At 42.1% G+C, this 61,885-nt stretch overlaps 2 protein-coding genes and 1 pseudogene across 3 annotated transcripts; 2 read left to right on the top strand and 1 right to left on the bottom strand.

Annotated features, from left to right (window-relative positions):
- Positions 1–26,119: 26,119 nt before the first annotated feature.
- Positions 26,120–27,087, top strand: LOC136468528 (uncharacterized; annotated as a pseudogene).
- Positions 27,088–31,173: 4,086 nt separating this feature from the next.
- On the top strand, positions 31,174–53,137 carry LOC136475642 (nuclear pore complex protein NUP160-like). Of its 2 annotated transcripts, none has more exons than XM_066473217.1 (27): positions 31,174–31,492; positions 36,248–36,380; positions 36,475–36,739; positions 36,874–36,934; positions 37,294–37,445; positions 37,932–38,014; positions 39,920–40,018; positions 40,454–40,551; positions 41,367–41,487; positions 42,083–42,265; positions 42,363–42,555; positions 42,643–43,211; positions 43,773–43,935; positions 45,394–45,656; positions 45,781–45,968; positions 47,041–47,111; positions 47,195–47,538; positions 48,598–48,666; positions 48,739–49,051; positions 49,138–49,269; positions 49,380–49,485; positions 49,618–49,686; positions 49,784–49,922; positions 52,052–52,159; positions 52,259–52,405; positions 52,485–52,658; positions 52,744–53,137. In XM_066473217.1, exons 1-27 carry the CDS (start codon positions 31,290–31,292, stop codon positions 52,813–52,815), a joined length of 4,518 nt encoding a protein of 1,505 aa, XP_066329314.1. In that variant the 5' UTR covers positions 31,174–31,289; the 3' UTR covers positions 52,816–53,137. The 2 variants fall into 2 exon arrangements, with proteins under 2 accessions (XP_066329314.1, XP_066329315.1); XM_066473218.1 differs by having other exon boundaries at positions 31,175–31,492; positions 48,742–49,051.
- LOC136475365 (uncharacterized) lies at positions 31,888–35,503 on the bottom strand. Its single transcript, XM_066472886.1, has 6 exons — positions 35,490–35,503; positions 34,518–35,422; positions 32,856–34,416; positions 32,594–32,782; positions 32,437–32,511; positions 31,888–32,354 (listed from the first exon to the last, which is right to left on the bottom strand). Exons 1-6 carry the CDS (start codon positions 35,501–35,503, stop codon positions 32,252–32,254), a joined length of 2,847 nt encoding a protein of 948 aa, XP_066328983.1. The 3' UTR covers positions 31,888–32,251.
- Positions 53,138–61,885: the final 8,748 nt, after the last annotated feature.

Raw genomic sequence — 61,885 nt, 5'->3', positions numbered from 1 at the left:
CCGAGAAACATAAAATTGTGATTCCTTAAAAACGTCATCTAAAGATGGCTCAATTTAGTTAGAACTAGTATGGGTCAAGTAGCTGTTATGCTTAGATTTTTCGGTAGCGTGAGTAATCTACCATTACTTACAATAGGTGATTATTATTACTCTTATGATAAAATGATAAAAAGAAAACTTGAGACCGGGCAGGGATATGATACGGGTATTGGTGGGTGTAACAGGTGTGTTCCGCGGTCAATAGGACTTAGCTTGATTACACTATTTTTCCTATCCGTGTCGACGGAGAACCGTACGTTGCTAAGGATGGTAGTTAGGTCACATACTTTTTATCCTGAGCACATACTTGTTTATGGGAGCGGGAAGGCTCGTTACGTTCTTGCCGGGAGTTCCGGCTCTTTCCAGACCGACTAATTGGAGGCGGGAAAAGGTGGAGGTCTAAACACCATGTTGAGACCGGATCTCAAGTGTAGTGGCTTAGAGTCTAAGTTTGGACGAGGATCTAGACCCCTCGACAAGAGTGGAATGTGTTGGTCTTGCTTGTGCCTGGGGTATAAGCGGGGCGTGTATTTCGGGGTACCCAACTGGGATACATTGGTTCGTGAATCGCCGTTTTTGTGAGACGGTACGACTTGGCTATGGTCAACACCGTAGTAAGAACTGAAAGATGAAAGATGATGAAATGGTTCTGATTGCTCAATCCTTGCTTGAAAGTAGATCAGATGCGCTAATGACGTAACCATGACAGCTAATAAAACACAATCATAAGGATGTACTACTAGTAATGCTGAAAGGACCTTGATGGCGTCTAGAGGGAGATGAATAGGCCTATTTAAAAACAAACTCGAGTAGAAGTTAAACTCTAGGTGCGGCACTGCCTCCCTTAAGTGCGGTATTGCCTCACTCAGACTGCGGCACTGCCTCACCTCTGCAAAGAATTCAACACAGACCAAACTTAGTAAAGATGTGCTAGAGATATCCAGTGACAAGTTCACTAAGTACCTACACTCACAAACACTTACAACCAAGTAGATCGAGTGGAACACAAATAATGCAATTTAAAACATAAAAAGAGAAGACACACGATTTATCCTGTTGTTCAGCTCATCACTAAGGCTTGCTTATGTCCACGTTGTTGAGATAACTACTAAGGCTTGGGCTTTGCAACCCTTATCCTCGTTCTCAAGTCAAGAGAGTGAACTCTTAAGATGAGAGGTGATTTCACTAGCTGTAAGAGATGATTACAAACTTTTCCGCTCCTCTCCACAAGCATGGGAGCTCGCCGGGCGACTTCTAGCCGTCTAGGAGGCTTCACCTGCAAGAGTAACAAATATGCAACGAAGATTGACAAAGCCCGACAAGTGTTAAGGTTTGGCTTGCTCTAATGAGCTCTCTAACACTTAATCAATCGCTAATCACTCACTCTCACAAAAAGAAGGGTTAGAGAGGGCTCACAAATGGCTTGGAAAGGGTTTGGAATGTTTGGAGTATCAGCAGCCTCAGCAGGAGACGTGGGATGGGTATTTATACCCACCCCAAACAAACTAGTTGTTGCAGTTCAAAAACTAGCCTTTATGATCTATAAGGTGCGGCACTGTCGCACTTGACGCGTGGCACTACCGGGGTGCGGCACTGCCTCAAAAATTCGCGGCACTGCCGTAGCTCCCTGAAACAGCACAGGCCACCTCACAAAAAACGCCATAACTTTTTACTCTAAACTCTGTTTTCAGTGATCTTAGACTTTTCAAAAAGCTTGTTTCAAGGGCTAACAAACCTAGCAGAGAACAAGCTCCAAAAACAACTAGTGCAGGTGCAGTACTAAGTGTTTTTATCTCATATTAACACTTGGGTTCGGTTAGTTTGAGCACTTGAGACTTGTCTAAGATTCGTATTGCATCCCCCTTGATAGTACGACATACCTATACTCAAGATCAAGAGAATATAATCATTTCAACCACTTAAGTCTTCAATATCTTCATATGCTATTTCTTCTCAATATCGTTTCATGAGGGGTTGCAAACAACTTTGTCTCACCTCTTCGAGCAAACACACCTTGAGCATGTGACTTGAACCATTTTCATACACATGAGTTCACTCCAATGGCTTCAAGTCACTTTCACTAGCTAATGATTTGATCCTCAACATAATATGACTCCTCATAGCTTAATTAGTTCCTCGACTCAATACAAGTACTCTATTCTTCACCTTAGCCATGGTACCTCGGTCCTCAAGCCATAGCTTGCCCTTCACCTCTGCTTAGTCCCTCGAAACCATTTCCTTACTATCTTCACTTTTGTCGATGTTTGACCACCGATAGCCTGCCACGGGGGTCCCTGGGGCAGTATGTTCGGGCTTCAGCGTATGCGGAACTTAACGGTTAACGCAAGAGACAGTCGATTTATCCTGGTTCGAGCCCTTGATCTTTGATCGAGTAATAGCCCTACGTCTAGTTCGACGTTAGCCTTTGCGTTGGATTAGTCGTAAAGTGTTGTGTTGTACAATTATTGTCTGAACTCTCGATCCAAGGAGCCATGTCCTCCTATATATAGTCAGGAGGCCAGAGTCCTAGTCAGTTTACAGTGAGAGTTCCTAGGCTGTCGATGTTTGATCACCGATAGCCTGCCACAGGGGTCCCTGGGGTAGTATGTTCGGGGTTCAACATACGTGGAACTCGACGGTTAACGCAAGAGACAGTCGATTTATTCTGATTCGGGCCCTTAATCTTTGATCGAGTAATAGCCCTACGTCCAGTTCGGCGTTAGCCTTTGCGTTAGATTGGTCGTAAAGTGTTGTGTTGTACAATTGTTGTTTGAACTCCCGATCCAAGGAGCCCTATCCTCCTTTATATAGTCAGGAGGCTAGAGTCCTAGTCGGTTTACAGTGAGAGTTCCTAGTAGGATTACAGAATAATACTACTACTAAGATTACAGGGGATGAATCCTAGTTAGGCTAGTTCTTCTCCCTTCCTTGCAGGGTATCCCGTGGGTCCTGCACCGACAACCTTATCAAGCCATTCTCAAGTCACATCATATTAAGCATCCATTAAAAAATTATTTCTTCAATATTATGATCCTTGCTTGAATATCTTCTAGATATGAATGTTGAGATCAATCAAGCTTCAGTTTGACTCACATAGAGACATATATAGATCAACATCAATATGGTCAAGCCAATTCACGATTCCTTATATCCTCTTTATTTTGGCCTGACATTTCTAACACTCACTTTAATCTCTATCTTTATACTTCTAGCTTGATCAAATCAATGCAAAGTGATTTTCCAAATCTTTATCCATACAAGCAAACCAACATAGAGACCGACTTATATTCAATATGAGTTGTATCCTTTGTCATTAGACTTTTGCTTGGTATTTCTTTACTTATGCATTCTTGATTTATTCTTCAATACTTGATCAAAACTAATCCACTATCAAACTCTTCTTGTTCATGCAAAACAAGCCATTATTGAGACCAATCCAAAATCATCAACTCATGTCTCATTTACCATTTGCCAAATATGCTTGCTTTCATATGATGCTATGATATCTCACAACATAGAAGCCATTTCATTGATTCCATTTACATTGTTGTATTTTGCTTGAACTAGATTGTTCCCATAAACTCCCAACACAACAATACACAATTTTGGTCTTCATTTCAACGTTACGTGGAATACCATCAAGCTTGCCTTCTTATTGAACCTTTGATGCATCTTGTTATGCAATATTCATGTGTATGCAATATACTTAATTTTCTGTTAAACGCTTAACAAATTTGTTAGACCTTTAATTGTGTTGTCATTCAATTCACCAAAACCTACTAAAGGGCTAGATGCACTTTCAAATGCTTTTCGCAAACGAAAAGAAAACAGCAAACTATATAGCCTATCATATCCTTTGGAGTCGGGAAAACTATTTACACTAGTCGGGTAAGTCTTGCGAGTACATTGTGTACTTAGGGTTTATTTACCCCTATTGCAGGTGCGGCTTGAGGAGTAGCTCTTATGTGAAGGATTTTTTTGGTGGGCACACGCTAGTTGTCTATTTTATTTTCGCTATTTAATTTCTACACTCTGAACCCTGGGATTGTAATAAATAATTTTCGAAGAACTCTTGTTGTATGAAATGGACTAAGTCTTGTAAACTTGTACTCATTATTGGATTCTAGATGTAAAATATGGATTGTTTTGAGTTCTCCTTAGGGTATGCTCAATGGAACTGTCTGATGTAGCTCACTTTCGGGGTGCTTAGTGTCTAGTGGAAGACAAGCGCCTTCGAAAGTGTGTTATTACGGGCGGTTCTGCCACACGAACCATTGGTGATAACTATCACCATCGTTTTCAATGATACCGGCGGTGATAGAGGCGTTGGTGATAGGTCAATCTGTAGTAGTGTCTGATCGACTACTTCCTGGCGACCTTTTGTTCCTGTACTTCCTGGCGTCTCCGTTGATGTGATTGGCAGTGCAACCTTTTTGCACGACACCCAGCGGGACTACTACACCAACAAAGGTTGTGTCAACTAACAGAAATGGCTCTGGTGCCGTTGGGTGTGCTACTGTAGCTACTTATGTTTTGTTTACAGTTGTTAAAATTGTGATCAATAATAATGTCCGTTAACTTGTTTGCGATTGAATCAGACGTGCACTTGCTTGAATTTGCCTAAAATTCTAGCAAGTATCATTGGTTCGGATGCTCCTACAAACATGGATCATATCATGGATGATTGGTTCATCAACACTGGAGTTAAATAGAGAAGAAAAACTTTAATTGCATTACCGTTGATAATTCTTTAACTTGCATCTATACATTATCATGAATTACATTAACATATAGATATGAACCAAAAGTTGATTCACTTTCCAACTAAACCTATGTCAGGTTGGTTAACTCAAGTGAGGAGTGACAATAAGAAGGTGAGCTCTAGCGGTCGAGCTTGATAGCGATCGACAGAGACACAAGGGTTATGCGACGAATTGCTCCAACCTTGATGAGATACCATTAACATCGAAAACCTGATTGAGGATGGCACTAAGGCCAGTCTCAGTAGGAGTTTCATTTCATTAATATTGTGACACATCAACAAATTTGATGACTTGGTAGGTTAATTGTGATGAGAGAGATAGAGAGAGCTTCATGGAGTTTCATCATCATGAAAACCGCTGGCACAGCTACCAACGCAAAAGCTGATGTGGCATTCTTGGTAACTATGCTATGAAACGTGCCACTAAAACTGACCTAAGATAAATATGGTACATAGGTTTATAGTATACTAGGTGAATACCCCACGCGTTGTCGTGGAAATTGCTGATGATTTGAAATAAAATTACTTATACAAAGGGATCAACAATTATAAGTTAATGTTAGTGGATGACGCGGCATACTGATGTGGACAACTAAATGCATGTTAGTGGATGACGTGTCTTGCTGACATGTAGATCATAATTGCAAATGCTAGTTGGTTATAAATGCATCGGATAGTGGACTGATTAGGTGGACAGCTTATATGTTTAAAGAAATAGCTAGTGGGGTTTAGCTTTATAGAGTTTATAGATAATCTATGGCAAGTATATAATTTATAGCAACAAAAGTTTGTGCATCAATTAGGAACCATTTCTAAATACAAATCAAACATAGCACCTTTTATACTATAAACTCCTTATATGTTAGGCTGATTAAAATAACAAAGTTAGAATTTTGAAATAGCCAGGGAGTAGTGTTAGAGGATTATGAGTCTAAAGTGTATATGTATCTCTAATCATTGTAGACTCTAGAAGTTATACTTTTTTGTTATAAAGAACACTAGGTAAAATGTCCATGCGTTGCTACGGAATTTGGATGAACACTGCGTGAATATATTATTAGCTGTACAGTTTTAATACAAACACAATGTACATGTACTTTAGATAATCCATGTATATATTTAGTTTGATTGGAAGATGAAATAGTACAAAACATGTGGCGTGTCAGGGTGTGCTCGTTAATATGGAAAAGCTTACGGTCAGGGACATAAAAGTCAAAGGTGTGGGCTCAGTTGAATATTTCTAGAAGGTTTTGGGGATTATTCATAAGACTCCAAGCAAGACACAAGAAGATAGAGAAATATTACGACATTATTGGGGGTCTAACTGCAAAAGTTACATCGGTGAAAGATGCCCCCTCGTTATCTTCTCCGCACTCCTGCTTCCTGCTCCCAGTTGCCTCGTTGCTCATTGGTGTCAGGGGGGATTTTCTATCTCCTTATTTTGCTCCGCTTGACTTGTGGGATTTTTTTATTTTTAACATTATTAAAGCTATTTTTAATTCCAACATTGTTTTTTTTAATCTAACATTTTTGACCGCGCCTGTTGCCACGGCGTGGGCAAACAAGGCTGCTGCGCCATGCATGGTGGTGTGGCAGCGGCGATGACGTGGCACTTCCACGGACCATGGCCGCTGACATGGCAGGAGCTATCGCGTCGCATATCTTGGCGTGGCAGTGCCGCGCCACGGCCCATGGCGCGGCCCTTCGTCACATGTGCGATGGCACGTCGGATCACTCACTTCACTTCACTTCAGCAGCCAAGGATGCGATTGGATTGGAGGGCACGGGAAGAATCACACACTAAATATATACTGAAGCAGTGGAGCAGCCAAGGACACGATTGGATTGGAGGGCACAGGAAGAATCACAGACTAAAAAACCCTTACCTACGAGCACCTGCGGAGCCTATCTTAACGGTTTGGAGTACGCTGAGATATGTGCCGGGTCCACAGCTGCATGCAGCTACCGAATTGTTTATTCACATGAGCTCCACACCGATCAACGATTGCCTCGACTCGTTTTACGGCCTCAATCTTTGCCTCGATTTTGTGCCTGGATTCTGGCCTCATTCCTACAGTGCTTCGGTTTCAAAATGTAAAGCGAACACGAAATAGGGAGGCTGGGTCCACGGCCAACTCTAAAGCAGTACTAAAAGATGTGTGTAACAACGGCGGAATATAAAATTCAGAAAATGAACAATACCATGTACTCTAAATATTTTGAACTAGGGAATTAAAAAAAGTTAGGTACGATTAACAGTGAAAAAGCATGACGACCAAAGAAATATACTGAGTAACATTCCAACGTATATTAAACTATTAGAAGGGATAAGTATCAAATAAAGTAGTTAAGAAATCAGCTGAAAAAATGATCCAAATGACGGACATAAAAAGATGAATCAATAGACCATCATGCTACTGTCGACGGATGTCCACTCCCAACTATCTAGTGGTTTGAATACATGAAAAACTAAAAAAAAGGGTGAGTAGTGTAAAAACTCATATTGTACGCCTTTTGGATGGGGATACAACGGTTCCTTATGTAGCACAATTGGGGGTGTTTGATTCCAGAGACTAAAGTTTAGTTCCTATCACATCGGACGTTCATATGCTAATTAGAAGGATTAAACATGAGTTAATTATAAAATTAATTACATAGACAGATACTAATTTACGAGATAAATCTATTCAGCCTAATTAATCCATCATTAGCACATATTTATTGTAGCACCGCGTTGTCAAATCATGGACTAATTAAGCTTAATAGATTCATTTCGTAAATTAGTCTCGATCTGTGTAATTAGTTTTGTAATTAGTTTATATTTAATACTTCAAATTAGTGTCAAACATCCGATGTGACAGGGACTAAAATTTAATCCATGGAAAAAGTTGGTTCCGATTAGACTGCATCTACACGCACGTCGTCTCATACTGTAAAAAGTTGGTTCCGATTAGACGGTATGACCAGTCTTGCATAACAGAGCAAAGCGGCATGGCCTATAGTTCAGGGCTACAAAACTAGAGTCAGCAATGCAGTACTATGTCAAGTCACGATATATCGATAAGATGTGATACAGTATATGCAGCGGCATTGGAACAAAAGATAAAATCTAATAGCACAAGTACAACAACATAGAAGCGAGACACAAAGTTTGAAAAAGGTACATTAAACGGAGAACAGACCAACCAAGCTAGAACACATTTGCACAACATGTGACGAAGGGACGCGCCGTGGGCTGTGGCGCGGCATGGCGCGGCAGCTCCTGCCACGTCAGCGGTCATAGCGCGTGAAAGTGCCACGTCATCGTCGCTGCCGCGCTGCATTGTTTGCCCGCGCCGTAGCGATAGGCGCGGCAAAAAATATTAGATTTAAAAAAAAACAGTATTAGCGTTAAAAATAGTTTAAAAAAATATTAAAAAAATTCACTTGTGGCTTCTAGCAGTAGCTTGACTTGTGGCTCCTATTTTTCCCTTGGGAATTGGGATAGCAGTAGCAGCTTGCACTTGGAGGCGCTATGTCAGCTTGTTTTTTTTTTTATCTAAAAGAGTGTTTTTCTTTCCCGATAAATTACTGGAATAGTATTTTGATTTGAAAAGTAGATCACCATTGGCGCCGAGGCAGAGGCGGAGGGAGGCAAGTAGCGTGAGCAGGAGTGCAGCGGCATCTGGCCAAGGCATCCACTCCTCGTCTCCGCTGGCAGCAAGGCAGTGCGTGGTGGAGCTCTTACATGCCGGGGACGCGGGAGAGTCACATGCGAGCTGCTCTGCTCATCCTCGGATCGAGTGCGCGCGAGATCGATGGCTAGCCGGCGCGTCCTTTTGCAATTACGCTGTGAGCTTGTGCAGGCACGACGGGACTGGGACCCCTCTGTGTGCAGCTTAGCAGACGAGCAAGCTCACACAGGTGGTGGCACGGCGTCTCGCCGACGGAGCCGGCGGATTCGACCGTCGACTCTTTTTTTTAATTTATTCGACCATCGACTTGACACGGCGTCTCGGCGTGCACGAGGAGCTCTGCGGTGGATTGCCGAACCAAAGCATGATCACTTCTTTTCCCTCCGCCTGCAACTCCATTGGCTCGCTCCTGCAACTACAACGCCGACACGAGCGTCGTCCCGCTCCGCCGTTGTGCCACCGACCAACGGGCCCTACCGAGTATTCACAACCTGTTTGTTTAGCTTATAATTCGTATTTTTTTAACAAACGAATAATATTTTTTTCTCACAACAAATTAGTCAACGGAGCCATGACTTATTAGTGAAGCGAACAGGGGCGTCCGCAGCAAGAAGAGCTCCTCGTGGACGTGATCTTTGCCTCATTGTTGTTGTCTGGTCTAATAAGGTCTTAAGCTTTGTTCGGTAGGATTTATTTTGGCTCCGACTGATTTGTATGGTTGATTTATTGTGAGAAAAAAATATTATTTTCTGACTAATTGATTCTAACTGATAAGCGCGAACATAGCCTTAAGTCCCCAGATCACGACAGTCCATCGCGCACCCGCTAAGAGGTGGATTATATATGGCTGTAGGTATACAGAGTTCTTATCTTGTCCGTGCTATGGTTGTGTTCCTTGCGTCGTGGAGTTTTCTCAGTTTTGGTTTGGATTTGATTCAATTTCAATTTTGTCTCTAGCTAGACGATGGGGCGTGGCAGGGGACTCGGATCGGACATAGTTTTCGTGGCCGAAGACACGATCTATGTGGCAAAAAAAAAATCCGAACTACTTTGGGAAAACTGAAAAAAAGACCCAAGCTAAGAAACTTGCCATGACTTATTTAATACTATTTAGAAATAGATTTCTTTTTTCTATTTGGATTTGGATCAGAATCCCTATTCAACTTACTTGGAGGTATCTATTTGAATTAGAATAGGATACTTGTGTCCAGTACCTATATATAAAAAAGGAGGGTGGTAGACAAACGAATAGAACAGTTAGTGGAGGCCGGACAAAAAAAAAGGTGTAGAGAAATTTTGTGTCTTTATTATTACTAGAAAATATACCCGTGCGTTGCAACGGGAGTCGTTTTTTTCTCGAGAGTCCAAGAACGGCCACGGGGATTAGGGTCTGTTTGGTTTATGACCACAACTTGTCACGTTGCAAGTTAGTCACGGCATAGTTTTTTAGGTAGTTTTTGGTTTACTGTCACAACTACGGTGTGCCACACTTTCTTAGCACCGTTCTCACATATCATAGTCTCATTTCGTTGCCAAACTTTTGTCGCAAGTGTGCCTTTGATTTTGCTCGTTGCACTTTGATCATGCTTGGTTTGGCTTTTGCATGCCCACCGTGCGTTGCGGTATGAATCGCGACTCCAGTTCAAATCCCACGATCCGTGGCCTGATGCAGGGAGAAAATCACCGCAACCATTACGCGTTTGTCATGATTGTCACGTTTTGCAACTGAGAATCCACTTTTAAACGATTTCAAACAAGACATTTATGTGGCAACCATGGTTTGCCTAAGATTAGGCATAGCAAACAACGGCACCAACCAACCCTAAAAGTATCTACTCACGGTCATTTGTGTTTTTTTGTCTGGTTTCTACTCAAAAAATGGGCCATCTCTTTATTTTATTTTTCTCCTAAAAATTGTGGCAAAGCTTTTGTTATCCTTTCGAAAAAATGTCATGTGTTTTACACTTGTTTGTTTGGTCCCGTGAGCTATAAGGTACTTAACTATTGATCAAATATAAAATATTTTGTTGTATATCATGTAAAGCATGTGGCGAGGTATGCAATCACTTGTTGGAGACTTTGGGTTTAAACCTCGTGTGGCTTGTATTTTTGCCGTCTTTTTACAGTTGCGGGTGTTTTTGTCGTTAGGACTCGGATGTGCCAGGAAAAAACACAAACAGAATAGGGACGGGATGTGAACTGGAACACGGGTTAAACGTGGACTCGGAAAGAAAAACGGAAGGAACATGTAAAAAAAAGTACGGCCGAAATTGGGAAGCGGACTGGAATAAGGATTAGAGTTGGACTGGAATATGGATTGAACATAGACCGGAAAAGGAATACACGGAAGGAAGAGGCAGAAAAAAAGTACGGCAAAAATTTTGCCTATTTATTATTAGGTTATAGATTTATTTGGCGGAAGATTCTTTTCCTTTTTTTCACCCAAACACATACGTAAAATATCAACTTTGCCTTTCTAATGAAAACTATGTATAGAATTCTAAAGTCAAACTGAGCGGCCTTTGTAGGGAGCAACTTTGTTTAATAACAGGGGAAAGCAAATATGGGGTACAAGAAGAAAATGAAGGCATAGATATATTTCCGTAGCTAAAGATTAGGATATTCATGTTGCTATTGCTAATAGCTAGCAACTACTCTCTTCATTTTAAATTATAAAATATTTTGGCTTTTTCATATACATAGATTTTGCTATGTACTAAGATATATATACTATGTTTAAATACATAGTTAAAATAATATATTAAAAAATCAAAACGCTAAGGCCTACTTTGACAACAGGGGAACCTAGAGGGATCCTTGTGATTTCCCTGGACCAAAAACCCATGAACCAATCTACCCCGGGACAATCCGTCGCGCACTTTGGAAGCCCATCCGCGCCGGGCTCGAAGCCCGCTTCCCCTCCTTTTCCGCGCGGAAGGAATCCACTACTCCGAAGGCTGGGAGGGTTTCCCCGACTCGTCGCTCGCTCACAACTCACGACTCGTGACTCGCGAGGCTGCCCAGGTGTGAGGCCGCCGCCACCCCAGCATCCGGCCACCGCCACCTCGGCATCTTGTCGCTGCCGCCCCTCCGCCGCCTCAGCATCCCGTCGCTGTCGCCCCTCGGCCTTCTCATCGCTTCGGCTCACGCCAACAGTGAGCACGCCTCAACATCTCTGTGCACGCTAGGGTTTTGGGTCTTATCCTCTCTTCTCTTTCTTGTAGATCCTGGGGCTGTCGCCGCCACCTCAACGCCCGGCTGCGTGAAGCTGATCCAGTGCCGCCGCCGCCCGCCGCCCGGACCTCACTGGCTCAATCTCCACTGCTCTGTGACGACCCCCGCCTGGCCGCCTTGCCTCGTCCCAAGATCTAGTGAGTCCTTCCTCCCTCCTCCTTGTCCCTCCCAAGTTTGAGCTTCTGCGACTTGGATGTGTACCTTTTACTCATTGGATGTTTTGTTGAGAATATCATGTTTTGTCTGAGAATATCAGCAGTGCTTGCGACTTGGATGTGCTCAGCGATGCTATGCATGCATGGGGTTTATTTGGCATGTGTCAGAGCAAATTCTCCTGTTTTAATTAGCTCAATAGACTTTGCTGCTTGTTCCAAGTTAGTTCAGCTGCTCTCAACTCTGATGGTCACATGTTTAAGTCAGTTAGGGCCTGTTTGGCATGGCTCCAACTCCAGTTAGAGCAGCTCCACTCCAGAAATCTAGGTGGAGCTAGATCTGAGTGGAGTTAGAGTTGGCTCCCCACTGTTGTTTTTTGCTAAATCGTCTTGGGACAGGGTGACACTTGTGTAGGGACAGTTATGAAAATGGGTGGTTGTTTGAGTTCAGTGGATGACCAATACTCTAGAATCAGATTGATTTGTGTGGCAGGCACATATATAGATACAAAACTATGTCTAAATTTGTGTGTGCAGTACTGTTCTAAATATTTGATTATATAGCGTCTTTGGCATCTAGGTAATGACTAGAGGAAGTTTGGTTCATTTGTTGGTGGTGCCTCTATTTTGGTCTGTTGATTGTAGCACTCTTGCTGGGATGAGCTTCACCTGTGGGATACATGTTCCTGTAGTATATTGGAAAGGCAAGTAGATTTAGTGTTTTGTTAAGGTAAGTCAAGTGCAATTGTGATTTTGCGTTGCTATTAGAATGCAATGACTGCTACCTTACAATCTGTTGAATCCAACTGTTCAATTGCCAACACTGCTAATATGAAAGCTACATTACAATCTGTTAAATCCAGCTGTTCAATTGCCATTATTGTCTGGAAATTCTCTGATTATGCATGGCCTATGCCTGTCTAGTGTGTGTGTCCATGCCTCACTCAAATTAAATTAAGACGTCAGAGCAGTCTTCATTCCTAGTATTTGGAAGCTTGCTCTGTGGCACCTACCTCATCTCTATCTCTATCTCTTGTATCTATACAACTATCTATACAGACTGACTAGGACCCATCTATCGCTGCGCGTGGTGAAGCCACCCGTGGGATTCCCCCCTCCGCATGATGTGTGGATTAAAAACTATGTTGTCTGCACTCCATCATCCCCACCCCAAGCAATTGCATCGCCCAAATGCCTACTCTCCTGCCAGCACCTCCAGCTTGCTGCCCTCTTCCAGCTTGCATCGCCCAAATGCCTACGCTGTTCTAAATTTGTGTGGCAGGCACATATATAGATACATTTTTTAGTCCTGTTCTAAAAAATGAATGCATACATGCCTGGATGAGTAGGTGCTGATGTAAGTGCTGCCTAGATGATTAGGTGCTGCTGTAGAGTGCTATAAATATGATTAGGTGCTGCTGTAGAATGTTATAGAAAATGATTAGGTACTTCTGACTTTTTTAGACTTTTAATACTTGTTTTATCTACTTTTAATACTTGTTTTCTCAACTTTTTTAGACTTTTAATACTTTGAATCTGCCTGTTGATGCAAAAGTGGATCTGCAAACACAAAGGGCTAATACCCGAATCGATATCCAAAGCGTGCCAGTCGATTTGACCTGCTAATCGACAAGGATGAAGATACGAACACTTTGGTCCTGACAACAGTGATACGCCCGGAAGTCACGGCCAAGAGGTGCTCACGCGGAACTCGAGAATCGCCGAAGGTCGCACTGAAGCGATGCAGCTCGCCGAATCAATGAGAACTCGTAAAAAAAAGGAAAAATATGCAAATTGACGAAGTCGCCGAAAAGTAAGTAGACGCAAATAGGAGTAAAAATTGGTTTTGATATTGATTGATCTATCTATTACATTGCCCCTTACTCCATATTTATACCCTGATCTAAAGAGACACAACCAAACACAACTAGGACACCAATCCCATATCTAAGGAAACACGTGACTCTTACATGAATCATACTCTAACTAATATAGAAAAGGAAATCAACTCCTATCTATTTCCCTGTCCGCCTCAATTACGATGGAAATTTCACCGTCCTCCTTCCCATCGGCATACTCCCTATTTCATCGGCAGTAGTCTTCAAGTCTTCCTTCATCGGCATACTCCCTGTTTCATCGGCAGTAGTCTTCAAGTCTTCCTTCATCGGCATACTCCCTGTTTCATCGGCAGTAGTCTTCAAGCCTCCCTTCATCGGCATACTCCATGTTTCATCGGCAGTAGTCTTCAAGCCTCCCTTCATCGGCATCGACAACAACACCTCCAACCTCATCGGCAACGCCCGAGTCCAAATCAACCTTTTCATCGACCATCACCAGCTATCGGCAACCATCTTTACAAGCTGGCTTTCATCGGCTATCAAAGTATTCAATAACTTTCCCCTTGCCGATTAGTCCACTCCAATTATTTTGACACGTGCAAAAAACGGTGTCAACACATGCCCCCCAATTTCGGAGTATAAAACCATTAATGCTCCGAAATTTACTCCAGATAACGCTTGCCTTCGCCCGATTACCGTAACTCATTCTCCAAGCCAAAACTTGATTTGTTATCAAATCCAATCAAATCTAATCTTGATTCACGCACTTCAGTAAATATCGCACAATCGCCAACCACTCTTGCTTTGATTATGGTTAAAATACCGAAACAATAACCCATCGGCAAGATCTTAACATGATAATGCTGCCATTTTCAGAATTAAAATATCCTGTATCGATATCCCTTCCAAGTCATGATTACTTGTCATCAACTCATCTGTACAATCCCCTGATTATCGCGCGAACAGTTACCATATCCCTCTGAACCGCCTTGACCTATATGCGCGCGACATAGAGATAAGTCCAAAATACCCTTATTCCGGGCGGCTTATAAATAGATTTCTCCGGAACCCTTATTTTCTACCTTCAGCCTCCAATCCTTGGCATTCTCTCTCTCCGGCGGCGACTCCGACGAACAACCGCGCGACCCCAACCAACAAGAACCCTTCTCCGGCGCTAACTTCAAGTTTCCGGCTCGTACCTCCACCTTCCTCAAGACAATGGCCATCAACTTCAACGTCCCCGCGGTTCGCTCCACTTCCATTACCCTTTACTTTGATCTTTTCGCAAATTCATTCAGTTGGTGATTTTTCCTTTCTTCTGTTCTCTGGATTCTATAACCTTAGGAACTGCGCAACAAATTAGTTATCCCAACCGATCAGCCGCACGTCCAATGCCTTGGACCAATAGGCAACCCAGATCCAACCGATCTGATCAATGCAGAGGTTAACAGAATCCCTTTTAGAGCCCAAAATTTCTCTCTGAATTTGTGGAAAGACACATTCCGATCTTGGCCCAAAACCACCAAAGGGTGGAAAGATTGGTACTTGAGGGTTAATAGATCGATGCAAGTATACTGGGCAGAACGAAGGTTAGACCAATGCATTAGGCTCTCTATTACCGATATGCAGAAAAATGAATCAATGATAATTGCAGCTGCTTATTTCTGGTCAGACACGACCAACACTTTTATGTTTGGACATGGCCCAGCTACCCCTACCCTTGCCGATATCCACATGCTTACTGGCTTGGACATCTCAACTGCCGATGAAGGCTCCATTTATGGTAGAAAGTCTGAATATAGGGTGAATACCCGCAACATCGGCGGTTGGACAGGATATATTCAAGAATACCAGAAGACCGGGACACTTAACCAGAGGGAACATGCCACTTTCCTGAATATGTGGTTAGAAAAATTTATCTTCTGTGGTCGATCAGTAGGACCAACCAACGCCTTCCTCCCTGCAGCTAAACTTTTGGCTAATGGCGTAAGGTTTCCTCTTGGCCGATACCTTCTGAGCTCCACTTATCATCTTCTTCATCAAGTGTCTCAGAAACTTTTGCTTGGCGAACCCATCGGCAACCTGGGAGGCCCGTGGTGGTTTATCAACATGTGGCTGAATGCCCATATACACAAACGTTTGCAATGGGACTTTTTTGCTCAACAATTCCCACGAGAAATTGCTGAAGACTATGTGCTTGGGGATGATGAATCGGCAACACGCTCACCCCTCAATTTTGGTGAAGCCATAATTGTCCTTCCTGGAACAGAAGCCAACGAAGACCAAATCGGCAGATTCTTTCAAAGCTTCTACAATGGTCTTTCTCATGATCATAGGGCCTAGGTGCCTTATATTGACGAAGAAAACATATTCCCCCTTCTTTTCAACTTTGCCGATAACACTCTGAATCAAGATAATGAGCTCATGATGGCTATCATCACTCCCAGGGCAATTCCAGTAAACACATTCGGCAGCGGGAAAAACACCAACATTACGTATGAATTTTACAACCCATCGGCAGTATCCCGCCAATTGGCCTTTGGGCAACTGCCAATCAAACTCTGCTTTGCCGATGTGATCAAACCCAGAGAAACAATCACCTGCGGAACAGATTGGAACAAGGTAGTACAACTCTCCCCCGATGCCGATACTACAGATGTTGATATATCCACCTGGACACCAATATCTTTCATCACCGAGTCATATAAGCAATGGTGGCGAGAGTGGAAAGAACAACTGTTTGCAACTTCTGCTCACACATATCGGCACATGATCGACCCTGAATATGCCATCCCTGACGACGCGGTAAGTTTCCTTTAACTCCCTTCTGCTTCTCCCTTCATATATCAGTAACTGATTTTCTTGTAACAGGTTAACAACCCAGCACCATCGGTGAGCAAAAGTGGGAAACCCTTCAATCTCCGGCCTGTTTCTCCAACATCGCCGATCGGCTACAACGCTCCCACCTTAGCCGCTTTGACCCACCAGAAGATTCGTACCAAGACCATCACTTCTAAGTCCAAATTGGCTACATCCAGGGCTACTCCATCGGCTGCTGCTACAACCTTGGTCAAAGCATTTAAGGTAACAATCTTGTTTATTTTTACTTATGCCGATCACAAACTGTATTAACCTTAATCATCAGGGGGTAAGAGCTGCTACTGGATCGTCATCGGCAATTCCGCCGATATCAAGCACCACTTCTTTCGATGAACCTTCAGAGGTAGCTTCTTGACTTTACATTTTATCGGTTAAATATCATCTCTTACACTTGTTTTGCAGCAACAATTGGGTACATCGGCAAACGTACCAGATGTCCAAGCTTCACAACCAACAAGTGTCGATGCCCCCCAGCCAATCGTTGCCGATGCCCAAGCAAAGCGCAAAGCTTTAACAGATACTGAAGCACAGCCAAAACGACAAAGGTATATGCCGATCCCTACATCTGCCCCAATGTCATTGGCCATCATACCTCAAGAGCCCACCACCGATGAAGTCACAGAGGATATCCCATCGGCAAGCTCAGCCGATCCCCCACATGACATACTCCAGGTTGCTTCCTCCAGTCAAGCACAGGAAATTGCCTTGAAACAGGTAAACCGATCAACCTAGCTGATTTACAATACTCATACTTACCCCTAACTGATCTCCTTTTCTCTCTCTCAGGAACAAGATTCCCCGAACAGCCTATTTTCCTTTGCCATTGACATTTCTGACGACGATGGAGAGGAGACAAGTTCTTCCCTTGCACTGGGAACAATATCGGCAGAGACTAAATCCAAGTTGGAAACCCTCCTGAACTTGCTACAACAAGGTACCGCCCAACTGGTAGATGACTCGGACCCCGCAAAGGCAATTTTCAAAACAATTCGTGGCCAGGTCCCTGCCGATGTTGAAGAAGTACTTTTCCCAGCAGCTCACTTAGAAAGCCGCCAACTGCAATATCAACGGGCTGCTCAGCGCATTGCCGATAGAGCAGCTCAGGCTCAACTCAAAGAAGAAATGCTACAACTGAAACAGATTGCCGATGAGAAGCACAAGGGCATTGGCAACTTGCAGACTTCGGGCGCTGAACTTAAGCAGAAAATCTTAGATTTATCAGCAAGGAAGATGGCTCTATTGGCTGAATTGAAAGAAGTCGAGGCAGCCTTAACTCATGCCCAACAAGAAGAAAGCCAGCTACCCGATGCCATCAAGGTCCTTCAGCAAGAAAGAGACATCCAGGCTCGCAAAGCCTTGGCCATGAAGAAAAAACTCAAGCCTGTGGAGGGTGCTGCCGATGACGATATCAAAGAAATGGAGGAAGCCGACCAGATTCGCCTGTGTGCGATATTAGCTATCCAATCCTTGTTGAATGTGTAATCTTTTTTATTGTATCGGCACTTTATGAGACATTGACATCCTTGCATAATTCTAGCCGATAGTACTGTTATCGGCACTTATACTTTTATGCATCTATCCAGATACTAGGGTAATATTTCTTTAAATATTTTCCATTTAACGCTCTGGGAAACACAACCCCTTCGAGGGTTTCTAAAATATATGCATTACCATGAACAGACTGATTTATCCGATATGGACCTTCCCAATTAGGAGACCACTTTCCAAACTTTGAACTTTTAGTCCCAATCGGTAAAATCAATTTCCAGACCAGATCTCCATCGGCAAACTCTTTTACTTTCACCTTCTTGTCATACCATCTAGCTACTCTTTTCTTATTTTCTTCGATACTAACTAAAGCCCTTAACCGATGACCCGCCACATCTTCCAACTCATCCTTCATAAGAGTATTATAATCATCGGCTGTCAGCTGATTTTGAGAACGTATTCGTCTAGAGCCAACCTTAATTTCCCAAGGCAATACTGCATCGTGTCCATATACTAACTGATAAGGCGTTACTTTGGTTGCACCATGACATGACATCCGATATGACCACAAGGCTTCATTTAATACCGTATGCCACCTCCTAGGATTTTCTTCAATTTTGCGCTTAATGAGTTTGATGATCCCTTTGTTAGAAGCCTCAGCTTGACCATTAGCTTGAGCATAATATGGAGAAGAATTTAAAATTTTAATTCCCATACCTACAGCAAACTCATCAAATTCTCCTAATGTAAACATAGTGCCCTGATCGGTAGTGATAGTCTGAGGAATACCAAATCGGTAAACAATGTGCTCTTTCACAAAATCAATCATATTGACCGATGTCACCTTTTTTAAAGGAATTGCCTCAACCCACTTTGTGAAATAATCGGTAGCAACCAGAATAAATTTATGTCCTTTACTCGATGGCGGATAAATCTGACCAATGAGATCAATAGCCCATCCCCGGAACGGCCATGGTTTGATTATAGGATTCATAGCCGATGCAGGCGCTCTTTGAATATTACCAAACTTTTGACACCCCTGGCATCCTTTAAAATATTTAAAACAATCTTCAAGAATAGTCGGCCAATAGTACCCATTCCTTCTGATCATCCATTTCATCTTGAAAGCCGATTGATGTGCCCCACATACTCCTTCATGAATTTCACCCATCAAGCTTTTCGATTCATCATTGCTAACACATCTAAGTAAAACTCCATCTATAGTTCGATAATATAATTCATCATCGAGGAGCACATATTTGGTAGCTTGGAACCTTATACGTCTCTCAACCTTTCTATATGGATCCTTTAAATAATCGACAATCTCTTTCCTCCAGTCATCGGTATCAACTGCCGATGTTAGCACTTCCTGAATAGTCTGATACCCTGAAGCATGCTGAGCTAGTCGATTAGCTTCCTCATTATGCAATCGAGAGATATGTTCAAGACGAAAACCTCTAAATCCTTTCAACAATTGCAAACATCTCTCATAATACGAAATCAAAGCTTCACTTCGGCATTCATAAATTCCAGCCAATTGATTTATAACTAGCATAGAATCACCAAAGATTTCAACAACATCGGCACGTATCTCCTTCAGCAATTCTAACCCTTTTATCAAGGCTTGGTATTCAGCTTGATTGTTTGTCGCTGTAGCAACAATCGGCAATGAAAACTCATACTTCCTTCCTTGAGGTGAAATTAACACAATGCCGATACCTGCTCCTTCACCACATGTGGACCCATCGAAGAAAAGTGTCCAGGGAGCAATCCCCAGAGAGTCCACTGTATTACAATGCTGAGTGACAAAATCAGCCATCACTTGCCCTTTAACTGCCTTAGTTGATTCGTAACGTAGTTCAAATTCTGATAATGCTAAAATCCATTTGCCGATTCTACCACTTAATATCGGCATCGACAACATATACTTGACCACATCGTCTTTGCATATGACCGTACATTCGACAGATAACAAATAATGCCTTAATTTGACACAAGAAAAGTATAAACACAGACACAATTTTTCGATGGCCGAATACCTCGTCTCAGCATCCACTAATCTTCTGCTCAAATAATAAATAACACGTTCTTTCCCTTCAAATTCTTGAATAAGAGCTGAACCGATAACTGTATCATCAGTTGACAAATATAACCTGAAAGGCTTCCCATGTTGAGGTGGAACTAGCACTAGAGGATTTGATAAATATTTCTTAATTTCATCAAGGGCTAATTGCTGTTCAACTCCCCATACAAATTCCTGATCAGCTTTCAATTTAAGTAGTGGGCTGAAAGCCTTGATCTTACCCGACAGATTAGATATGAATCTTCTAATGAAATTAATCTTACCGATCAAAGATTGCAATTCAGTCTTATTGGCAGGAGCAATCACCTTGTTAATTGCATCAATAGACTTCCTACTGATTTCAATGCCCCGCTGATGCACCATAAAACCCAAGAATTGTCCTGCCGATACACCAAATGCACATTTATTAGGATTCATCTTCAATCCATGCTTCCTTGTGCACTCCAGTATCTTTCGTAGATCGGCTAAATGTGCTGTGATATCTCCAGACTTAATCACTACATCATCAATGTAGATCTCCACTAATGTGCCGATGTATTCATGAAAAATAAAGTTCATAGCTCTTTGATAAGTAGCACCGGCATTTTTCAAACCAAACGTCATGACTATCCACTCGAACAACCCCACATGACCTGGACATCTGAAAGCAGTCTTGGGAATATCTTCCTCAGCCATGAATATTTGATTGTAACCTGCATTACCATCCATGAAGCTGATAATTTGATGTCCAGCCGCAGCATCAATCAACAAATCAGCAATCGGCATTGGATAGCCATCCATCGGTGTGGCTTTGTTGAGATTCCTGAAATCAATACAGACACGAAGTTTTCCATTTTTCTTATAAACAGGAACTATATTAGAGATCCACTCTGCGTATCGACATTGCCGAATAAACTTTGCTTCAATTAATTTAGTTATTTCGGCCTTAATGTCAGGAAGTACATTAGGGTTGCATCGGCGCGCTGGCTGCTGATGTGGCCGAAATCCAGATTTGATAGGTAACCGATGTTCAACTATCGATCGGTCTAATCCAGGCATCTCAGTATAATCCCAAGCAAAACAATCTTTATATTCTTTTAACAAATCTGTTATTCGCTGCTTACACTTGGAATCTAACTTAGCACTAATAAAAGTAGGTCTTGACCTATCACCATCACCAATATCTACTTCTACTAAATCATCTGCCGATGTGAACCCTTGACCTAATTTTCCATCATCGGCAAACCTATCCATTAAAACTCCTCTTCAGAACCGACTGCTTGAATCGGTGGAATTTCATAATCAGCAACTCTAAGGAACTCTTTTTCCCAAGCTTCTCCTGATATGCATTTAGTTCGCTCATAAGTATCTGATTCTGCCGATGCAATGACATAAGAAGAATCACCAGGGACGACCTCAATCTTATCCCCAATCCACTGTACGAGGCATTGATGCATTGTAGAAGGAACACAACAATTAGCATGAATCCAATCCCTCCCTAGAAGCAGATTATATGCACCCTTGCCATTGATAACAAAGAACGTCGTTGGCAAGGTTTTGCTGCCGATGGTCAATTCAACGCACACTGCCCCTTTAGCCGGTGACACATTGCCTTCAAAATCTTTCAACATCATATCGGTTTTGGTCAAGTCTTGATCTCCCTTACCAAGTTTCCGATACATCACGTAAGGCATAATATTAATCGCAGCCCCTCCATCAATAAGTACCTTAGACACAGGCTGCCCATCAACTCTGCCCTTCACAAATAAAGCCTTAAGATGCTGTCTCTCGTCATCGGTAGGTTTCTCAAAAACAGCCATCATTGGATCTAGTGTTAACTGAGCTACTTGATCAGAGAGAACAACTTCTTCCTCATTATCGGATAGTGCTAAAAACTCCATCGGCAACATGAATACCATATTAACATCTGCCGATGGACCCTTATTTTTGTGTTTTACCCGCCATTGCTGATGACCAGGCCTTTCATTGGAGGAATTTTCCTCTTGGTATAAATCCTCCTGACGCTCACGTTGCATCCTCCTTCTCTGCGTCTTTGTCAGACCCTCTGGGCACCATCGAGGAAACTTGGTTTTCCAAACCGGCTGATAACAAGTCCTAGTTGGTTCTACACGACGTATATTAGGGTCCCTGTAGAATATTTCCTCATCGGGAACTCTTGCGTTTGCCATCTCCTCAAGCTCCTCTTGATTCCTTGGAAAATATCCAGCGCGTTTACCAAGCCTCTCATGTACACTAAGTCTGCCCCCCAGCCGATCATGCACTGATGCTCTGCCTCTGATCGGCTCATTGATAGACAAACCCTGATTACCAAGTTGAAACCTCCTTTCTGAGCGATTGACCCCGTAATAACCATTACACTCAGGGCAATTTTCAACAGTTGGCAATTTAATACCTTCTTCCCAGCAATGGATGAAAAACGGACATTTCCAATGATCTTTATGTCGATTCCATTCTTCCTGACGTCTCACTTCTTGCTGTTGTCGATATCGGTCATTACGTTGACGCCAACCCTCCTGCTGCCTTCGATGAGTAATCACAATGCCAGGTCGAGGAGGATTTTTGGAACTACTGCTTTCTCCTAGCAAACCCTTACTTTTTGCATCATCGGTAGTTATCCGATGTTGGGGGTCCACTGACGCGTTTTTCTCAGCAGCCTCTGACGTCAATACCTTGGTCTTTCCTTTGGCATCCAACATATTTGCTGGAAAAGGGTGTTGATCAATTTTCATCGGCTTCTGGGCCTTGGAAGTACCAAACTTAATTCTCCCAGATTCAATAGCCGATTGTAACTGTTGCCTGAATACCTTGCACTCATTTGTACTGTGTGAAGTTGCATTGTGCCATTTGCAGTACAAGATCTTCTTCAACTCTTCTGCCGATGGGATCACATGATTAGGTGACAGCTTAATTTGGCCCTCTTGAAGCAGAAGATCAAATATTTTATCGGCCTTGGTGATATCAAAGGTAAACTTTTCTGGCTCTTTTTGACCAAAGGGACATGCTATCGGCTTTTTATTCTTAACCCACTTAGCTAAGCCGATAACTGGTTCTTCATCAGAGTCAGAATCTCCTACTTCTTCAACAAATGATACCTTTTTACTCCAATTCTTTTTAGGTTCAAAAACCCTAGTATCTTGATCAGAGATCCTTTGCACAAGATGACTGAGGCTTTCAAACTCCTAAGAAGCATATCTGTCTTTAAGATGTGGCAATAACCCTTGGAAAGCCAGATCGGCAAGCTACCGATCATCCAGCACCAGGCTGTAGCACTTATTTTTTACATCTCGTAGCCTTTGTACAAAGCTCTCTACCGATTCATCATTACGCTGTCTCAATTTTACTAAATCGGTAAGCTTCTTTTCATGGATTCCAGCAAAGAAATACTTATGAAATTGTTTTTCTAGATCAACCCAAGTAATAATAGAATTTGGTGGTAATGAAATGAACCATGTAAATGCTGATCCAGACAAAGATGATGAAAATAATCGAACTCTTAATTCATCTCTGTTAGCTGCTTCTCCACATTGAATAATGAAGCGATTGACATGTTCCATTGTTGATGTATCATCTTGCCCAGAGAATTTAGTGAAATCTGGTACCTTGTACCAATTTGGGAGAGGAATTAAATCGTATGCAGGAGGGTATGGAGTCCGATAAGAATAAGTATTGACCTTGGGCTTTATCCCAAACTGATCCTTCATAATTTTTGCTATCTTATCGGCCCAAAAAGCATCAGCCTCCTGCTGACGAACTAGTTGAATTTCTATAGGAGGTGCCTGCTGACATCCCTCCACATATCTTTGTGGCCCACGATCTCCAGCAATCGGCATATTTGCCGTTACTTGTGGTCCATTAGCCTGTTGGAAAGGATTCATCGGCTGGGCTGCCGATGCTTGATTCTGGAAACCAGCTTGCATATGACCTTGTTGAATCCCTGCAACCTGCTGATTTCGCTGAACTGTATGTTGAACAGGTAACTGTCCTGACCAATCATTATTAGAACTCATCGGTACAAAACTTACCGATGGCTGGTAATTTGCTGATATTGTTGGATAATTAAAATCGGTTTGAGGCATGAACTGAACCCCAGTTTGACTCATAGCAGGGGCTTTCTGCTGCATCGGCAGTAAGCTCGCCGATGGACTTGAATTGAATGTTTGAACCATAGGCATCTGGAAACCTCCTGGAGTTGGTTGCACAGAAGTAGTTGCGGCATATTGAGGCACTTGAGCCATCGGCGAAACGGCCGATGGTATAGGCGCTCTTCCTACTGCATCAAACCCTTGAGGTAATCTAGGATTGAAAGCAGATGACTCCGGAGGCATGCCATATCCCCACTAATTAGTAGGAATCTGGCTATTCTGAGACATAGGGCCTGACATAGCTGATGCCGATAGATCTGTATTAAGCTGAACTCGCCCTCCTGGTAGTACCTGATCTGATTGTATCGGTGTAGATTGAATATTAGGTGAGCCTGCCAATACTGGAGGGGAAGTAACTTCTGTACCCACAACGGCCGAAGGAGCCGATGGAGTTTTGACAGATGCCGGCTCTGGTTGATGATAGGTAGGCCCAACGTAATGTGATGCCGCTTGTCCTTCTTTGAGAGTTCAAACCACAGCATTATGAACAGTATTGGACAGCACATTGGAATGATTAATCAAAGCATGATTTACTGCAGAATTAACCATCTCTTGAAGTTTACCAGGATTGGAGTCAAAGGTAACCTGCCGAGGCAACGGCAAATCTTGCTTCTGGATGACTTGTCCACTCTTGTTCAAGCTAAACGATCTCAGATAAAGCTGCTTGTATTCTTCTACAGCCTTTTCCATAGCCTGCCTCTGTTCTTCCTTGAGATCTTCTTCTGATACTGCGATAATGTTCCCTGAATCGATCTCGGGATTGAACATATTGATTGATTGTCCCACCGAGCGTGCCAAAAGATGTGTTGATGCAAAAGTGGATATGCAAACACAAAGGGCTAATACCCGAATCGATATCCAAAGCGTGCCAGTCGATTTGACCTGCTAATCGACAAGGATGAAGATACGAACACTTTGGTCCTGACAACAGCAATACGCCCGGAAGTCACGGCCAAGAGGTGCTCACGCAGAACTCGAGAATCGCCGAAGGTCGCACTGAAGCGATGCAGCTCGCCGAATCAATGAGAACTCGTAAAAAAAAAGGAAAAATATGCAAATTGACGAAGTCGCCGAAAAGTAAGTAGACGCAAATAGGAGTAAAAATTGGTTTTGATATTGATTGATCTATCTATTACATTGCCCCTTACTCCATATTTATACCCTGATCTAAAGAGACACAACCAAACACAACTAGGACACCAATCCCATATCTAAGGAAACACGTGACTCTTACATGAATCATACTCTAACTAATATAGAAAAGGAAATCAACTCCTATCTATTTCCCTGTCCGCCTCAATTACGATGGAAATCTCACCGTCCTCCTTCCCATCGGCATACTCCCTATTTCATCGGCAGTAGTCTTCAAGTCTTCCTTCATCGGCATACTCCCTGTTTCATCGGCAGTAGTCTTCAAGTCTTCCTTCATTAGCATACTCCCTGTTTCATCGGCAGTAGTCTTCAAGCCTCCCTTCATCGGCATACTCCATGTTTCATCGGCAGTAGTCTTCAAGCCTCCCTTCATCGGCATCGACAACAACACCTCCAACCTCATCGGCAACGCCCGAGTCCAAATCAACCTTTCCATCGACCATCACCAGCTATCGGCAACCATCTTTACAAGCTGGCTTTCATCGGCTATCAAAGTATTCAATAACTTTCCCCTTGCCGATTAGTCCACTCCGATTATTTTGACACGTGCAAAAAACGGTGTCAACACTGCCCTTCTAATACTTGTTTTCTCTACTTTGAGTGCTCTCCTTTTCTCTAGTTGATTTGAATTGGTAATATATATGTAATAATATAATTTCATATATGTAACACTAGATGGCTTCTTGGGAAGAGCTTGCTAGGAAATTTTTGTTGGAAGAGGAAGAAGAAGATGAGGAGCTATTCTTTGTTCTTCTCCCTGCTGTAATGCCCTTTCTCGACGAAGATAAAACACCTGAGCATACCTCTTCTCTTCCTGGTGCTAAAAAGGTTAAAGAGATCCTCGAAGAACACGAGAATTGGTGCAAGGAAGAATTTAGGATGGAGGCTGAAATATTTAGAACTATAGCAAACTTTCTCAGGGTCGAGAACTTGCTGCGTGACACACGTGGTATGAAGATTGAGGAGCAATTTGGTCTTTTTATGTTCATGCTCTCTCATAATGCAAGCACAGAGAGGCTAAAGAAGGAGTTTCAACATAGTGGTGAGACAGTGCATAGGAAAATATATGATGTCTTCAATATCATTCCAACATTAACCCAAAAATTTATCAGACTTCCGAATCCAAGCCACACACATGAAGATTACATGTGACCCTAGATTTATGCCATTCTTTCAGGTCGGTTAATACATATAGTACACTTTTCTTAATACCATTCCTAAATACAATCCAAATCTTAAGTAAATTTTCTTACTTGCAGAACTGCATCGGCGCTATCGATGGTACGCATGTCCCAATCACAATTGGACAAGACAAGGCCAGTCCCTATAGAAATAGGAACGGAACACTATCGCAGAATGTTATGTTTGCCTGTGACTTCGACTTGAAGTTCACTTTCATCTCATCTGGTTGGGAAGGATTCGCATCTGATGCAGGAGTGTTGCGGTCTGCTCTTGGCAAGGGATTTACTGTGCCAGCAGGCAAATTCTATCTTGTAGATGGTGGATATGCAAACACACCATCATTCCTTGCTCCCGACCGAGGAGTTAAGTATCATCTTAGTGAGTTCAAGAGACATGGCCAGAGGGGAAATGCATATGCCAACTACAAGGAATTGTTTAATCATCGGCATGCGATTCTTTGAAATCACATTGAGAGGGCCTTTGGGGTTCTCAAAAAGCGGTTTCTAATTCTGAAAGTGGGGATACATTACCCAATTGAATCTCAAGTTATGATTCCAGCAGCTGCTGCTGTGTTTCACAACATCATTAGAGGGTTGAATGGGAGTGAAGAGTGGCTAGACATCCTACCTGATAATATCAACCCATCAAATTATGTCGACATGCCAGAGGGAGACACTAACTACCCAAGTGAGATGGAATCAAACCATGAAAATACCCTACGAGACCAGATAACCCATCAGATGTGGGCTGCCTACAATGTGTAGGATAGTAGTGTTTGGAATGTAATTTATGAGTTATGAGTTATGTATTTCTGTAATACATTATGTGATGCAACATTCTGTAATAAATTCTCCAATATATTCTATAATATGTTATGAGTTATGTATTTCTGTGTGATGCAATATTCTATAATAAATTCTATAATACATTCTATAATATTTTATGAGTTATGTATTTCTATAATTATTTCTTGTAGCAATGTCGAAGGCAAGGGCTATATGGAACTCTAGATATGAGAAAGGGCTTGTTGACATTATGAGGGACCATGTGAACATCCCCTTGTTCAGGGGTCAGAATGGATGGAGTGGAGAGGGTTGGAGAAGTATCTCAGAGAAGTTTACCCAAATGTATCCTTTAGCACACTTCACAAAGCAGCAGCTACAAGAGAAGGAAAAGGAGCTAAAGGGCAGCTGGAAAGGCGATACATGTAGCGTTAAAGGATAGTGGTGTTGGTTGGAATGACTCATTGGCCATGGTCATTGCGGAACCAGAAAAATGGAAGAAACTGATCAATGTAAGATTTTTTCACTGAACCAAAAAATTGTTGCCATATTCTGGTTGCAAGTACTAACTATGCTGTTGTCTTGGTATTAAATAGGATAATGGAAAAATGGCTAGGTTCCAGAAGAAGCCGTTTTCTTTATATGAAGACTATACGCCATTGTATGCTGGTATGTTATTTGAAACTTCTCTCTAAGGTTATGTAGCCTTATTGTTCTACTTGAGAGTAAAGCACTATCTAACTTGATAGTATGACTGTGCATAGAAAGTGTTGCTACAGGAGATCTAAACTTCACATCAACTGAGCACTTGCAGCCTGCTCCTCTTGTTCCTATTGCTGCTCCAGCTGCTCCGGCTGCTCTGGCTACTCCTGTTGCAGTGTCTGATAGCACAAGTCCAGGTGCTACTTTTGATGGGCTAGACGTCTCAAGTGCATGCAATGAAGCTCAGTCTGCACCTTCCAATCAAGATTCTATGCAAGGAGCGAGTAGTGGGAGAAAACATAAGCAGAGTCACATTGGTGTTGCTATTGATGATTTTGTGCAGTTTAAGAAGATGCAAACAAGTAAAACAATGGAAGCACTCAATGAAAAGAAGAAACAAGACGAAGCATTTTCAGTCGACAAGTGTCTCGATGAAGTTGATGCAATTGAACTTACTGATGTGGAGAAGGCGTATGCTATGAATATCTTCAAATATGAGATTGACAGGGAGGTATTCATGAAAATGAAAAACAAAAATGTTCGTTTGATTTGGCTCAAACAACAGATTAGGTAATGCTTGGCTGCCACTGGATTAGTTTACTTTGGTATGACTTAGCTGCTAATGCTTTTCCTTGTGCTTACTTGCAGTGCTATCTGTGGAGGCAATGTTGGTGGAGGCAATGTTTGAATTGAGAAGAAAAACGTAGCTAAGTCATTGTATGCAGGTATATTATTTGAACAACAGCTTGCACTTGCCAACAGCTATGACTGCCGATTGATCTTATTTTTTATTAGCCTAGGAATTTGCATGTCTGTGAGATAGTAATCATATACATGGATTTTTTTTCATGGTTCTACACATGGTATAATAAGTCTCCCTGTTTGTTGGTGTTAGCTGTTGGGTGAAGGACTGAACCTACTGTGAGTCTGTGAGACTTGTCCTGTTGCATTGCATTGTTCATTGCTAATGGATGGAGGAGCCAGTTTGTTGGTGTTAGCACACAGAGACCCACTGGCTATGGCTGGTGTCTACTTCTCTGAATTGTCTCTTGAAAGGGAGCAGTAGAATAATCTTTTGTTTTTGTTTTTTTTGTTTAGCCCTCAAGCATTGGTAGATCCTGATGTAGCTATGTCTTTCTGTTTCATGCAAGTTTGTCACGTTACACTTGTTTTTTTTTCAAATCCAGCATGCATGTTTCATGTTTTTTTTCTCTCTAAATCCAGCATGCATGTCTTCCTGTTCGAATGCTTTCTTGTCCTATACCAGTACGGTTGTGTATTTCATTTATCCTACTCTGAACTGATAGATAGCCATAGGCATCATGAGAACAATCTCCTTTTTATCTATGTTATATGTATTTTGGCCATATACAATAGCATTTTCCAGAGCCAGACATGTCATGAGAGATCACCATTTTCATTATTGTGTTACTGCAGATGTCCCAGTGGAAGCAATGCATGATTTAAAATAAGTGAAGTCGTAACTTTTGATAGTACTTTGCTAGATGCCAGAAGACATTGGATGTAAGGATGGTCAATTTCGAGATGATTGAAGTATATGATTATGACTTCACCATTTTCTATTGGATTTAAGGATGTAGAACAATCTGTATGAATGCTACTAGTAGTTGATTAGATGTCAGATAATACTTTTGCGTTTACTAGATTTGGTTTAAGGTCTGAATTATGTCTGTATTTGTATGGTGAAACTTGTTCCAGATTTTTCATGATTTGGTGGCTCTGACATTGATATGTAGTGATTTTTTTATATTATTCACCTCTTTTTGTTTTTTCTTTATTTTTTGCTATTTTTTCTGATTTTTTAAGACATGATTTCTCACATACTCACAGTAGCATTCCTAGGCTAATATGTTGGGTGCTATCTGTGAGAAACCATGTCTATTGTGAAAAACCACCGATTTCTTCCGTTCCCGACAGAAGCAGGGGAAAAAGATTTCCAAACAGCAGCAGGGGAATGATCCCACACGTGAAATCTTCCCTGGAGAGGAGAAGGGGATTATGATGTCCAAAAAAATTCCTCCCTTGCCGTTTTCTTCCCTGGGTTAATCACCCTGTGTTGCCAAAGCAGCCCTAAATAATTTAAAATGGACGGAGTAGGAACTAGTAAGAGGGGATTAAAAAAGCCACCGGCAATAAGTGTACTAATCACTAGCACAGTTTAACAAGTTGGAGGCTACCAGGAGATGCCAATGTAGTAGCTAGCCATGCTAATTTTAAGCGTTCAAACAGCCCATAAGGTTCTATATAAGGGGGTGTTTGGTTGCCGTTCCTAAATTTTAGTCGTTGTCCCATCGGATGTTTGGACACATGCATGGAGTATTAAATATAAACTAATTACGAAACTAATTACATAGTTTACGACTAATTTGCGAGACGAATCTTTTGAGCCTAATTAGTCCATGATTTTAGAATGTTTTGCCACAGTAAACATATGTTAATGATGAATTAATTAGGCTTAAAAAATTCGTCTCGTGGAGTACTGACGTATTATGTAATTTATTTTTTTTATTAGTGTCCGAACACCCCATGTAACATCCTTCCGACACATCTTTTAAATTTTAGTAGCTGGATCAAAACACCCTTAAGACTATAACGAGGGTTGCATACCGAGGAAAAATTGTTCGGATGACATGTCAGTGTTTACTCCTTTTTTTTTGCAATTGCATGACATGATTTACCACTTAAATAAACTAGTTTCATGTATATTAATATATGCAATATTTAGTGTATTTCTGTTTTTTACTATAAAGCTTGTTTTTCCACACCAATATATTTGAGTAGCCTATCCAACTCGATTAAGACTAAATGTTTTGTTATCGTAGTTGTATATAAATATTAAAATCAAATGAATTCATATATTTTTGAAAATAATCAAATACACCCTGTTTTCACATACTATTTTTTTAAAAGCAACACCATGTTTTTTTAGGAAAAAAAGCAACACAGATTTGCGAGTATATATGAGACTAAAGCCCAGATACGGAAAAAACTTCCAAAGAAGGCCCAACTCGGCATCTGGACTGTTTGTTCTCAAAGCCCTGCGCCCCTGCTCCGACCGCGACCACACTCCATCTCGCCGCCCAAAACCCACCCTCTCCAAAACCCTCCTTCACGCGGCGGCCGCCGGCGTAGCTGACGCCGACGACGGCGAGGCAGCCATGGCCGCCCCCGCCGCCCGGAGGATAGTCGGCGCTGAGGTTCCCATACCCGGCTCGGACAAGCTGCGGTGGATCGACCTCACCATCCCCTCCTCCTCCGCCGCGCCGGCGAGCCCCTCCGATCCCTTCGTCCTCGTGCCCCCGCGCGCCGCCTCGGGGTGCCACATCATTCCTTCCGGCGATTCTCAGTATTACCTCTCGTGGTACGTGTCGGGGCTTCTCCTCACTTTCGAGCTCTATATCATGGTTCTGTTCAGATGAGTGGCACATTTTGTTAGAGAAATTTCATTATTTAACCCTGAATTCGCAAGCCTCTTAGAATTTGACATTAAATTCGCAAGCCTTTCAATATTTAACCCTGCGCACGCGAATTGTTTCAATAAGAGGGATTCTTCTCTTCTCCTCTCATTTCTTAATTTTAATAAATCTTGGGTACTGTTTGGGACACGGGAAAAGACCTTTATGCCCCTCTCTACACAAAAGAAGTCTGGGAGAAGATCCGGCTCTTGGCCTGTGCGTGCTTGTGCTCTGTCCATACAGTCCCTCCCCAACTCCTCTGTCAGTACAGACCCCCCAACAGCTACACACATGTGTTGTCAAAGAAAAAACAGCTACACACATGTAACATATATTTGATAAAAATTAATGTAAACAAAGTACAAATTATAATCAAATTTCAAGATAGAAAAAATAACATTAATATAATTTAAGAGTACAGGTTCACTGACAATAGCCATCCATACATTTTAGTAAATAGGTTCAAGTCAATACAACCATACAAGCAATTTAAAGAGTACATGTTCACTACAATCATCCAGCCAATTTAAGATTACAGGTTCACAAAGACAAAGGAAACTCATCCAGCCAATTTAAGATCACAAGTTCAAATAGACAAAAGAAACATCCTGATAGCTGGGCATTACAAAAGAATCATCCTGATGGCTGGGCATTACAAAAGCCATTCAAACATCGATCTTCTTTGCCTTCTTTGGAGTGAGTTTTTTCTTCAGACCTAGCCTCCTCCTTGGAGTGGTTATAGCATTACTTGCTCCTTCTCCAGCTTGACTGAATACAATAGGAAAATTGAGTGGTTCAGTACATGAACTAAAATAACCACATACATGTTTAATAAAGTGAATCATTTAACCTTTTTGTCACTGTTCTAGGGCTTGTACTAATCTGATTTGTCCCTCCAAATCCAGCCAATGTTATTTGCATTTGGCTAAAAATGAGACAAATGTTTAGAGTAAAAAATGGAATAGTATTCCAAGTTCTAACTCAATGTTGAGTGCATAGAAATTCACCTTCTTGTAACAGCCCCGGGACTAGTGCTAATTTGACTTGTGCCTTCTGGTACTTCCACAAGTCCAGGACTATTATTCCCTGAATTTTCTTGCACTTGAACCTTCTGCCTTTTGGATGAACTAGGAGATGCATCACCTTTGCTACAACCAAGAGGCCTACCTGCCTTTCCTTTCTTGGCCCGACTCTTCCTGTAAATGTAAAATGGTTAGTTCAAAATATGAAGCAAGTACAAGTTAGTTCGAAAAAGGCATACACATTTACCTCTTCTTTGTTCCATTGAGAGGGCACTTAGGGGATGTTGATCTATGGCCATGACCTAAGCATTGTTTACACTGCACCTGCCACATGCCTTTGCCTCTGGGCTTATTTCCCTTGTTCTCAAGGCAGCTAGGGGTTCTCAGTTTCTTTTGTCTTCCAGGATCCCTCTTTGTGAGTGGTGGCAACACTTTGAATCCAGGATTCACACGTACCCATTGGGACTTATCAGGTAGTGGTTTGATCACACCACCATAGGCTAGTCTAAAATGGTACACGGAGTAGTATGGATCAAGGTAATCTTCCATCTTAGGATTTCTATGTGTGGTGATTAGAAGCAAAGCATGTGCACAAGGTTTCCCTGAGACTTGCCACTCCCTACAGGTACATGTGTGATTCTGAATATTAACCACATGTCTTATGATCTTATGGGAATCTGTGACCTCTGTCACCTCTGCTTCATCCCGTCCACCTTCTTTTATTTTCAAGTGACCCAACTGCCGACTCATTGCATATAGTTGGCGAACAACTATTGGCAGCATTACATGTCCTTCAAATTTCTCACCAATTCTCCTCCTTCTTGCATAAAGCTCCATGAACTTTGACCTAAGAGTGTCAGCAAGTTCAGCTATGGGAAGGTCCTTGATGTCCTTCACCCAATTGTTCCAAACCTCAGCCACATTATTAGTGATATGATCACACTTTATTGCCTTTGAAAATTTGCTCCTCATCCACTTCAACTTGTGATTGGCTTTCAACCATGGCTCAACATTTTTATTTACAGCATACATCTTGTTCATCAAGTACTCATGGTATTCTGGTTGGAAAGTCCTTGCTGCAGGATACATTCTCCCAAATGCAGGTCCTTGAAACCTCTTACTGAAATTCTTCATGAGATGGACAAAACATTCTCTATGCTCTGCCCAAGGGTATACATTCTTCACTGCATTCTCTAGACCCTTGCAAGCATCTGAACTTATAGCTAGGTGCGGTGGATTCCCAATTGCCTTTTGCAGCTGCTGCATAAACCAAGTCCAATTATCAGTACTCTCACCATCAAAAAACCCAAATGCAACTGGAAACATCCAGTTGTGCCCATCAAGTGCTGTAGCTGATGGTAAGTGGCCACTCCATCTACCATTGAGAGCTGTGGAGTCAATACTTAAAAATGGCCGACAACCATTTAGGAAACCATCAATGCTTGGTTTCAAACAACAAAAGAATCTGTGGAAAAATACACCTTCCTCCTTATTCACGACATCTATCTCCACAATACTTCCTGGCATCCTGAGCTCAATCTCTGCCTTGAAGTTGAACAAATAACCAAAACTTTCTTCCCATGTCCCATGAATTTTTTCTCCAGCTATAACAAAACCCATATGCACAGTACCATACCCAATTGTGATATCATATTTGTCCTCCAGCTCTTCTTGCAATTTTTTTGCACCCATGGTTGGATGCTTCATTAGTATGGGGATTGCCTTCTCTGCTACCCAATGGTATGATGCCATCTTGGTCTTCAGTCTCGCAGTAGATGGACAAAAATGCTGTTCCTTATTCAATGTAATATGTGAAATAGAAACAAATATGTTAGTAATGCAACACACATGCATGAGGACTAATAATGCATAATAAATTAAGTTAGCATACTGCATATAAGTGTTAGTACCCTGACTTGGATTTTATCAGGCATCAACCTTGCTACAATAGACCATGGACAACCCTCAGCTTTGCAGTACCCTCTGAACAAATCTTTGCAAGATTTCTCAGTTCCAAGTTGAAATTTCCCATTTATAGCATGCTGCTTTACTGCAGCCCTGAATTCATTCATACTAGCATATATGGTTCCAGCTTCCATTGGAGGGTCTTCTCTGTCATATAAAGCAGAATCCTCACCGGGTACACGATCATGAACCAACATGTCGGTATCTTGTAGGTCCATATCGTCAAGATTAATTGTGGCCGCCATCCTAGATTGCTCAGCCCTCTCATCCTCTGCCCTGAGGCCAACAAACTCATACATCGCATCTTCATCCATCACAGGAAGTGCGGCACCAATTTGATCTTGTCCAAGAGGAATAATCTCCATACTGTCCCAGTCGATTGCATGAGAAACAAATGCCTCCTTATTTGAATCTATTGGTCCAATGACATTATCATGCCCCACATTGCTTGCTGCTACCTCTGTTACAACTTCTGTAGGTTTGTCCTCAACATCAACAAACAAGAACAGCTTACTGTCACCCATCCTTTCAGAAAATGCACGGAACAGATCTGTGTCATTCAGCAACTTCCTTTCTCCACCACTCATGTCAAACCCATGTACTACAGGCTGCTGGCTGCTTCCCCAATTGACCCTAGCTTTCAAGTCATTTTTTAGCATCTCCAAATTATAAGATCGGCAATCCACAACCCATTCATCAGATTTCCATGGCACATCCACAGAGCAACCATCATCGAGCTTAGCAGTGAACTCAGAAAACTGAACACACAACCTAAATGGGCCATCCCGATCGACTCTACCATGTGTACCAACAAAAAAATAAATGTGACACAAAATCAATTTTGTGCCCCTCACCAAGATCAACAGTACTGTAAAATTGAGAAACTGAGAAGGGGGATTTAGGATCGGGCGCTTACTCTGGAGGAGCCATGGAGACAGAGGGGGAGGACGACCTGCTGGCGTCGGGCTAGCAGGGAGACCGCTGGCGGGGAGCTCGGCCGCCCCTAACCCTAGGCCGTCGGGCCAGGGAAGGGCGGCGCGCGGACGGGGCCGGGAGGGCGGAGGGGCCTGTGAAGCGGGGGAGATCAAGCCGGACAGACGGTCGCGGGCGTTCTCCGGCGGCGGGCGGCCACCGGCATCGGGCGGCGGCGTCTGCGAGCGGCGCTTCTCCGTCTCGCGAGGAGCGACGGAGAAAGAACGAAGCCTCTCCCAAAGTTACGTACGAGTACAACTTCAGGATAGGAATAAGGAGGCAGGGGTAGTTAGGTCATTTTCCATGTCCTGTAAAGTGCCAAAAGATATTAGAAAATAGAAAATTAATAAAAATCCTAGGAATCCCTCGGATTAAAACAATTCGCGTGCACAGGGTTAAATATTGAAAGGCTTGCGAATTCGATGTCAAATTCTGAGAGGCTTACGAATTCAGGGTTAAATAATGAAATTTCTCCATTTTGTTAGCTGGACATCGCGCACATTAGATTTAGCTTCGAATAGTTTTGGCCTTCGGAGTTGTCTGTGCTCATGTGTCATGTTTATGTGATATGAATCCTTTTAGAACTATAACTTAAATAAGTGCACTTTCAGTATTGCTTTGGTACTTGCCATGTTTAGAGAAACCCTAGGTTCATAGTAGGTGGGGATTTTCTGAATGGAGCATATGGTTGCCGTCTTACAGGAGGATTCACGAGGAACACCCAAATGTGCTAGAGGTCATCGAGCTTAGTGCCTCCAAGGAGTTCCCTAGCTTTGGACTGCGGTTGGTCTTCCAGGAGGCGCTATGTCCATTTGCATTTTTATGTGAAAGAGAGGTTGATTCATTCATGACATTTTATGCCAATTGTTTGTTTTCAGTAACTTTCTGGAACATTAGAGACTAGACTAGTCACTTCTGTGGCAATGCAGGGTCGCAGGCAAGGGGAGCTTGTATATATGCTATATGTGCTTACCGTTTCTGGAGTTGCTCTCTTGTGCCACTTACGCAGTCCATTTTCCTACGTATCTGGTTCAGTGCTGCATCAGGATGATATAGTTGAGTTTAATCTCCAAACTCAAGCTCAGAGTGCAAAGGTTACAGCGGTAACAGCGAAGCCAGGATGTATAGTGATTGGTCGACAAGATGGGTCCATCTGTTCTTACAGTCTTGGCAAATTAGCCCCGAACTCACCAGGCATGTGCTCTACTGTCAATTCACAGCAGCAAACTCATTGTTCCGCGGATTTATTGGGTTCCAGATGATTGAACTTGGGGCCTTCTTGTGTAACTCTCCCCGAGGTTTCTGAATGTTATTGTCTTCTACTGTAGGTTTCTCGAATGAACTACGAGATGATGCTGGGATTGGACGTTTATGGACTCTCGTGTCAAGGTACTATCTTGGATTCTTGGTTATAATGGTCCACCAAGCAATAAAGGCATGATCAGCTTAGCAACACGAGAATTGTTGCTAGAACATCTACTGTTTTCATGTTTCGCTATTAGCCATTGCTCCAGCTGCATAGATATTTTCAGAGACTGCCATAGCATAGGAAGAAGGAACAGCATGTGCAGTGTTCATATGCTTGTTGACTCAAATGACACTTCCATTTGTTGCTGCTATTCTGATGGTAGCATATTTGTATACGTGAATGAGTTCCAGTTTACTTTAAAGATTCTTTAGTTGTTCTACATCTCATGTTTTGTATTTTTGTATCTTTTTGCATGAAATTTACCTACATTATTTTGCAGAACAAAGACTGTGGGTCCTGTGCAGGATATAGTGGCAACTGTTGTAAATGAAAGGGACCTGTTATTTGTTCTTCATTTGGATGGACACTTGCGCATATGGGATAATCACATGAAGCTTCTCAACTATAATGTTCACTCAAATGATATGGAAGGTAATGTCTATGTTATTTGTTCTTTGTAAGCAATGCTGCTCTTTTTACAATACATGCAATGTTGTTGTGACACGTGTAAGCCACGATCTACATCCTTAAGTCAGTTCTGCTTCCAGCCTCATATCCACTGTGCATGCTTGTTTCAGTGAGCTCATTGACATTGCTTTAAATGTGGAAAAAGTACAGTGAGGGTCAACTGTAACTTACATGCCACTATGCCAGTTTTATTTTTATTTTTGCAATAGTGCTATCTAAGAGTTAAGGGAAGGGTTTGATTGAACAATTTGAGATGCATAAAGAATAATGATTTTCATGAATAAACTTGTGCAGTTGGGCTTTGTTGATGCATTGCAATTTTGCAGTCGCCTCTACAACGCTGTCCCTTGTTTGGAAACCATGGTTTCGCAAAAATGAGTTTAAGCTTTGCTTGCACATAATGCTGTTCTTGAGCAGTTAATATCTATTGACAAGTTCTCTTTATCTCAGGTCATCCGTCCAGGCTATGGGTTGGTGAGGCTGATGATGATCAAGAGTTGATATCCTTGGCAATTCTGCATCAGAACACTGTGGTATGTCAAGAATGTTGTCTCACCAGTTATTTACTTGCTCATCTGCCATTCAAAAAATCGAGTATACTAGGACAACATAAGAACATAGCCTACGTTTGTTGTGATAAATTACTAGGTAACTCCACTTTTTGAAAACGGTAACAGAATGTTCTATTCTAGGTGTAACGTGAATCTGAAGTTGTGAAGTGTATCATGTTAGATGTGTCTATTGTATATGTATTTAGTCAATAGTCACTAGTGTAGGGTGCTATCTGCACTTTGTACATCTTCATATGTGGCCCCTTTGGGCATTGCAATAGATGAGTTTTGCATTCCTAACATATCAAATGTGCATACTATGTGCCAAGAATATCTCCAAACTAATTGCAAGCTGTGCCTTGCCAGTGTTTTCATGTTGGCAAACCACTTGATCTTAATGTGATTGAGAGTAAAGAAAACTTTTTCTACCATGTTGAGCAAAAGGAGTTGGACAGATTAGTGATGGCAGCTGGATTAGTTTCGAGGTTGCCTTGGTTAGTATAGTATCAAGATTGACTAATGAATTGGTGACAATGTGACATACACAAAGTTCAGCTAGGCGCTAGGCGGAATCTAGGCGCTGACCCATTGCCTAGCGCCTAGTCGGGAGTACTCGGTCCTAGGCGCTCCTAGGCGTTTTCCTAGGCGTTTTGGCAATATAGCCATAAATTATATATATATATATATATATATATATATATATATATATATATATATTATGTATATAAGTATATAACTACTATATATGAGTCACAGTAAGTATAAAAAGAGGGCCAGTAGACATATCTGATTCCTAGCTGGCTTACTCTTGCATGTTCCTAGCTCCTGCAACACATTTTGACAGCTTGTTGCCTCAGTTCCTGTTGCATCTGGTGCAGAAACACCTTGTTCTGTCGACATCCTACATTCAAATTCAAGAGTTCACCAATGAATTCAAATACAGGGGAGATGAGCAGGGGAGGAGCTGCCGGCATGGGAGGGGAGAGGAGCATGGGAGGGAAGGGAGCTCACCTTGGGGACTTTGGGTGGCCGGCGGGGAGGGGTTCCAGTCGAGGACGAGCAGGACGGCGGCGGCGAGTCGACGACGAGCAGGACCGGCGGCGCGCGAGTCGGGGACGAGCAGGGGACGAGCAGGGGAGGAGCAGAGGAGGAGCAGGACCGGCGGGAGGAGCAGAGGAGGACCGGCGGGAGGAGCAGAGGCGGGGACGAGCGAATGGCGCTGCGCTCCCTTCTAATCCTCCCGCGGCTGGGTCTCGTGGCAGCGCGGGAATTCCTCCCGCGCTCCGATTTGGCGCGCCAAAACTGGCCGCCCTCGAGCTCGCGCTCATCTCGCGCGCCTACGCGCCGCGTCCGCGCCCGCCTAGCGCGCCTACGTGCCGCCTAGCGCCGCCTCCGCGCCGCCTAGCTCCGCCTAGTGCTGCGATGCGCGACTATGCCCCTAGTCGCGGCGACGGGCTTCGCCCAGCGACTAGGCGCGCGTAGTCGCCGAGTAGGCGCCGCCTAGCCGAACTTTGGACATACATGATACATTGCTGTGAAACATTATTGTCCCTATAAGATGGTGATATTTACTAGCTGTGGACTATATAACCACAACCTGGTGATTATCTTTTGCTAACTTCAGCCGGTAATAAATGATGTTCCAACTTCCATCAGCAGAAGTAGACTTGCTGCTAGTACAAAGTACAAACCTCCTGTCAGAAACTTAAATGTTGGATCTGTTATTCTACCCTCTGCTTGTGCTCATGTTTGTCACTTCATGAAATCTAATTTTTCTATTGTGGGTTGTTCGTCATTGTATGACGGCATACTGTGATGGAAAATGTTACCTTTTCTCATCATTATTGCTGCAAAGAGCTGACTGGTTAATATTATGATATTTTAAAGGTTCAAGATTGTGATTATGTTGCTGTGTATGGCTTCAATTTTTCTGCTGCGGAAAGGTTCTCTTCTGAACCTTCAATTTCTACTATACCTTTGCTAGAGGTAAAACACCACTGCTAGTTTGTTGACATTCTTCAACAAACTTTATTTTTGCAAGATTTCCATCTACTTAACTAATTGGAAATGAATCAGATGAAGGTTGATGTAGAGTTATCTTAATCTTGCCAATCAGAGTTACTATGGAGTATGGAGTTTCAAATATGTTATATTTTTATGCATTTCTTCTGAAGATACTATGCGTCATCCTTATATTTTCAAAAGTACGTTTCCAAATATTTATGCATTTTCTTGGAAGACAACATTGATGCATCGTTGTTCCTTATATTTTTAAAATAATAGCACCCCCACCCCCAAAATAAAAAATAAATAATCCCACTGTAGGAAAATCAGAATTGCTTTCCTTGTGTCTGGTTATTCTATTTAACCTATCACATTTGCTGCCCACAGATAGCTAATATTTCCAACCTTCTTACTCAGGGGAAGCTTGTGGACTTGAAAATAGCCACGGATAAGCTTTGGATACTTAAAGAATTTGGCTCCATGCTATATGAAATATTGCAGTATGACACTGAAACGTAAGTCTGTTGTACCTCATTGTTGTCACTTTGTTCCATTGCAATCCTTCAACCAGTGTTAGATTGGTATTTATTATGTAACTTGATAACTTCTGTTGTGCCATCAAATTGGAACTAAGCATCTCTTATTCAATGAGCTCGATTAGTGTATGATCAACAAAAGGCTAGCTAACTAACATGTATTACAGAACACACAACTCTTATTTTTTCTTTGTATCATATACTAGCAAACGTGTCCGTGCGTTGCAACGGAACCCAATACGTATAGGAATCGGACTCTGTATCATCGCTAGATGCGAGTTGTTCTAACTCGTATGAGCGCCGGCCATGAGTCCGAGTCACATACAAGATACGTAGGGCGTGACCCAATACGTATTGTAATCAGGCATCATATTCATCATCGCTAGACGCGAGTTGTCATAACTCGTATGAGTATGAGTCATGAGTCCGGGTCACATGCGAGACATGGAGGGCGTGAGTGCAGTTTGAGAAGTAAAAAAAGTGGGATGGAGGAAACTCTCCACTACGTGGGTAGTTATGGGGAGGTGTACGGAAAAATGGGTGGAGAGAAATTTTGCCTCTTTAATATTATTAGGTATAGATATTATCAACTTTATACACAAAAATTTGTAAGCCTGCATGCAGTAACATATCATACCTCCATAAATTCTTGGGGAATATTCAGGCGTGCACATGTGTAATCTTTAGTCAGTATTTGGTTTCCTTTCTTACGTAAATTCTAGACACAGTAGCTGAATTATATCGAGTAATGGTAATGGATTGGGCCATTTTTATTTATAGTGTAAATGTTGCAGTGAGAAGATTTGCTGTTATGTGCTACAAGAAGATGCTATCAGTGAACTGTTGTTTCAAAGTTCTGACAATGCATTGGATGATTTGGTCTGGACAGCTGATTCAATGTTCTCCTCCTTGAAGGTAGCTGTAATTTCCTTATGGACAGTTCAAATTTCATCTGGAACACAGATATGTTTCAATGATTTTATCATTTAGGTTAATGAATTATGTTTAACTTGAAACATGAGCTTGCTACTTTGCATTGCTGTTAGGTTTTTGTTATCTTTTCCTTTAAATTGAGTGATCTGCTGATGTACATTTAATTATAATACACTTGGTCTCTGGAACTCCAGAGATTATTCATCTTACATTTGTTCTCAACTGTTGAACATTTCTCTTTGTAATTAGATATTCATACTCCCATAGTAATTTATGCTGTTCATAATTTTGTTTAATTTAAGATTGTAACCAATTTGATCCCTCCACTTGTCTTCTTGTCTCATTTTTTTTATCTTATAATTTTCAAAATGACCAATTTTATCAGCACTACTGAACCTGTCTTTTCAAGTGAGAAATGTCATTATTCAGTCAGTAATTTCTACACCTGTGCAGAATATATTGTTTAGCATTTCAGAACTCTTCCATGCATTTTTGTCTCCACCTTTTTTGTGTGTGTTTTTGTGACTGTAGAGCACTTCAATATCCTTAGCTTTCTATACATCTTCGGTATCTGTAGGAGCAGGCATTCACTTTTATTTCATCCATGTTTCTGCGGAGGCTACTTCAACCAGGAGTGAACCACTGTTCTGCCCTGCGTGAAACCTTACTAGAGCACAAAAGGTTCCTATCGGATTCTGAGTTCCAGTCACTTACAGCAAATGGGCTACGAAAAGAGATATTATCTATTATAGAACAAGAGGTAATCTTTTTTTTTTTGTCTTTTGTTTTGTTCCTTTAAGGCTTCTATTTTCTAGTTTTCCTGTATAGCTGAATTTCCAGAATTCTTTTGGTTTTAGGGAAGTTCACAGACAGCAAGCGCTACAGCTTATCACTGGAAACAATTCTCTGCACGGTACCTCCACAATTGGTGCTGGAACAATAAGCCATATGGGTTGCTTCTTGATACTAAAAATGAAGTGTTTGGTTTAATAAGAAAGGGTTCATTTTCTCTATTCCGTTGTTTGGAGGGTGTGGAAATGCTTATTTATGGTGTGATTCTTTCTTAGTATTTCTGCAATAAATTTCAGGTTATCTGTTGGGAGCAGTTAGGTAATGCTAATTAGCCTACCATTTCAGGTTCATCTGATGAATTGCACAATATTGATGACCTTGGGATGAACTTATTGGATGACATATCTGATTTTGAACTCCTCAATGAGGTCCTCAGATGCATGGGCCATATACACCATTTACTGGGGAGATCTTCCATAGCAGTATACTACGAATCCCTAATTAGTTCTATTATATCGTCTGATGAAATTGCTTCACATATAGTAAAGATTCTAGAGACGGGTTTTAGTCCTCAATCATCCTCATCCCTCATTTCATTACTTGGAACGGATACTTATGTAGAAAGAAGGCAGGCAGCTCACAAAAGTCAAAGGAAGTTTTCTGTTGAGATGTTACTATCTTTTCAAAAGTTGCAATCAAGATCCGCATCCTGGTCTTCAGTATTCGATGTGATCGAGAAGTTTATGAAGTGTTTGAACACAAACATGAGCGTCCAAGAGTATGGATCAAAGAGAGTTTGTAATGTAAATTCTGTGTTACTAGTTCAAGCTACTTCACAGGTTGCAAAAACAATGTTTGAGTGTGCATTTGATCTGTTTCTGTTCCTTAGTTATCTGGTTGGTGTTGGTGGCCAGGTATGCTATAACTTTTGATTTTTGATATTTCTGTCTGCTGTGTACCATAACTTCGCCTACCCCAACTTGCTTGGGACTAAAAGGCTTTGTTGTTGTTGTTGTGTGTACCATAACTTCAACTTTGCTTCTTCGACCATGTATACTCATATAGTTTAAGATACACATTTTTGAGCTTTCATGAGCATGCTTGCCTTGTCTCAGCTGTAACTTACAATAGCTGGTCAGAACTCTCAAGAACTTTGGCCATTAGTGGGATTTTGGGCTGCTGAACCAGTCTTGTCCACATGCTATATGGCTAACTACCAACAATTGCTATGGTCTCAAAATCAGGCAGATGAATATTTGCTATTTACATGCCCTTTCAGAACGCCATCGTAACACCCTAAGGCCTGTGGGCTCAAATTGTTCATTCCATATGCAAAATATTAAGTGACAATGCCTGTTTTTTTAATCTTGTACCCCTTTGCTTCTAGTTTGAAAATTGCAAGTTATTCATTGATACAGTTATTCTTCAATGTCTTTTTGTTTCTTTCTTTGGTAATATAATAATTTGTGAATCAGGTCTCCTTATTGCAAAGTGATGTTGCCAGAATGAAACTGAAGTTGTTCCCAATGATTCGAGACATATTGGGACAGTGGATTGTTCTCCACTTTGTAGGAATCTCACCAACCTCACCACCAACCATTGACGATTTTAGCTATCAACTTTCTTCTCTTCAGCTTGGTAATACCTAAAAGATACGATTGTGGTCCTAACTTTGTTGTTGATTAAGATATGATTGTAGTCTTACCTTTGTTGTTGATACACATATTTTGAATGGGCACCCTGCTACTACATTTAGTATCTTAATGTGCTCTGTTTTTACAATGGTGTAATGAGTCCATACCTAAGGACATAACTTGTCAGTTTGGTGTTTTGTAATGGCATTCACAAGGTTTTGTCTACTGTATTTTAGGGACAGTTTTTTGTGATCATTAGCTAGTATATTCTATAGGACAATGGAGACCCTGGTCTATTGTGATTTTGTGAATTTGCTTTAACTAACTGTACAAACTCCTTTGCCTCGAAATATGTTTCCTGTGCAAGAGCCCAAAGAATGTTTTGTTAACTTCACATTCACTCGTTTTAAAACTTGTATTCCTCCTTTGATTGCATTAAACGTAAGGTTTTCTTTGACAAACTGCAAAAATATTGAGAACAAGGGTACTGTGGTGTATTGCCTCTGATTGTAGAGTACACATTTTTAATCCAGATAAAAAAAGCCTAAATTTCACTAGCTTTAGATAATAGGCAACTAACTATCATTAACTCAGCTTGCCCCCAATTTACTTTCCTGGGCCAATTACAGATATGCGTTGTTTTCTTGCCCTCTCAAGCAGTAGGGACTTAGCGAGGGCCAAATGCCCCCCCCCCCCCTAGTCTAGAAAAATCTTTAATGGAGTCCTTAATATCACCACTTGAAGTGCTAATGAAATACTAACTAATCTGCCCCCTCTCCTTTCATGCCCAAGCTCTGCCACTGCTCCCAGGACTGAACATGATTTCTTTGTTTGAGAGAGAGAGCCAAATTTGGCCTCCGCCACTATCATTCTAACGATGTTAGGCAGGGGTCGGCGAGGAAAAACATATCATTCTGGAATTTGTGGTCCTGAATATGCATCTAGTGACAGATTTGTGCTCTACAATAGCTTACATGCAAATTTGAATATAGGGAAATGAATGGGATGTCATATTTATGTAAATGTACTGGCAACTGTACTCGTTTTTTTTTTCATATCAGTATATCACAAAGATACTATTAAAACGTTTGATGCTGATTGCCGAACATTTTGGCTTCAAGAACTTTAAATTTGAAGAACTTATGTTTTTGAGATATCTTAAAGCCTAAAGTCGTAAACCATGTGGATAGGTGTCTAAGACAAAAAAAAGACCCCCCCCCCCCCCCCCCCCCCCCCCCCCCCCCCCCCCCCCCCCCCGGGTGGTGTCTAAGAAAGTAGATGTAGTTTTTATTCTATCTCTTGTGTCAGTCTGTACACTGTACCTCATTTTATCGTTTTCCTGGTAGCTGATCTATATGTTCTCACCATTTGCCTATTTAACTTTTAGTATGTGTTCTTTTCATGTATTAGTCTTTGAAGGTTGTTACTTATTTTAATTACACATGCTGTTCTCTTATTACAGGTAAAGCAGATGAACTGTCTTTGCACAGAAAGCTTGGCTGCTCTGATTTTACATTGGCTTGTTTACTTGACTTTCCAAAATCTCCTGAAGGGGACGTTATGTCACCTTGTTTTCCCAGTCCAGCGGAAGTAATCAATCTAGTAAGGAGGTTTAGTAGTTTGATTATGTGTGGAAGAAATTTTGAGTGTGTACAAACTTTCTCGGGATACACAATTAATCTATCAGCTGTTCTCATCCGACATGGTCAGTATGAAGCTGCTCAGGTACTATATTTTGTGTTTGGTCTAAAATTCATTAGAAACATACATTTTATTTGAGTGTTGCTTTATCTATATAGTATCAACTATCAGATAAGCTCTCCTTATCCTCAGTTTTTATCTCTAACAGAATCTGCTGGGAATTCTGGAAACATACTTGAACAATGGAAAAGTATCCCATACTGGTCAAGATGCAGATACTGCATGTTCAGCATACCTTCATCTCAATGGATTTTGCCTTCTGATGCTTGCACATGATGAAGCAAATATTATTTTGAGAGAATCCAAGGTTCATGATGCTATCCGATGCTTTTTCAGGTATTACCTTTTCACTATGTGGATTGAGCCTTTTTGACTATCATCAAATGACACATTTCTGGAAACCATCTTTAGTGGTTGGGTACTGCAATAATTTATTTTTCCTATTGTGATACTGGACAAGAAATATATAACATAAACATATATGTTACTGAGCTATTGAAAATAATAGGACCACCTCAGTCTAACTGGTTATTTAAAAGCTTAACTCACAGACCAGGCGCTTGATCTACTTCTGCTGTTTAAGTTAAGTGGTAGCTGATAACATATGGTTCTCCGTCCTTAATCCCACATCTATGTACAAAAATCGTCTTTAATTAGACATATTTACTAGGGAAGAACTCACAGTCACCATTAACCTGGTGGTCATAAATCTTTGTGCTAGCACCTTGCAATAAGTCTGATACTTGGTTTTTGCAAACTCAAATTTTATAGAATTGTAAGCACAAATGTAGTAGTTACCTTACGAAATAGCGATGCAGAGCAACTCATCTTTGCCCACAACATTTGATTTGCTGTGTTTTGAAAAAGAAAGGGATTGCACATCCCTTTATTAGAAATGACAAGTAACTAAGCGAGCTTGCTATCAGCATATCATCAGGACATCTCCTTGTGTCTTTTGATAAATATCGGTAAGGGATTTTCAATCGAGGAATCCAATAGTTTAATGTTTTCTGGTATATAGGAGTCACTTCATTTGATCTAATTACCTAGTTCTCGGGTTTTGTGAAACAAATAGTTCAGACTTGAGAACTGAGGCAGCACCATATATTAGTTACTGCTATCGGATCAAAGGTATGTAACTGTTAGGGTCACCTTATTTAAGATAAAAAATTGCAGGAGTGTTTTAGTTTGTCTTTGAGGGGGTGGGGTGTGGATCCATAACTCAAGATGGATGGAACCCTGAAAGGCTTGAAAATCTACTAAGAATAAAACTCTTGGATGTGTATACTTGCCTCATTGTTTAATTCCTTTTTTTTAATATTGCTGGGTTTTTTTGTTATAAACTTATAATTGGGCTACCTGTTGGCACTTTCTCTGGTATTAACTTGACAAATACTTTGGAAAACAGGGCTGCATCCGGGTATGAAGCTCCAAAGGCTTTGCAGAACTTTTCAATGGAAACAGGGTTTCAAGTTTCTGGTGATGTCATTCACCTAGCTTTACTTGTTCTATATATACTGCATTTAATTTATATTCTAACTGTTTGGCTTTTTTTTTCCCAGGGGAATCTAGATCTATTCCTCTGTGGAGACTTAACTACTATGAGTGGGCAATGCAAATTTTTGAGCAACACTCCATGAGCGAGGGGGCATGCCAATTTGCTCTTGCTGCTCTTGAACTAGTTGATATTATTGACGGTTTAGATAATGGAATTGAAGCTGAGGGTCTTCCAGAGACCGCAGCAATGATTAAAGGACGACTTTGGGCTAATGTATTCAAGTACAGCTTGGATTTGAAAAACTTTCGAGATGCATATTGCGCGATCGTCTCAAACCCGGATGATGATAGCAAATACATCTGTTTGAGGCGTTTCATCATAGTTCTTTGTGATCTTGGGGAGACAAAGGTTTGTCATATTAAGTTGCTTATTTGCATTATTCTTTACATACACCCCCCCCCCCCCACCCCCCGACATCTTTAGGGCTCGTTCGTTTAGGGTGGTTCTGGGCAGGAATAGATCCTGGTTGAGAGCAGTGTATATAAATTAGATAAGTGTTCCTGGCCGGAATAGTTCCTGACCTCAGAACCCCCGGAACCGAACAGGCCCTTAGTGTTTTGAGGTGGACCGTAGTGCCTAGGCAGCAATAAGTTGCTTGGCAGGCACGTGATTTTTGTAAGTATTATAGCTAGTGGTCATGACACATGTTTACAGCCATACATAGGTACCATAAGACTTCTATCTTGGTTGTTGACATGATCTACCACATTTGATTTTGTTCTACATTTTTGGTATTCTTACATTGGGGAAAAGGAAGGGCGGGCCTGGTGCAAGCGGTAGAGTCTTACCGCCTGTGACCGGAAGGTCCCGGGTTCGAGTCGCGGTCTCCTCGCATTGCACAGGCGAGGGTAAGGCTTGCCACTAACACCCTTCCCCAAACCCCGCACAGAGCGGGAGCTCTCTGCACTGGGTACGCCCTTACATTGGGGAAAAGGGGGTTCATGCATTGTGGGATGTTGTCCAACGGGTTTCTGCTAAATTTTGTTAGAGAAAATCTACAAGTGTGCGATGTGTTAGCTATTTGATTATTTTCTTTTCGATTGTATAAGCAAGGTATGTTAACGGATCAAGCTGGCTCCTCTAACTACTATTATTACCTAAAAATCTTGACTCGGATGCTTTTGTTGTGTTTGAGCCTTTTTTTTTTCTTGTCTTCCTTTTATTGTATGAAATGCATGTTGGCCAGTCTAGCAGCCTTTCCCCTAAACATTGTTAGTTAAAATCATTTTCTGTATGCAGGACATATTGACCAATCTAGCAGGCTTTTCTCTAAACATCATTAACTAGAAGTCATATAAATCAAATTTGTCTTTGTTTGTGTTATCCAGTTGTTTTCCTCATCATTTTATGCAAGGGATGCTCGCTATTAGATTGGAGCTTAGATTTGCCTCTCATTCGTGGAAATAGGTTCTTTGCAGTGGAGAAATTCCATTCACTGACTTGGTAGAGAAAGTGGAGCAAGAGCTCTTCTGGAAGGTTTGTCCATTTTCAGCATAGTCCAATCTTTGTGTCTTCCTTTCTTCCATGCCGATCTTATTTTTGTTTTAGCAGGCTGAACGCTCAGATCTGTCGTCTAGACCAAATCTCTATAAGGTTCTTTATTCATTTGAAGCACATAGGAACAAATGGAGGAAAGCAGCTGCATACATGTACAGGTACTTTGTTAGATTGAATAGAGAAGGTAATGCAGGTGGCAGCCACCAACTTCCTCACGTGTTGCAAGAGAGGTTGCATGTTTTATCTGCTGCTATCAACGCATTGCACCTTGTTGATCCCTCATTTGCATGGCTCGACTCTATTTGCGAAGCTGATGATCAAATTTCTCCAAGTAAAAGACCTCGGAATCTTTTGATGGAGAACTGTATGTTTTGTCAGACTTTTAATTGCTGTTTGATTTGTCTCATTGCACAGCAACATGCTTGGTTTAACTTTTGTTCTCTATTCCAGTGGCTTTTGGCACAGATTCTGAGCTCTCTAGATTACAATTTTGTGTTGACATTGAAATCCTTGAAAAAGAATACATATTAACAGAAGCACAGTATATGCTCAGCACTCTGAAATCAATATTTGATTTTTCAGGTATCTCCAAAACTAATCGTAGGACTTTATTGCTTGAATTTATGGAGATCAATATCTTAATTAACAATCTTTAATAATTAACACTGAAATCCGTTTTTGTGTGACTGCAGAAAGCCAATCAATTGAGTCCCTGATCGATATTCTTATAAATGAGAAATTGTATGACATGGCCTTCACAATTGTGCTCAAATTTTGGAAGGAGTCAGGAATGAAAAAGTACTTTGCATTTACTTGTTTGGTTTCCTTTTTTTTCCTGTACCGCTGTCTTAATGGGTTGCTGTTTGTCATGTTCTCTTCTGTGTCTATGATTCAGTCTGACTATCTATTGTTTCAATTGTTCTGCTGTAGGCAATTGGAGCATGTCTTTTCAGTCATTGCTCAGCAATGCTGCCCGAACAGAGCAGACAACAAATCAAGGTATGTTGACTGGCCCCTCTAATTGCACATATGGGCAGATTATTGTGCTGACAAATAATAGTGTTAACTAATGACTTGAGATGTAACCTAATTACAGGAGAAGTTTGACTGGCAGTCAACAAGTGCCACTGCTGCCTTCTTCTGAGAATGATGCATGGGAGATCAACAATAAGAGTATTCCTGTGACCCAACAACTGCAGGGGAGCAACCACTGGGAAACCCTTGAACTATATTTGGTATGTCTTTATTTGAATGGTCTTCTTTTATTACTTTTCTCTAAGTTGGGGATCTCTATCCCCGGAGTACTGTGTTGAACTATATTCCCTCCTTTTCTTTTTGTAAGGCTTGATTTGACCTGGTGCTGTCTCCAAAGTCACACTTTGACCGTTAATATCTCATATATTATAATGTTCATAACTATGAATTTGATGTCATATGGAAGGGTTTTCAAATATGAATCCAATAATACCAAATCTGTGTGGTATCATTTGCAAATTCTCCCAACTTGCTTGGGACTAAAAGGCTTTGTTGTTGTTGTTGTTGTTGTTGTGTCAGTAAAAAAATAACAAGTTCAAATCTTGGGTTGCACTAAGGAGTTGTTTTGTTGGCATTTGGCTGGGGCCAGAGGCATCTCCTTCCTCTTTTTTGCTCTTGGCCCAGTGGGTGAGTCTTAGGTGGCTCCCATGGGTGAGCCTTTTTAGTTTTCCCGTCTTGGGGTGTGTGGGTGTTTGTATTTGAGCCTACCCCAACTTGTTTGGGACTTAAAGGCTTTGTTGTTGTTGTTGTTGTTGCGTGTGCCCCTTGCAAAAAGAAAAGGAGCGAATACTTTGTTACTGTTGACCGTCAGTCAGCAGCGGCATATACATATGAAAATTTACTATTCTTTTACGGTGCTGCTTCTATAGGAACCAGTGCTAACCTTTTAGGTCCTTCCTAAGGGTGAGATCCTTTTTAGTTTTCTGTTCTTGGGGTGTGTTGGTGTTTGTATTTGGGCTTTTGCCCCTCCTTTCTTCTTAATATAATGATACACAGCTCACCTCCGTGTTCGAGAAAAAAAAAAACTTGGGTTGCATGTGCCCCTTGCAAAAAGAAAAGGAGCGAGTACTTTGCTACTGTTGACCTCGTGGGACAGTCAGTGAGCAGTGGCATATACATATGAAAATTCACTATTCTTTTATGGTGTTGCTTCTATGGGAACCAGTGCTAAACCTTTTGGGTCCTTCCAACTATCTGCAGTGTTTTGCGATCAACAATTTTTTTTCCATCTTTATCTGATTAGTGTGATTTTACTACTCTCTAAGTAGTGGAATAGACCTTTGTGCATGGGACTCTATGCAGCTGAGTTTAGTGTCTGGCAGAGGCCCCAATTACTATCCACTATTTGTAGATTTTGATCAATAAAATAGTTCTTCCAGCGAGCACAATTATGTTGTAGGTTTTGATCAATCAATAGTGTAGAGAATTAGGGAACACCTCACACCCATTATGGGGTGTTGAAGTTCAGAATTTCTGCTGAAACTTATGCTTATATAGTACCCTTGAAACTAGATTATTCTGAGAAAGTCTGCAAACTAGAGAAAGTACAACTTTAGTCATGCCTTTTCTGCGCCTTATGGCCTGTTTGGATTTTAGAGTTTTGAGACAAATACCATGGTTTCTAAAAATACCATAGTATCAAAACTTTGAAGTGCTTGGATACCACAAACTATGACGTTCTCTAAACTGTAGTTTCTTCGATACCATGGTATTTTTGGACTTTTTAAACATCCACTTTTTGTAAAACAGTGCTATGTCTAGCGTGCTCTTCATGCTCTTGCTGCAGAAGTGAGGTGCTTGACAAGCTAATTACACAGCTATCAACTCAAGCTGAGTCTTTAGGAAAAAAGATCAAACAGCTACATGACTTTTATTAAAAAAAAAAGAATAGAGCAAACAAAAAAAAACATGTTTAATCACCCATACATAAAGTATTATGACTTCTACCATTCTACACATCTCAATGTTGTATGTAGTGTTACATGTAAAAGCTAAGTACAATAGAAATGTAAGAATATATATGTAGGTTCTGGTTTATTAATTACATTCTACTTAGCTTGATAAATATATGATTTATAAAACGCAAAGCACTGAACTACATACTGCAATAGTCAAACAAATCGTGGTTTCCTAAAGAACTGTAGAAAACCATGGTTTTGACAAACTGTGGTTTCACACCTTACAAATGCAGTATTAAAAAAACTGTAGTTTTAGGATACTTTAATATCCAAACAAGCACTTAATGTATTGTGTTTGATATTTTCTGTGTTCCCAACAACGAAACAGTACCTGTATTGCGTTGTCAATACTTTTGTTCCTGTTTTTGCAGGATAAATACAAAGATCTGCATCCTAGGTTGCCAGTCATTGTTGCTCAGACGCTTCTTTATACTGATCCTGAGATTGAGCTACCACTTTGGTTGGTTCAGATGTTCAAGGTGGGTTCCTGATAAATACTGTCTGTGGCTAATTATATATTTTTGTATAATAGTGCTGATCGACCTTTTGTTTGGCTGCTACCCTTTGCATTTTTTCAGACTAACAAGGCAGGGAACAGGATCTCGTGGGGCATGTCTGGGAAAGAGGCAGATCCTGCCGCCTTATTCAGACTATACATAAACTACGGACGCCATGCAGAAGCCACCAACTTGCTGGTGGAGTATTTAGAGTCGTTCGCATCATCGGTAATGGATCGACAGACTGAAATATCCAAATGCAAGATCTTTACAATCTTAACATATAAATCCCTGGGACCATTTGCAGAGGCCAGCGGACCTTCTCCACCGCAAGAAGATGTCTGCCGCTTGGTTCCCGTACACGGCCGTGGAGAGGGTGTGGTGCCAACTGGGCGATATGCAACGCGCCGGCCACAGCGTGGATCAGTGCGACCGGCTCAAGAAGCTGCTGCACGGAGCCCTGATGAGCCACTTGCAGCAGGTTGGTAGTGCCACATCCGAAAGCAAAAGCCCGCTCTGTTGCACATGTCAGTGCTGATTGCGTTCATGTTGTTCCACAATTGTAGGTTGTGGTCGACTCGGATGACGTGCTGTCGTCAGTTGGAGATGGGCAGGGGATGGAGGGCCAGAGCAGCTGAAGTCCTGGAGATCGTGTTGGTGTTGGTATATGGTGTAGAGAACGATGCGCCACCGCTGATCCTGTATGTAATTTTTTGTATGGTTAGCCTGTGTCTTTTATAGAATTATTAGAAGAAAAACAAAGATGGAGTGATGGCTCCATTTGTAACGTGAACATGGAATTGTCGATGATAACGGGTTCACCCTCCCACATGTAGAAGTAGAAGATGGATTGACGCCTCCATTACAGCACTGGTATTGTATCGATTCTGGGTGTCTAGCTTCGTGAATTGTGATGGTGGTTTGGGAAATATGACAAACGAAGCAATGGGGTTACGCCAATTGTAGCCTCCATTATGTTGCTGCTCGATTTTGTTGCACTGGCGAGTGGCGAGATGGGACATGAGAACTTGAGTGAGAAGAAAAAGAAACAAAAAAGAAAAAGGAAAAGGAAAAAACAGGAAGAATGCTAGAAGGCGGCAGCATCTTACTATTACTTTTCTGAGCCTCCAAAGTTAATCCTAATGTGATGCTCTAAGAAAATAGATAAATTCTAGAAATTCACACAACATTTGAAACATAAGCCATCAATCAGAGGCTTTACATTAATCCTCATGAGATGCTCTAGAAAATTAAATAGATCTTTAAAATTTTCAAAAAAATTAGAAAAACACCCGGCCATCAGCCATTCGATCTATTTCATTTTCGAAAAAATTAACCACGTTTGGTATGAAAACACCATAAAATAAGCCTCGGAATCTACATATAATTACCCACCACTGCCACTATATTTTTTTTAATAAAACTAGATATGTACATCCCAATCGCACATTGAAAGCACCTTTGAATCAAAAAAAAAAAAAAAAAAGCCTACCGCCGCGTCATCCTGGAATGACACGGAGTTCTCGGCCTCGCAGGGGCTGATGATCCATCCAGTGGTAGCCGTCATCGAGTACGTACGTGGAGCTGAGGAAGTTGACTGGTACCCTGAACCTAAAGAGATGAGATGAGATGATCCATCTGCTGCCTTGGCCTCGTCAGAAATTAGAGACTTTTCCCTGTGTACCATTATAAAAGATCGTAATCCTCTGTGTGCCCCTGAAAAAATTCAGCGGTCTTCAGCGCCACTACTCCAACTTTTTCGTGTCATCTATGCCACTTCCGTCAGTTTTGGCTCTAACGCCGTTAAACTGCAGGTGTGAAAAGACGAAAATGCCCTTAAGTTCAAATATGTTATTAATTTTTTTAGCATCTTAACGACTTCTAATGAAAAAACTCAAAACTAGAAAGTTGTAGATCTCGTCGAGATCTATAATTTTCATATAAATTTTTTTTTCATTTAATTTCACAAAAAAAAATGATTTGATATGATTAATATATCTTAGAAAAATCATATTATTTTTTTTGCGAAATTAAATGAAAAAAAAATTTATATGAAAATTATAGATCTCGACGAGATCTACAACTTTCTAGTTTTGAGTTTTTTCATTTGAAGTCGTTAAGATGCTCAAAAAAAATTAATAACATATTTTAACTTAAGGGCATTTTCGTCTTTTCACCCTTGCAGTTTAACGGCGTTAGAACCAAAACTGACGGAAGTGACATAGATGACACGAAAAAGTTGGAGTAGTGGCGCTGAAGACCGCTGAATTTTTTCAGGGACACACAGGGGATTACGATCTTTTATAATGGCACACAGGGAAAAGTCTCCAGAAATTAAAGATGCTCATCTTTGATCGATTACGCTTCCTCTACGACTTGCAAGTTCGATCAGCTCTTAGCTTTATCGCGCAAGAGAGGGGGCTGTGCACGACCAGATCGAGTTTTGCGCGCAGTGCAGCACCAGCCGTAAGCAGCCTAGAGTACCGTGCATGACAAGCTACGCCGGCCCTTTGTGCTGCTATTTTAGTTCTCGTGCATACGTAGTACGAGTTAAAAAGGACCTGCTGGTGCGTGCTTCACGCCATGTCTTCTTTGTGTGGCCATGGAAGACCGATCGAGGGCAAACAAGTAAGACGAACCAGGCTATATATACCAAAATAGTGGAATTCTCTAAGTGTTTATAAGTAATAATAAAACAATACCATTAGTCATGGTATATGAAAATTCTCACGAGGAGACATTTAGTAGAAAGAGTTTATACTAAATTTTAAATGTTAAAACACTAGGAGAAGTCTAAAATTCTGGTTGTGACGTGCTTGCTCCAGAGTGCTTATTTGTGCTACACGATCCATATGCATTCAGATATGGTATTGCTTGTTGTAGAGTGCTTAGGTCCCAAATTATAGGTTGTTTTGGTTTTTCTAGTTACATAACTTTTACTACGTACTTAGATATAGATATATCTATATACATAATAAAAGTTGTGTATCTAGAAATACCATAACAATCTATAAATTAGAACATAGAGAATAGTAATTTGGAGTTTCTTTTCTTTTCTTTTTCACTTTTGGGCTATCGACTCGAGCTTATGTCTTATGTACTTATCATGCGAATATTTGTTGAAACTCCATATTTTTAGGTCATAATATAAATGGCATGCTTCTTGTTCCAAAAAGTTGATGGCAACATATAGCGCCACTGTAGTGTCTCGAGGAGACTATCACCGATGATTTATTGGCCCTGTTCGCTGGTCTGAAATTTTATCTGAAACTGGCTGAAAAACATTGTTCTGGCTGAATTGTTGTTAGAGAAAAACACTGTTCCGGTTGAAAAAACAAGCCGAACAAGTCAATATGGGGTAAACCGAACGAACCCTTAGCTCACGATTTGAGGAGATCGGCAGACTCTGTCCTCCGGAAGAGAAATCCTAGCGTAGCCCCTCCACCTCGGCGCGCTCCTACGGCGTGCCAAGGTCACGATCGAACTCCCACACCGTCTGACCTGGAGTTATCTGTCGATTGCACCCATGGACCACCACTCTCACCCACCGGTGATTTACAGCGTGTTTGGATTGCATCACCGACCCGTTCCGGAGCCATCCGACCCTACGGACTCGTTTGGATTGAGGCATAGAATGGTGTCGTCCGACACGGAGCGGTTACGATCGTAGTTTAATCCGCGGACAGTTCACCTCGTCCGGAGTCACCCTGATCCGGACGACTACGTCTACCGAACCAAACAGCCTATTACTGACTTAGACTTATGAGCTAACTCTAAATATATTCAGCCTGTTCGTTTGGCTGTGGCTTATCGTAAACGATCGTAAATTTCCAGCCAGAACAGTATTTTTCTCTCACACAAACCAGCCAGCAGTACTATTATTATCATATTGTAATAGTAGTTGGCTGTTGCGTTTGATTTTAACTATTTTTTTTAAGATCCAAGAACATAATGTTCTGGTTTATATGTTTGATTTTAACTATCCATTGCATTGTCATCTATATGATTTGTACCTCAGCGAGATATGTTGTTGGCCAGTAATTAAGCACAGTAGACTGGAAGCTAACCACGTACGTTAGGGCGATAGTTTTCCGGGTCGGTAAGTTGGTGGTTGGTGTTTGCGTGATATTAAGCTAGTTGGTGGTTGTGTGACCACCCTCGTTTAATGCCGCAGTTTCCTAGGTCGGCAAGGCTGGGCTGCTGCTGCTGATTTGTTGTTGCGAGAGAAAAATACTATTCTATGACTGAAAAGTAGTGCTGATAAATTCAAGCGAACAGGGTTAGCACAACAAGTACAGAAATGGAACCAACCAATGATTCACTGGTTGAGACATCTTTTGCCTATTGCGAGCAGAGGTTGTAGGGTTGGGCATGGGGTCATGTGTACGCTGAGGAGAAAGGATATTGCACAGTTAAGACGCATCATTCATGAATCCACACAATACCTTATTCTTCGGATAATATCATCATAATTAACTCTGTTTAGCAACTCCTTGTGTTCCCTGTCAGATACGATTTTTATTTTATTTTTAACACTTTGTAAACTAATTTTAAATATAACACTGTTTTATCCCCCCAAAACTAACACTTTTGCCCACGCCTATTTCCCTGGCGCGGTGAAACGCTTGTGCCGCGCCATGCATGGTGGCGCGACGAGAGGGATGACGTGGCGACGATCGGGGCGCTGATCGGTGACGTGGCAGGATCTGCCGCACCACCGATCTTGGCACGGCGCCGTCGCGCCATCCCTCACGGCGCGGCAGTCCCAGGTAAATATCGTCCGTGAGCCGCCTCCCTATGTCTGCCTTAACGCGGTGGACGACTACCGCGCCGCGCCCTCTCGCCACTCCCAAGTGCTATCGGCGCCTGACTCTCCGTTGCCGCCTCCCTCCCTCCCTTCCCTTCCATTCCCTGGCCGCCTTCCTCCCTCCTTGGCCTCGTTCAAGGTAACGACGTACTTTTTATTTTCGTTTGAACGGTGGATTGAAATATTATGAATGAGAGTTAAGGTTAGGAGGAAAATTATGTTTGGAAACTATGGGCTATGGTTTGAAGGAAGATATTAGTTTGATTTTGTCAATGTTAAGGTTAATTATTTAGTTAGAAGTATGTTTACCATGTATATTTTTGTTGCTATAAGTGTTGGTTATATTATTTGAGTTGCAATGCAAATGATTATATTTTACATTAATTTGTATTGTTTTGATTGATGTTTAATTTGAACCGTTTTATTAGATGGAAGACATGTTTCGAGAGCAGTTGTGGCGAAAACGGGATCGTCCTAGAGAATTGTACCCCGTGGAGTCTAGCAATGATGCCCCCGTGCCTCCTGACCTCCATGTCTCTAACTGTGACTGTGGTCGTCCGGCCGACGTGTTTCAATCGAGACATCCGGACACAGCGGCTTGTTGCTTCTACACATGCAGTCGTTTTTAATGTAAGTAATTGTTTCCGTATGTTTTTTTCTTCATTTGTATTACTATGTTACTAATATTTTGTTGTAATTTTGTTGTGTAGGCCTATGAGAGGTGCTTTTTCTTTTAGTGGATCGATGGTGCAGACAAGTTTAACCCCAGATACCTCCTTTTCGATGATTGGTGGAGAGGACGACATCCACGAGAGCACTTCGAGCGGTGGGTTCCACCTCCCCCTAACCTCCTCCAATGACGGCTAAGGAGAAGCACTTAGCCATAGTTAGACGACTCGAGGAATCTCCTCTGTGCGATTGCGGAGATCGAGCCGTGATAAACCCTGAGAATACGTTGGAGTTTGTATGTCCAAACAAGCATGAAGTAAGTGCAAAGTGTATGTGTTGAAATATTGAGCTATATGTGTTCATGTACTAATGTCACCTTATTTAGGTGTTTTCAATGGCGAAGTGTCGTTTCAAGGAGTGGTTGTATGGTCCTAAGAACCAATGGCCGGAAGAACCGCCAAAGGTTAAGGAAAACAAGAAAGAAAGGGTAATTTACAAAGCACCTTCTGTCATGTGCGAATGTGGTGTTAAATCCAACTACGGCCTAGTCCATTTGGAGCTTGGAATAGGCCATTATTGCGTCCATATGGTTGACTATGATGATGTTGGTTATTGGTGTTGAAAACCTAAAATTGTATTTTCTAGATTTTTTAAAGAATTATGATATAATTTTTCGTTTGAACAGAGCACTAGGAAATGCAAGTGGGAATCTTATGATGGTCAAGCTAAGTTCTTGGATGACTTAAAGGGGATGCAAGTAATTGCACGGAAGAGGGGATATGGACGTGACTATGTCAACCACTTTGTTAAACTGCGAAAGAAGAACATGCGTGAGTTTGCTAAAAAGAGCGGTATTCGTAACCCGATCGATGTCAGTCTTGACAAATGGGGGTCGGAGAGGCGAAGGACATTAGAGGAGGATAGGGCAAGGAAGGCTGCAATGGAGGAGGAAATAGTACAGATGCAGGTCTTGAACGACCATGTTGCTGCATTGTGTGCAAGTGAGTCATTGGAAGCCTTCTTACTTTTGTTGCCTGCTTTTAAATGTATTATAATCGCGTTGGTAACTTGTTGCATTTTATACATGAAGGGATTGGATGCAGCGGGGACCATGCCGCAGAGGTGGCCCGTGCAAGTTATGTGGAAAACAAGTTACATGAGCATAGAACCCAAGCCGGTCGTAGCGTTCTATGTCCGATTGTGTTGGACAATGAGGGGGACGAGGATGAGGACAACATTGCCAGGTTGAGCGATCTCATCACTCTAGCGAAGGTGGGCTTACAGGTGGAGAAGGATGAGGACGACACTGGTAGACTGAGCGAGCTCATCGCTCTAGCAGAGGCGGGTTTGAAGGCGGAGGAGGATGAGGAAGCGTTCTTCTCTCAAGCCGTAGAGGCCACAGATAAAGCAGAGGCCGCTTACTACAAGCGATAGGCAGATCAGGACAATGCGGGTGAGCCTAGCCACATGAACGAGGAGGAAGAGAACACATTCTTGTCTCAGGCCGCGGATGAAGCGGGGGCTGCTTACTACAGGCGAAAGGTAGATCAGGGCAATGTAGGTGACCCTAGCCACAGCAATAGGGTTGTGGTAGAGGATTGGTACTCGGACGACGAGTTGCTTACTCAGTATGTTTCTGACTGAGGATTTTTTATTGCACCGTCTGTTAGTTCCATGCTTTATTAATGCTCAATGTAGCTATGTACTAGAACTTTCATTGTGTTGTCTTCTTTTTTATTTGAACTATTGATGTATTGTACACATGTATCATGTACTCAGATTACCCATGGTCGATCTTAAGTGATCCCATCCGTTTGTCACCCTCCGACCCATCCGTTTGTCGCTCTTCGATGCATCCAAGTTTTTTTTAATAATAGCGAATGCGTTGAGAATTTCTAAAATGAACAAAATCGAGTGAAATTATTTCGAATACGGTTGGCTGGCACATATATCTTGCATGTTTCCCATGTATTTTAAAATAGTAGCGTGTAATTTATGTTATTAGCATCCGTTCATTGTAAAATAACAATAATGTTATCACTTTACTCCAGCGTTCTTTTTTCATGAGTCACGTTTGGCACGCAACCCTAAGCCTAGGTTCTGCCGCGCCATAGCCCACGGCGTGGCACTGACGCGCTAAGGCCCACGGCGTGACAGGACCTAGACACAGACAGAAGCCGACCAACCTCAATTGCAATTGAACAGGAGCTGCTGTCGGTGCTGTAAACAACTACAAGTGCTGTCGCGATGCATTGAAATGAATATGAAGCAAATAAATGGAGTCTGTGCACAAGTTGACAAGTTGCCACATAACATTTTCATTGGTTCATGAGTGTGCAAGTTTCGGACGACAATATTTGTCGGTGTTTCGTGCAAGCACCGGCAAGTAAATTTATAGTAATGCGCGTTAGGCTCAGATGGTGCGCTAAAGGACACAAGATTTATACTGGTTTGGGCTGAATATCTCTATGTCCAGTTTGTTTCTGCTCGTGTTATTAGCACCGTGAATGGTTCGTAGTAGGGGATACAAACGATCGAAAGAGGGATAGGTCCTAAGTCTCTAATGGAAGGGTCGAAAGGAGGCCAAGAGCTTTGTAGCAGCTTGACTGTGTGTCTTGTGTTGTTCGGTTCCTCCCCTTTTATTGGAGGAAGCGCATCCCCTTTTATAGATGAAGGGGACGGCTTTAGAAGGGTGAGGACTTAGATGCGTACTCCACCTAGCCTTGTGGCTCACATCTACCCAGCTCGGTTACCCATTCTGATGGGTGTGAAAGGATGATAAGCGCCTACAACACTATCGATGCCCCTGTAGAATGTTAGGATGTTTGCAGAATACTGCCCTGCGCAGGGTATGAGCCACAGTACAGTGGTTTTGACTTATGAACCTAGCCCAGCCTTGCTCCGCATGCCTCCTGGCTCCTATGAGTCTCTGTCGGAGGGACGTGGGGTCGGGGTCCTGAATAGCGCCGTGGGCAAGGTCTTCTGATTTGGTGGACCCGAGGGGTCGGGAAGCGGGCGCCACTTCCTTGGGTCCATAGCGTGGTGATGGAATATCCGTCATTTGTGGAGATAGCAAATCCTTTTTCTAGAGCATAGCGGTTGTTGTATATCTTCGTCGGGTTCCGTGTCCCAGAGCTAAAGGCGGCGCCTACAACTCTACAGGGCGAGGGGCACGCGCCTGCAATACCTTTTGGGCTCTGCGGCGCCCGAAAGGGTCTAAAGCACCCGTTCAGTCGTTCCCTGGCAGTACCTTTCCTATCGGGGCGTAGGGTATGGTCCTTGAAGCCATGGTTGACCCGAACGTCTTGTCTTGCTCTGTACCCATCATCATGAGGGAACGAAGGAGAAGTTATCAGGTAAGATGAAACCAGCCTTTGGACATCGAATGGGGGTGAGGTTCATCCTCGGTCGTTGGGCGAGACAGAGTCTAGTCCTTATCCCTTGGGCGTGATCGAGCCCCCCCCTCAGGGGTCGGGCGGGGCGGAGTCTATCCCTCAACCCTCGAGCGAGGCGGAGCTATCCCGAAGGCGTCGGGTGGAACGGAGGCCCGCCCTTAGCCCTCGGGCAAGGCGAGGCTGACCCAAAGACGTCGGGTGAGGTGGAGACTAGCCCTTAGCCCTCGGACGAGGCGGGGCTAGCCTAAAGGCGTCGGGCGAGGCAGAGACCAGCCCTTAGCCCTCGGGCGAGGCGGGGCTAGCCTAAAGGCGTCGGGCGAGACAGAACCAAACTTCCGTCTTTCTGGCAAGGAACATAGCGGCGCCCTTGTCCATCCAGAAGTTTTTAACGTTCGATGGTTATTAGTTCCACCTCCTGGGGTACCCTAGTATTAGGTCCCGACAGTAGCCCCCGAGCCTTCGGGTGATTTGGATAGAATCGCCTGGGGGTGTTCCCGATTTCGTCGGAGTTACTTTGCCGGAGGGTGCGCGTGAGCGTACCCGATGGGTGTAGCCCCTAAGCCCCCGGGTGATTCGAGTAGGGTCACCCGGGGGGTTGTATCGGACCCTTTGCGGGTAAGGCTGAAGGACTTAGTTTTTCGCCAACTGGATATTTTTTTGAGGGAGTCGTAGTATCCCGTTCGCGGGGATCTCATTCAGAGCTGACCTAACTAGGGCTTGACCATGGATCGAGATCCCAGTAACGCTTGCGCCCTTGATTTCAGATCATTCGCGGATCCGTCCTAAGTTGGGTCGGCCACCGAGCTTCTGGGCCCTAGGTGGGCCAAAGAGAAAAAA

The sequence above is a fragment of the Miscanthus floridulus genome, chromosome 8 (assembly GCF_019320115.1).
Source record: "Miscanthus floridulus cultivar M001 chromosome 8, ASM1932011v1, whole genome shotgun sequence".
NCBI lineage: Eukaryota > Viridiplantae > Streptophyta > Magnoliopsida > Poales > Poaceae > Miscanthus > Miscanthus floridulus.
Note: the sequence above shows the minus strand (reverse complement) of the source record. Positions and strands in the feature narration are given on the sequence as shown.

Coding starts and splice junctions, on each gene's coding strand:
- LOC136475365 (XM_066472886.1), bottom strand. Junction 32,783..32,855: donor CTCAATGGAACAAAGAAGAG/GTAAATGTGTAT, acceptor TTACATTTACAG/GAAGAGTCGGGCCAAGAAAG. Junction 32,512..32,593: donor CCCGGGGCTGTTACAAGAAG/GTGAATTTCTAT, acceptor TCTCATTTTTAG/CCAAATGCAAATAACATTGG.
- LOC136475642 (XM_066473217.1), top strand. CDS start 31,290: ATGGCCGCCCCCGCCGCCCGGAGGATAGTCGGCGCTGAGGTTCCCATA. Junction 38,015..39,919: donor TTCTGCATCAGAACACTGTG/GTATGTCAAGAA, acceptor GATATTTTAAAG/GTTCAAGATTGTGATTATGT. Junction 52,659..52,743: donor TGATGAGCCACTTGCAGCAG/GTTGGTAGTGCC, acceptor CCACAATTGTAG/GTTGTGGTCGACTCGGATGA.